This window comes from Punica granatum, chromosome 5 (assembly GCF_007655135.1).
Source record: "Punica granatum isolate Tunisia-2019 chromosome 5, ASM765513v2, whole genome shotgun sequence".
NCBI classification, from domain to species: Eukaryota; Viridiplantae; Streptophyta; class Magnoliopsida; order Myrtales; family Lythraceae; genus Punica; species Punica granatum.
Window position 1 is genome coordinate 25,177,467 of NC_045131.1, and position 60,948 is coordinate 25,238,414.

The 60,948-nt window shown below is 37.7% G+C and overlaps 3 protein-coding genes, 3 long non-coding RNA genes and 1 pseudogene across 6 annotated transcripts; 5 read left to right on the forward strand and 2 right to left on the reverse strand.

The window, feature by feature from the left end:
* Window positions 1–6,616: 6,616 nt before the first annotated feature.
* LOC116208645 (senescence-specific cysteine protease SAG39-like) lies at window positions 6,617–8,083 on the forward strand. Its single transcript, XM_031542177.1, has 2 exons — window positions 6,617–7,098; window positions 7,224–8,083. The coding sequence occupies exons 1-2, from the start codon at window positions 6,672–6,674 to the stop codon at window positions 7,814–7,816; spliced, it is 1,020 nt and encodes a 339-aa protein (XP_031398037.1). The 5' UTR covers window positions 6,617–6,671; the 3' UTR covers window positions 7,817–8,083.
* Window positions 8,084–17,953: 9,870 nt separating this feature from the next.
* LOC116208709 lies at window positions 17,954–19,298 on the forward strand (annotated as a pseudogene).
* A 14,367-nt stretch (window positions 19,299–33,665) lies between these two features.
* LOC116207316 (uncharacterized protein At2g29880-like) lies at window positions 33,666–35,808 on the forward strand. Its single transcript, XM_031540223.1, has 3 exons — window positions 33,666–33,877; window positions 34,745–35,063; window positions 35,158–35,808. Exons 2-3 carry the CDS (start codon window positions 34,746–34,748, stop codon window positions 35,749–35,751), a joined length of 912 nt encoding a protein of 303 aa, XP_031396083.1. The 5' UTR covers window positions 33,666–33,877; window position 34,745; the 3' UTR covers window positions 35,752–35,808.
* Window positions 35,809–40,026: 4,218 nt separating this feature from the next.
* LOC116207998 lies at window positions 40,027–41,602 on the forward strand. Its single transcript, XR_004156995.1, has 2 exons — window positions 40,027–40,837; window positions 41,093–41,602. It is a non-coding gene; the product is annotated as an uncharacterized LOC116207998 (long non-coding RNA).
* Window positions 41,603–47,805: 6,203 nt separating this feature from the next.
* Window positions 47,806–48,219, reverse strand: LOC116209094. The gene has a single exon (XM_031542651.1). It carries the CDS (start codon window positions 48,217–48,219, stop codon window positions 47,806–47,808), a length of 414 nt encoding a protein of 137 aa, XP_031398511.1.
* Window positions 48,220–52,807: 4,588 nt separating this feature from the next.
* LOC116207996 lies at window positions 52,808–54,365 on the reverse strand. Its single transcript, XR_004156993.1, has 2 exons — window positions 54,051–54,365; window positions 52,808–53,335 (listed from the first exon to the last, which is right to left on the reverse strand). It is a non-coding gene; the product is annotated as an uncharacterized LOC116207996 (long non-coding RNA).
* A 1,941-nt stretch (window positions 54,366–56,306) lies between these two features.
* LOC116207997 lies at window positions 56,307–57,206 on the forward strand. Its single transcript, XR_004156994.1, has 2 exons — window positions 56,307–56,648; window positions 56,895–57,206. It is a non-coding gene; the product is annotated as an uncharacterized LOC116207997 (long non-coding RNA).
* The last annotated feature ends 3,742 nt before the right edge of the window (window positions 57,207–60,948 follow it).

The following is a 60,948-nucleotide window of genomic DNA, read 5'->3' on the forward strand; positions in this document are numbered from 1 at the left end:
AGAGAGAGAGAGAGAGGAAGAGAAAGAAACGAAGGACTCCTTAAATGGGTGCTCTGGGTTTGCTTTGTTTTGTTTTTGCTCTGCTTTTGACGGCAGCGACGGTCTTCCTCGCTGGAGCTCAGGCGAAGATGGACCCGGGAGACGTCGAAGTTTTGAAGTAACTCAAGGAATCGGTGGACCCAACCTTGGTTAGCCCTGGCTCGTGCCTCGGCTCGTTGGACTTCGCCTTCGACCCCTGCCGCAGCATCTTCAGTGACCAGGGGAGGAAGAGACTAGGAAAATAGAAATGGGTCTCGCCACTCTGTTTAATGGCCATACACACGGGCATTTAACGGACACGTAGACGAGAATTGACAGCCACGTAAGTATTTGATGGAAGAGAATGAATGGAAGCTAACGTGCTACATTAGGGAAATATTTGAAACTTTGTGCTTTTTATATTTTTTAAAGTACAAGATTATGAAATTTATGTATAATCTGTGCGTTTTTAGGGGAAAAAAACCCTCACAAAATTTAACTATAAATGTAGGTTTTCAAAACAAAGTACACTAAGCACATGTTAATTACATACGCAGTGAATAGGACAGTAGAGTAAGCAAATTTAATAGAAATATTATTTTAAATTTATTGTAGTGCTTTTTATTGTATAAAAGATGTAAAACTAAAAAAATCAAAATATCTTCAATTTCGATATAAAAAGTTGAAAGTTTCAGCGTCACCAATGTTTTCGCCAAGTGTCGATTCAAGCTTCTTAATTAGATAAAATAATTGCTATTTTTTTTAAAAAAATCTTCACCTTCCCCTCAACTCACGGACACCCAGTAAATGGCCTTGAAACGTTTAGCACTATTTACCAATTTTTAAGGAAGTCACCTGAAGCCCATTAGAGCATGTCCAGCGGGAGACAAAATGGGTGCCAATGCAGTCACATGGCGGCATCGGCATCAGCACTCTCGCTGGATAAGGGCCAGTGAGCCACACGGCCTGGTCAGGCCCAAACACCTGTCACTTTTTATTTTTTTAATAATTGGTCAAAGAGTCGTTGGGCTCTTTGACAAGTTTTAGTTTTTTAATTTTTTTAAAAAATAGAAAAATAGATAATTATGTAAAAAATGATTAAAAATAATGTAATAATAAACATAATTAATTTGTAAACTTTAGTTAATTACTTAACTTAACTAATTAACAATTATATTATACAAATACATAATTATTTATACATATGTATGTATGATTTAAATAGTGTGTGGGTCCCTCGTTGACATTCAAGTGAAGTATCAAGCATTGGAAGAGATTTTCGAAATTGGATGCGGATGCCATGTCTTTTGACGTGGGAAATATGTGGCAAGCAATGGGCCCACATTTGAATACCAAGCATTGGACATACTCTAACTACTCTATATGTAGCCAACTAAATGTGAAAGCTTGTCTGGTCCAGGGACGCACTGTCCCTGGAGGAGAAAGAAAGTATGGGGACCGATTTTGCCTGTTCGAACAAGTAAAACCTCAATCCCCTCCCCTTCTTTTTATGTCCTCTATTATATTAATAAGGGTAAATAGTCACATATAGCACAATTTTGATTTTATTTTCACTTCCTAACATGTTTTTAAAAATTGTCATGTTCTAACACGAATCACCATTTTATTTCTAGATATAGCACAGTGTTAAACTCCGTCTAAAAAACTTAACGACGTCTTCTACCTAAGATAACGCCGTCAAACATAGACTAAAGGTGGGTCCCTCTCCTTCTCCTCCTTTTTCTCCTCCTTCATGCCTTTGTCTTCCTCCACGGCTTCGCCCCTCTCCTCCTCCCACCGTCCTCTCCAACGCCTTTCCTCGACAATCTCCGCCGCTGCCTCTTCTCCTCCCCCCCAATCTATCACTTGTCGTTGTTGCTGCTTTTGACAGTCCCTTGTCTATTTTTTTCTCCCCTTCTCGAAGAGCACACATCTCTCTTTCTCTCTGTTTTTTGTTTTAACTCTGATGAATGCATAGTTGGAGAGATTAACAAATCTTTCCTGATAGAAAATGATGCACTTTTGCTTTTAATTTTTTGCAAGATTATATGTAACCTGCTTGTATCCTAATTATTAGGAGAAAAGCGAAAGCTCAGTCATCCAATCTAATGGAATACTGAAGAATCGGATATTAGGATCATCATCTACTAATCATCCAATCTAATGCATGGAATTCCAACAAGTCATCAGCCAAAATGCCAACCCATAACATGAATTGAAACATGAAACTAAATTAGCTCCAACACAGAATAGCAATGCTCAAGAACAATGGCGGACATGACCATAAAAATTCGATCTTTTCTGGGATTTTCGAGCTAAATTCGAAATGAGCTGGTTGGAAAACTCCAACTGAGGAGCACTGCCCGGCGAAAACATCAGAGTTCTAAAGCAGCAGCTTGTGCAAGCTTGCAATCCCAGATTCGGATCCCATTTTCAGCAGAAAGATTCGAAATTGGAGCAAATTTGGGCGAATCCCTTTCCAATTCATACTCATGATCCATATACAAGTTTTACCCCCAAAAAAACACGTCATATGCATTACATTCCATCTTAACCCAACAAGTACTACCACAAAAACCATCTGCCCGAATCATTTCTATCAACACAAGATTCCCAAGACTAAATATCCCAATCAATAACCATAAAAGGAGCAAAAAAGTCCATCATCAACCATGAAAGAGTCTACATAAAAAACTACCGCCTCCAAGCTCAATTCTTCTTCTTCTTTTTCTTGAATCTTCCAACATAAGATTGGGGCGTGCCACTACTCTGCTAACCTGCGAGAAGGGGAGAAGAGGCGACAACAGAGATTGTTGAGGAAAAGAGTTGGAGAGGGCCGCTGGAGGGGGAGTGTTGTGGAGCCCATGATGGAGTTGGGAAGGCATAGGCGTGAAGGTGGAGGAGAAGGAGGAGGAAGAAGGACCCACTTTTAGTCGACGTTTGATGGTGTTATCCTAGGTGGAAGACGTCCTTAAGTTTTTTAGACGGAGTTAAACAGTGTGCTAGATTTGGGAATAAAATGGTGATTCGTGCTAGAGCGTAACAACTTTTAAAAACGTGCTAGGAGTTGAAAATAAGATTAAAACTGTGCTATGTGGGCTATTTTCCCTATTAATAATAAGTACAAATATATAAAAAAAATTTATAAAACAATTATGAAATTACTAGAAAAAAATTGATCATATAGTTAATAAAAAAAAATTTAAAATATTAACAAAAGGAGTATAACTACTAAATATGTTAATGTTTTAATAATATTTTCAAGTTATCATAAATTATAAATGGGTTATCACTATTTATGATAACTCCAGTCAAATTTGTGATAACTCATCTAAAATGCAAGATAACACAAAAATAGATCGATTATCACAACTTGTGACAACCAAGACTCAATTTTTGATAACTCGACAAGTTATCACTAATTGTTATAAGGTTATCACAAAATATATTGAGGTTATCGCAGATAGCAATAACTAGTTATCACAAAATGTATGGAGATTATCACATGTATTGATAATTAAGTTCAATTACTAATAACTTGTTAAAAATAACAATTATCACAAAAAATATTAACGTTATCACAAGCAGTGATAACTAATGAGTAATTTGAGATAACTCGACAAGTTATCACTAAATATACTAAGATTAACCCTCTCGATGATAACTAGTTATCACAAAACGTATAGATATTATCACAAATCGAGATAACTAAGGTTATCACAAGGGGTGATAACTGAGGAATAATTCATGATAATTTAACAAGTTATCACTAAATACATTGGACTTATCACAATCGGTGATAACTAGTTTTCACAGAATGTATAGAGGTTATCACTTGTCGCGATAAGTAAGTTCAACTAGTGATAAATTGCTAAAAATGACAATTATCACATAAAGGTATCAAGGTTATTGTAAGGGGTGATAATTGAAGAGTAATTTCTGATAGTTAACGAGTTATCACCAAAAACACTGAAGTTATCACAATCGGTGCTAATTAGTTATCATAAAATGTATAGAGATTATCACTTGTTGCGATAACTAAGTTCAATTAGTGATAATTTGCTAAAATGGCATTTATGACAAAAAGTATTAAGGTTATTACAATGACTGATAATTGAGGAGTAATTTATAATAATTTAACAAGTTATCACTAAATACAATAAAGTTATCATAATCGATGATAACTACTTATCAGAAAACGTATAGAGGTTATCACTTGTCATGATAACTAAGTTGAATTAATGATAACGTGATAAGTTATCATTATATATATTGAGGTTATCACACTTACTGATAGAGTCATCACAAAATATATAGAGGTTATAAAAAATTTGATAACTAAATTCAATTAGTGATAACTTACGGAGTTATCAGAAAATGTATTGAACTTCACCACTTATATGATAACTGAGAAACAATTTGTGATAATTTGACTAGTTATCACTAAATATACGAAGGTCATCACATTTAGTGATATCTTATTACCACAAAAAATATGTAAAGGTTATCATAAGTTCTAAAACACTAAGTTCAATCGGTTATACTATGTTTAATAATTTTTCTTAAGTACTTTTAATAATTGTGATTTTTTTTGTAAATTGAGATTTTTTTAATAAGTTATTAACATACTTTAATTAATTAAAAATAAATTAATATTAGTTAAGTTATTGAATTAATTATTATATTGAGAATATTTTTTCTTAGTAATATTGAAAATATCAATATGTTTTCTATCAGTAAATTATTTATACAATTAATATCATTAATGAAACTTCATTTTTCATTTTCAAGTCATTTTCATAAAAAAGAAAATTCTTAAAATTAAAATTAAAATAAAAGATTCGGTCAAAGGGCCAGGAGGCCGCTGTCGACAACATCCACCTCTCAGACGATATGTATGGTTATTTTGATTCAGTGAAAAGTCAATTGATACAGATCATAGTCAACTGCATATAAAATTATAGTCAACTGTTCCAATTGATGATATATAATTACTTTGTTTAGTGAAATAAGCTGATCCAAATCACAATAAACTGCACCTGTAACAATAGTTGTTTTAGCGAGAGTTAGTTGATCCAAATCACAGTCAACTGCATAAATGAATACGTCAATTGTTCGTAACTATTGCAGATAGAACCAATTACAATCAGCTGTTTCATAAATTTTGCAATTACCACAACAAATTACCATCAACTGTACAATAAATTGTTCCTAATTATTGCAAATACAACCAAATTCCGAAGCTCACAAGATTATCATATGTTGCTATTACAAAGGCCTTCCAAATATTTGCTAGGTGATCAAGATTCAGTTGACGCTTCAACTAAATTGTTGCCATAACCTAAAAACCAAGAAGTAAGATAAATATATATTTTGACCAACAAAAATACCAAACAAACTAAACAATATATCAATTCAGCGAAATTCCCAAAACTATATATGAAACTCTTTATTTGCATGATTCTACAAGGTCACTCCCAAAAAATTTCAAGAACACTTTCTTATTCATTCCACATGAATCTATTTTCAATGGTAAGAAAATTAAAAATGACAAGTACAACTTCAAACATATAGTGGAGGAAAAAAGATGAAAATTTGTTATCTAACTGTAATTCATAATTTTGAGAACTATTGAAAAAAAAAGCACCATCAACTCTTATTAGTTGTCTAAAACAGTATTAATTAGCGGATCACATAGAAGAATCATTTTAAATTAAAAGTGGGTCGATAAGAACTACTCCACACTCAATTGCAAACCAAGTTTTTCGCTTTCTTGTAATGTCTCAGACATTCTTCACTACCTTGGGCATAAGGGCATTTAACCATGAAACATATTTAACTGAACTAACTCTGCTTCGGTATGAGTTACACCAAAGATGCACCCTAGGAAAAATCAGAGACCCAAACTAATAAATTATTTGGGCATATGTCACTCTATAAATTTTTTTATCTTTTATTAGACCCCTCTTCTGGTCATCAAATCCACTAAGATAGAAAACAATCTAGCCTTACTTTTCCTTCGATTTATTATAATCTTTTATGATTAATTATGCAGTAGCTAGCCAATCATCATACTTTCGCTTATTATCAATAGTTTTTCATTGCTCCGAGCATAAAAATTCAACGGACAGAGCAAATGCCGAAATCTATTGAACATTCAAAAAATATTAAAAATATCTCACAAAATACATACATATTTGTTTTTTTTTTTGCCAACACTTGGTATCCTAAAGTCCAACCGCACCCATTAGTCAGAGTTCGAGCGAAATCATTTACATGTTAATGTTATCCTAATTGTGAATCTTTTTCTACTCACAAAACTCGGGGAAAGAGCATTCACAAACCCCAGGCTTCAACTCAATATTCAGCAAAAGTTTGTATATATAGTCAAACTGAATGAGCTTTTGTTTTGTCCATATGTGTCAACGCCTTGCCGGGCTCACTTGGGAATTCAGCCTCTATTTTATCGGAATTAGGATTAAAGCAGCAGACTATTCAACTGTCTTTGATGAATTATTAACAAGTTCTTCATAATCGCTCTCTATAAATATATGCCACACCCACGGACAATAATGCATCAATCCCCACTTGACGAAGCACAGATACAAACTCGAAACAAGAATTTAGAAGGGGATCGAGGGGCAGCAACGGCTATGGCGATGGATGGTAAAATTCTGCATGTACTTATCGCAGTTCTAGGACTTTGGGCATGTCAAGCCTGGTCCCGGACACTCCACGAAGCATCGATGTTAGAGCAGCACGAGAAGTGGATGGTTCAGTTCGGGCGTGTCTATGCAGATGAGGCAGAGAAGGAGAGGCGGTTCGCAATATTCAAGACCAATGTCGAGTACATAGAGATGTTCAACCGAGATGGACCCAAGACTTACCAGCTGGGGATCAATGGGTTTGCTGACCTAACGAACGAGGAGTTTCGGGCTACTCGGAACGGTTACAAACACATCTTTCATCCAGGGTCGTCCAGGACATCATCATTTAGACATGAGAATACGTCGGTTCCTTCCAGCATGGATTGGAGACAGAAAGGAGCTGTCACACCCATCAAGGACCAAGGCCAATGCGGTACGCAAAACTAATTAATCTCCACTACTTCCATGACTATTAGTTATGTATATCACCTGGAGTAGCTCTTTCTGCAAACCTAATTTTAGTAATGATAATGATTTCATCAACTTTGTGAAATGTAGGATGTTGTTGGGCATTCTCCGCGGTGGCAGCTACCGAGGGGATTCACCAGCTCAGTACCGGGAAACTGATCTCATTGTCCGAGCAAGAGTTGGTGGACTGTGACACTGGAGGAGAGGATCAAGGTTGTGAGGGCGGTCTCATGGACAATGCCTTCAAATTCATCATTCATAACCACGGCCTCACGACGGAAGCGAAATACCCCTATCAGGCAGCTGACAGCACTTGTAATGCCGACAAAGCATCCTCACATGTGGCAACGATCACCGGCTATGAGGATGTGCCTGCCAACAGCGAGTCCGCTCTGCTAAAGGCAGTGGCCAATCAGCCAGTTTCAGTTGCCATCGATGCTAGTGGGTCTGACTTCCAATTCTATTCCGGTGGTGTATTCACAGGAGAATGTGGAACCGAGTTGGATCATGGGGTGACCGCAGTTGGGTATGGGACAGATGATGACGGTACCAAGTACTGGCTAGTAAAGAACTCATGGGGTACCAGCTGGGGAGAGAAGGGGTATATCAGGATGCAGAGAGATGTCGATGCCGATGAAGGGTTGTGTGGTATTGCCATGCAGTCATCCTATCCGACTGCTTGATTGTCTTGTCGAGGGTGGAACTTGGAAGGCTTATTCCCGCAATATCTCGTCGCGGTTTTCATTACATGTTTCTGTCTTCATCTTCCATTCCGCGGGATGTTTGTTTCGTTTGAATGTTGTACAAAAGCATGTTACTTTCTGGTGTGAAGATATACAAACTGCAAATCAATTAATGTGGCTTTTCTTCACTTGTTATCATAAATATACTCAGTGTTCCCAATGGCGCATTATATAATTTCCAGAAATAAGTATTGACGTATTGACCAAGCTGAGAGTCAATATTTCCAACGAAATCAATTCAATAATTTATCTACTATTTTGAATGAATTCCGTAAACCAACCAAACGACATATTTCAAAAAGAAATGAATCTAATCAGAAAATCAATCAATAAAAAAATGATGGGTTGCGATTTTGCTTTTTGAGCATAGATGACGTTTTTTTTTCCCTTGTACGCTCTATCTTTTATGTAGTTATATTATATATTAGTTGGTCGATTCATAGTCCTATGAAATAAAACGAAATTCAGTATTGAATGTAATAAAGTAAATCTTAGAAAATATAAAAATGTAACAATTTAAATGAGTTTAGTTAATCTTGAATTTAATTTTATGAGTCAATTTTGTGAATTCTTAGTGATTAAAAATTTATGGGCCATAAACTACATTTAAAAATTAGTTTCATCAAAATATAAGTAATTAAAATTGTCAAATAATTAACATGCCATCTAGGGGTGATCGGTTTCAAGTACCCTGTACTTTTCACGATATCCGGACCCTACCTTGTAAGGGACAGGTTCCAAGATTTTGGAACCAGACCCTACCCTGTTGAATCTTGGAATCAGAACATGTATTATACCACAGATTCCGGGTACCCTGTTGGAACCTGTAAATTTTTTTCTTTCGCGAAATAAAAAAAAATGTCACATACATAATTAGTAATCACGCCAAATAGAATATCAACAAAATTTAGATTAATCTACAAAAAAAAAATAATATGTCTCATCAATTCAATGACAGAATTAAACATCCATAATACGATCTTACATAATAAAGTGCATTTATTTTGATTTATTAGAGGAGACAGTAACTTTACTCTTTCCTCTTTATTTTTTAAAATAAATAACCGGTTCCGGGTACCCTGTAGGCAGGAACCGGAACCGGAACCAGAATCGGAACTGATTTTCACCAGTTCTTGATTTTAATATCTGGAACCTACCCTATTTTCAATAAAAACTACCCGGACCCTACCCTAACGGGTAGGTTCATACCAGTTTCAGGTATACTCGATACCCATGCACACCTCTAATGCTATCATCATTTATAAGTTCTTTTCGCTTAAATAACCGACATTAATTTTATGAAAATCCTTTCCTTGAACGAAAAGTTAAGTAAAAAAAATTAGTAAATAATTAAAATAGACCAAATTTTACAAAATATGTTTTTGACCTAAAAAAACACATAATATACAGAAATTTCCTAATATAGCACGTACTTTAAAATTAACCTAAAAAAGTACAAAGTTTCATAACTTTCCCTAATCTACCTTGCTGTTTCATCCGTCCTCCTCCGTGAAGTGCTGGCGTGGTCATTAAATTTGCTTAGCTGGCCATTAAATGCCACGTGTAAGCATCCCATTATCGGGATTTTTCCCTTCAACTTTCCCCTATTCTTTCTCATTCTCTATTACGGATGATCTCCAAAACCAAGTCAGCTGCAGGCTTATCCTCGCGAGAATCGAAACTTCTCTTCTTCACACTTTAGTACCCATTGTTACTACCACCTCCTCCACCACCACCACAAGCAGCAGCAATGGTTTCTCTCGTACTACTGCATCCTCACGCTGTCGTATCGCTCCAAGCTTTCATTGCATCAAACAAGCAGATTAAAACACTGCCGATCACCTCCATTTCAAACCCCTACTCTGCAACTGTGACCACATCCTCTGTAGACATAAGAAAATCAGAGCACCACCACCCCTATGAAAGAGAAAGTGAAAACCTCACCTCGTCCTCTTCTTTTCTTCCCGAGAAAACCCTTCTCTGCACAGAGAGAGAGAGAGAGGAAGAGCAAGAAACAGAGGACTCCTCAAATGGGTGCTTCGGGTTTTGCTCTGTTTCGTTTTTGCTCTGCTTTTGATGGCAGTGACGGTCTTCCTCGTTGGAGCACAGGTGAAGACGGGCCCGGGAGACGTCAAAGTCTTGAAGCAACTCAAAGACTCGGTGGACCCAACCTCGGTCAGCCCTGGCTCGTGCCTCGGCTCGTTCCTCAGCTCGTTGGACTTCGCCTTCGACCCCTGCCGCAGCCTCTTCAACGACCAGGGGAGGAAGACACTGGGAAAATAGAAATGGGTCCCGCCACTCTGTTTAATGGCCATACACGTGGGCATTTAATGGACATGTATAGGCAAGAATTTGACAGAAGAGAACGAATGGAAGCTAACGTGCTAGATAAGGGAAATATTTGAAATTTTGTGCTTTTTTATATTTTTTATAGCACGTGTAAGATTAGAAAATTTATGTATAATTTGTGCATTTTTAGGGGAAAAAAAAGAGAAAACTATTAAAATAGTCATTGAAAGATTTTAAAACTAACAAATTATTACTTGAAAGTTATTTTGAAACAAAATGATCATTGAAAGACCATAATCCATAACATTTTGGTATCATCGTCAAGATTCCGTAAGTGCCGTTACGAGAAAATGACGTGGACACTTATGTGGTATCTAGTAGGCAAACGGCCTCGATTAACGGTGCACGTCATCATATACGACGTCATTTTTATCATCCTAGTATAAAAAAAAGACCTAAAGTCGTCGTCATCAGCAAGAATCCTTTCCCTCCCCAATCTGCAGTTAATTAGGGCAAAAACTGAGAGCTGAACAGGGGAGTTTGGGCAAGTGAAAATCAATCAAATTAGGGCAAACGGCGGACTCAGACCAGACGAACCCGACGTCGTCTCCTATCAGAAGAGTCATCGGTGCCGTTCGATCGCCGCACGGGCGCTGCAGCAATTGCTGATCAGACCAGACGGACTCGTCGAGCTTGAGTTCAACCACCACACGGGCGCCGCACTCAGACTAGATGGACTTGTCGAGCTTGGGTTCGACCACCGATTTGGTCTTTCCTACAATCCTAGCTAAAGTTCATCTGTGACCTCCTTTGCAATCCAGACGAGTTCATCTGCAGTCTCTTCAACCGAATCAGCCCCCTCGAGGTTAGTCAATTTTCACTTGATTTGGTGATGAATGGTAGGTTTAACCGGTTGGTGTTGCTCGAAGTCGAACATGAATACGAAACCGGTTGATTTTCACTTGTTGTGCTCCTAACAATTTACACTACTATTTGAATATGAAACCTTCTGAATCTAGATAGAGCACAACTATTGTGGCGATGTGCATTATTCTCTCTGTCGTTGACAGACAAATCTCAACAAGGTGATGGTCCTTCGTGAGGATGTCGTTGTGCGGGTGACGTTGTCCCCTATTGCGTTATTGTGTCTTGCTTGTACTGTCCGTCTGCTCGAAGTTGATAACTTGCCATAATTTTGATAATTTTGATTACAGTAACATTTCGATGGGGGAGGGAGGGGATGATGAGAAGAGGGAATGAGCAGAGGAGTTGAGGGTGTAGAAGAAAGTCGCACAAGGTATAACTTTCAATATGAGCTCGCATTCCCATCGCTCGCACTCCTATTGTTGCAAATGCCACGGTGAGTATGATAATTTCCCTACGAACCCTGATCAAGCCTTAGCAACCTCCAAGTACAGTTGTTCGAGCATGGACAAGGGTGATTTGATCATGGATAGAGGTGGAATCATCCTATGTTATTGTAGAATGCCAACAGTGAGGATGATATCAAACCCAACAGCAAATCCAGGGCGTTCATTTTACAGGTGCCCTTTTTGGAATGATGATGCAAGGAAGTGCAAGTATTTTCAGTAGGAGGATGAGTTGTATATCAGTAGAAGCTTGTCCCAAGAACAGAAGATGCAGCTAAAGAGATGGAGGCATTTGTCTTTCGTTTTAGCTATGACAGTAGTTGTATTAGGATGCTTGGTTATGATGAAATGAAGTATGATTATCTGTGTAATTTGTCTATGTGGTCTGTTAGGGAGTTGCTCTTTGTCTGGTGACTGATGTAATTCCTCTGGTTAAGGAATGATTTGTGGTTGCAATGCAAAATGCAAATGAATTTGGTTGAATTCCTCTGTTATGAATTTGGTTGGATCTGATACTAAATTCTATGCTCAAATAGAGAATCACTTCTTTTATTGAGTGATAGACAATTCATATCGGGATTAAAATCATTCCTTTGAATTCACTCATTCCCGAGATATAGGCTATGAACACACAGTGGATTAGGCAGATTATAATTCCAATGGCATCTTACCTCTCCAATGAATGGATGAAAGTAAAGAAAAATGAAATAAACAGATAGATAACATGAAAGAACAGAAAGAAACACCAAAGAGTTGTGGCTGTTAAAGCAAATTGTTTAGCATTCAATGTTGTCTCGAAGCACATACCAGTACAAGAAGCTTTAGTTTATGCCTCAACTTTGGACCAAACCAAATTGCCAAATTACCAACTTCTCATAATCATTCCCAAAAAAATAATCATCCTAATAATTCCATTGATATATAACCTATACAAATCCTAACAGTAGCTCATCCATACAATTGCACTTGAACCACTACTGCATTCTCTATACAAAAACCATCAAAATGAAGCAAGAATATTTGCAGCCAACAGAAAGCCTCATATACACTTCTTCCTGCACTTCTTCTGTGACAGAGATGACTGAGGCCCAGATAGTTGAATTTCAGTGGCAATACTCATACTAGTTGTCCTTGCTCTCTTCCTCATATGCATTTGAGCATTTGAACCTAATGGATCATCAGTTTCAGCAACTTTTTCTGCTCTCTTCCTCAGCTGCATATGGCAATAAACAGACACAATTCAACAAGTGCAAAGGCAGCAAATTCAAGACAATTCAGCAGAGTCAGTAGAGGCAGCAAATTCAACAAGTACAGAGTTTCTGAAAAAATTCCTTACAGAGTATATAGAGCAAATTCAACAATGGCAGAGGCAGCAAATTCACACAAGATTAAGCAGAGGCAGCAAATTCAACAAGTGACATTACTGCTGAACAAGTTCCGTATAGAGTGCAGAGGCAACAAATTCAACAAGTGCAGAGGCAGTCAATTCAACACAATTAAGCAGAGGCAATAGATGTAGCAAATTCAACATAATTCAGCAGAGGCAGTAGAGGCAGCAAATTCAACAAGTACAGAGTTGCTGAACAAACTAAGTGCTACCTTTGGAACATTTGAGCTTGAGGCTCCAACTATACCAGCACATTCCTTTCTTCTCTTTTTCATCTGAGTAAGAACAAAAAAAAAAACAAAGTTGGCAGAGGACATAACCAAAAAAGTTGAAAAACTCGACAGTTTGTCAAATGACATAAGAAAAAAAAAAACAAAGTTGGTACCATTCGATCATTTGCGGCTGAGCTAGTACTAGTCTTAGGAACTTTCTTGTTCCCCTTGTCCTTCGCAGTTGTGCCCTTGCATATTCTCCTATTTTGCCCTGGCTGACCACACTTTCCACATCTTATTTTCCTGTAATTCCTTTTTACCTTGGATGGATCTTGTGGAATATCATTGCCCTTGGTCCTTTTCATTTTAGGACGACCACCAGCCCTAGAGTAGTTAGGAGGTAGAACAGGGTCCAAGCTTTGCTTCTCCCAATGATCTTCCCCTATTATTGGTCGAACAAATGGCTCATAAATCCTTTGCAATGTTTCCTTTGAATAGTAAGAATGCACAAACTTCTCAGGGTCAGAATCGTTCATCATCATGCATGCCACTGCTTGCTTGCATGGGATCCCACTTATATCCCATTCCCTGCAAAAACAAGTGCAGTGCTTCAAATGAACTACAAGTTTGTCACTGCTCATATGAATGTGCTGCACCTAAAAACACAATTCTTGAGAATCTCCTACCCAAGTAGCATGCCAACTCTGGCTACCTATCTTAGCCTTTTCAAGCTTGTTCTGAGTTGTAGGTGTAAATGGACTGTTGTACTTTACCATATGAGTTCTAGCAACATTCATCTTCCTCATGATATACAACCTTATCTCCTCTAACATGGTAATGATAGGCTTCCCTCTCATCTTCACAATTGCACTATTAAGAGTGCGTTTGGATTTAGAGTCGAGTTGAGTTGAGTTTTGGTTTTAATTGGTTTGTAATGATTGTATTGTTGAATTATGAGAAAAAATGTGAAAAAATAATAAATAATTGAGAGAAAATAATGATTAAGTATTGATTGTGTTGTTGAATAGTGAAAAAGTAATGAATAGTTGAGAAAATTTAATATTAAAAATTGAATTGAATGGTTAAAAAAATTTTAAAAATGAAAAAAAAATAATGATTGTGATGTTGAATTGAAAATAAGAGGAGTTGAGTTGAGTTGAGTTGAAAATTTTTTATAAAATAAACTCATCCTAAACTGCTTAGACATGTTGTTCGTCAAGCTTTCATTCCTACTGAAGGATTCGAATGCTGCCTTTGTCCATGATTCTACAGGCAAATTTCCTAGATACTTCCGTGCTTCCTCACTGATTGCCTTCAACAATTCCATGTTCCTTTGAAACTCAAGCATAGCCCTTGATCTGGCACAATCCCACATTTTCTCATTGAGTTGTTTGCTTTTCCAATTCTTCCACAGGTTTGTCTCCAAATGTCTCACACAATATCTATGAGTGCACTCTGGAGCTAACTCCTTAAGAGCAGGTAGTACAAGTTAGCCATAAAATGTAAATTTAATTTAGACAAAATCTACAAAATCAAGATCTTAGTACCTTCTGCATATCTGATATAAATTTCTACCCGTGGATAACATGATCACCTATGTCTAAAAATAGCCTTGTTAAGACACCAACTCCAAGTCTCCTTTGTCTCTTGCTCCACGACGGCATAGGCTATAACATAGAATGAACGGTTTCCATCTTGCGTGACTGCTGTCAATAATTGGCCTCCATAATAGCCCTTCAAGTGACAACCATCCAAACCTATCAGAAGTTTGCAGCCTGCAAGGAACCCTTTCTTACATGCATCCAAGCAAATATACAGTTTTTCAAAGTGTGGAGGTTGTGACAAGTTCACACTCTGAACCTCGAGCGCACATGTAGACCCAAGATTGCTTCTTCTAAGCTCAGCACAATAATCATGAAGCTTGGCACATTGCTCCTTCTCTGACCCTCCACAATTTCTCTGGCAATGTGTAAGGCTCTGTAGATCTTCATCTGACATACTTTAACCTTATACTTATGAGACATATATGCGCAACCATCATTAATAGTCATCTTAGGAAACATTCTAAGCCCTTCCGCTAATTTCTGAGCAACCCACTCCCTATTTGCTAGTTTGTTCTTCAACTTTCTCGAACATGTGTAGGTGGGATTAAATCCCTTTACTAGAAAACCTCCACAACCTTCAAACCAACTACAATAAATATATCAAGGACAACCCTCTGCACATATAAACTTGCACCTAATGCTGTCATTTAGCTTCATTTTAATAGGCCTCCAAAGTGCAATATTATAATCTCTCACAACCATCTTGAACAAATTAAGAGTTGGGAAAATAATCTCCAATTCTAAATGTACCTGACCAAAAGTTGCGTCTTTATTGAATTTAATAAGCCTTTCAACATCTTCAGCATTCTCATCATCACTCCCATTGACAATTCCCTCTTCTTCTAAATGGTATACATCATGTTCAAAGAAATCTTCATCGGCTTCTCCCCTTGTATCAACCTCTAGTCTTTCAATATAATGTACCTGCTTATCCATTGGTCTTTTTCTTCTTACTCGAGAAGATCTAACTTGATGATCTATCCCAACAATTGCATTGTCATCATGTTCATCCTCAGCATCTTGTAATTCAACCTCAGTATCTTCTGGTCCTGGTTTCCAAGAACCATCTGAATAACTCCTATATAACCCTTCACCGTCATCATCATCAGCAGGTTCATCATCATCATGACCAAGCCTTTCACTGTCATCATCATCGTCACCAAGCCCTTCATTGTCATCATCCTCTTCATAAACATCAAATGTAAGGTCTTTAATTGCTTCTTCAACCTCAGTGATATCAATATCAACACCACAAACTGTGTTATCATCTCTTCTACCATCCACTGAACTAGCCTCACTATTTGTATCATCCAGTAAGTGCTGATCAAAGTAAAACTCAAGTTCATTATTATTTGCAGCTTTCGCGGAAGCATAAAGCTTATGAATGTCTTCATCTGTCTCAAGAACTCTCAACCCATCTTCTAAATTGAACCCATACTCCAACCAATAAACCTTCTTGTAAGACTCAATATTATAACCATGCTACTAAAAGTAGTATTGTAGCTTTGTAATGGACAATTTGTCAATATCCACCATCTCCCATGCATTGATCTCTCCCCCAACGTACTTTAAGTGGGGTTTTGACACAAATTTGCCCCCATGATGTAAGACTATGGTGTACAAATCATCCATGAGCCCACAAGCTGCATTAAAACATAAAAAAGCATTTTTCAATCGAACGTTCAGACAAAGCATCCCACAATAAAAGCAACAGACAACTTCGAGCAAAGCCACAGTAAAAGCAATAGACAATAAAGGAGAAAAGGGCAGCAACAAAAGGAAGGACTTAATCATTAAACTTTGTTAAATCGACAACAACTTGTTATAAAAGCTGAAAACAAAAGCCATAATAGTTCCTAAAAACCAAAAGCACAAGAGACACCAAAACTACTTTCAGTGAGCTCATCTTCTGGGTAAAGGGGCCCTCTACTACACATCTAAAGAATTACACATGAACCTGCCACACATTTTCCTTCTTTATACTCCTAAATGCTTCAATCTAGAGTTAGGGACCACAACTTTGACAGACAGTAAAAGCAACAGACAAACCAGACCTGCAGAGATAGGGGACCACAACTTCGAGCAGCAACAACCGGTCAAACCTACCCTTCATCAGCAAATCAAGAGAAAATCAACTAACATCGAAGCAGACAAACCAGACCCGGTGTCCCTACGCTCGTGGAAAAGAACCAATCAGATTTCTTCTTTTCCCTTTGCTCATGTATAACAGTGCAACTTCCTTCAACCTTCAGGACCGGGGTCAACTGCTCAGTCGTCTCTCTACTCTCCCTTCTTCAATCTTCTCCCTCCTCTATTTCAATCCGCAATCGCACGAGCAAAGAAACCCGCAGAGATATGGGTGATGAGAGAGGCGGCCGTGCGGTGGTCGAACTCAAGCTCAACGAGTCCGTCTGGTCTGAGTGCGGCGCCCGTGCGGTAGTCAAACTCAAGCTCGATGAGTCCGTCTGGTCGAACCAAAGCTCAACGAGTCCATCTAGTTTGATCAGCAGTTGCTTCGGCGCCCGTGAGGTGGTCGAACTCTGGCCCGTGCGGTGGTCAAACGGCGCCGACCACTCTTCTGATGGGAGGCGACATCGGGTTCGTCTAGTCTGAGTCCGCCACTTGCCCTAATTTGATTGATTTCTGCTTACCCAAACTCCCCTGTTGAGCTCTCTGTTTTTGTTTGCCCTAATTGACTACAATGGGGGCGGGCGAGAAGGTGATGACGACTTTGGGTCAATTTTTATTTTTATTATTATACTCGGATGATAAAAACGACGTCGTATATGATGACGTGCACCGTTAATCGGGGCCATTTGCCTACTAGATACCACATAAGCGTCCACGTCATTTTCTCGTAACGGCACTTACGGAATCTTGACGGTGGTACCAAAATGTTATGGATTCTGGTCTTTGATTGATCATTTTGTTTCAAAATAACTTTCACAGACCCCAGGCTTCAACTCAATATTCAGCAAAAGTTTCTATATATAGTCAAACTGAATGAGCTTTTGTTTTGACCATATGTGTCAACGCCTTGCCGGGCTCACTTGGGAATTCAGCCTCTATTTTATCGGAATTAGGATTAAAGCAGCAGACTCTTCAACTGTCTTTGATGAATTATTAACAAGTTCTTCATAATCGCTCTCTATAAATATATGCCGCACCCACATACAATAGTGCATCAATCCCCACTTGACGACGCACAGGTACAAACTCGAAACAAGAATTTAGAAGGGGATCGAGGGGCAGCAACGGCTATGGCGATGGATGGTAAAATTCTGCATGTACTTATCGCAGTTCTAGGACTTTGGGCATGTCAAGCCTGGTCCCGAACACTCCACGAAGCATCGATGTTAGAGCGGCACGAGAAGTGGATGGTTCAGTTTGGGCGTGTCTATGCAGATGAGGCAGAGAAGGAGAGGCGGTTCGCAATATTCAAGACCAATGTCGAGTACATAGAGATGTTCAACCGAGATGGAACCAAGACTTACCAGCTGGGGATCAATGGGTTTGCTGACCTAACGAACGAGGAGTTTCGGGCTACTCGGAACGGATACAAACACATCTTTCATCCAGGGTCGTCCAGGACATCATTATTTAGACATGAGAATACGTCGGTTCCTTCCAGCATGGATTGGAGACAGAAAGGAGCTGTCACACCCATCAAGGACCAAGGCCAATGCGGTACGCAAAACTAATTAATCTCCACTACTTCCATGACTATTAGTTATGTATATCACCTTGAGTAGCTCTTTCTGCAAATCTAATTTTAGTAATGATAATGATTTCATCAACTTTGTGAAACATAGGATGTTGTTGGGCATTCTCCGCGGTGGCAGCTACCGAGGGGATTCACCAGCTCAGTACCGGGAAACTGATCTCATTGTCTGAGCAAGAGTTGGTGGACTGTGACACTGGAGGAGAGGATCAAGGCTGTGAGGGCGGTCTCATGGACAATGCCTTCAAATTCATCATTCATAACCAGGGCCTCACGACGGAAGCGCAATACCCCTATCAGGCAGCTGACAGCACTTGTAATGCCGACAAAGCATCCTCACATGTGGCAACGATCACCGGCTATGAGGATGTGCCTGCCAACAGCGAGTCCGCTCTGCTAAAGGCAGTGGCCAATCAGCCAGTTTCAGTTGCCATCGATGCTAGTGGGACAAACTTCCAATTTATTCCGGTGGTGTATTCACAGGAGAATGTGGAACCGAGTTGGATCATGGGGTGACCGCAGTTGGGTATGGGACAGTTGATGACGGTACCAACTACTGGCTAGTAAAGAACTCATGGGGTACCAGCTGGGGAGAGAAGGGGTATATCAGGATGCAGAGAGATGTCGACGCCGATGAAGGGTTGTGTGGTATTGCCATGCAGTCATCCTATCCGACTGCTTGATTGTCTTGTCGAGGGTGGAACTTGGAAGGCTTATTCTCGCAATATCTCGTCGCGGTTTTCATTACATGTTTCTGTCTTCATCTTCCATTCCGCGGGATGTTTGTTTCGTTTGAATGCTGTACAAAAGCATGTTACTTTCTGGTGTGAAGATATACAAACTGCAAATCAATTAATGTGGCTTTTCTTCACTTATTATCATAAATATACTCAGTGTTCCCAATGGCGCATCATACAATTTCCAGAAATAAGTATCGACAGATTAACCAAGCTGAGAGTCAATTTTTCCAACGAAATCAATTCAATAATTTATCTGCTATTTTGAATGAATTCCGTAAATCAACCAAACGACATATTTAAAAGAGAAATGAATCTAATAAGAAAATCAATCAATAAAAAAATGATGGGTTGCGATTTTGCTTTTTGAGCATAGATGACTTTTTTTTTCCCTTGTACTCTCTATCTTTTATGTAGTTATATTATATATTAGTTGGTCGATTCATACTCCTATGAAATAAAACGAAATTTAGTATTAAATGTAATAAAGTAAATCTTTGAAAATATAAAAATGTAACAATTTAAATGAGTTTAGTTAATCTTGAATTTAATTTTATGAGTGAATTTTGTGAATTCTAATGATTAAAAATTTATGGGCCATAAACTACATTTAAAAATTAGTTTCATCAAAATATAAGTAATTAAAATTGTCAAATAATTAACATGCTATCATAATATATAAGTTCTTTTCACTTAAATAACCGACATTAATTTTCTTAAAATCCTTTCCTTGAACGAAAAATTAAGTAAAAAAATTAATAAAAAATTAAAATAGACCATATTTTAAAAAATAGGTTTTTGACCTAAAAAACACATAATATATAGAAATTCCCTAATATAACACGTACTTTAAATTAGCCTAAAAAGCACAAAGTTTCAAAACTTTTCCTAATCTACCTTGCCGTTAGCTTTCATCCGTCCTCCTCAGTGAAGTGCTGACCTGGTCATTAAATTTGCTTAGTTGGCCATTAAATACCACATGTAACCATCCCATTATCAGGATTTTTCCCTTCAACTTTTCCCCTCTTCTTTCTCTTTCTCTATTGCGGATGGTCTCCAAAACCAAATCAGCTGCAGGCTTATCCCCACGAGAATCGAAACTTCTCTTCTTCTTGGGATCCTCCGACTCTCCCTTTGCAATTGACTTCTCCACGCTTCAGTACCCATCGCCACTACCACCTCCACCACCACCACCACAAGCAGCAGCAATGGTTTCTCTCGTACTACTGCATCCTCACGCTGTCGTATCGCTCCAAGCTTTCATTGCATCAAACAAGCATAGTAAAACACTGCCGATCACCTCCATTTCAAACCCCTACTCTACAACTGTGACCACATCCTCTGTAGACATAAGAAAATCAGAGCACCACCACCCCCATGAATAAAGAGAAAGTGAAAACTTCACCTTGTCCTCTTCTTTTCTTCCAGAGAAAACCCTTCTCTGCACACAAGAGAGAGAGAGAGAGAGAGAGAGGCAGAGAAAGAAACTGAGGACTCCTCAAATGGGTGCTCTGGGTTTGCTCTGTTTCGTTTTTGCTCTGCTTTTGACGGTAGCGATGGTCTTCCTCGTCAGAGCTCAGGCGAAGACGGACCTGGGAGACGTCAAAGTCTTGAAGCAACTCAACGACTCGGTGGACCCAACCTCGGTCAGCCCTGGCTCGTGCCTTGGCTCGTCGGGGGACGTAGACGAGAATTGATGGATGTAAGCATTCAACGGTGGAGAATGAATGAAAGCTAACGACATACTAGATTAGCTAAATATTTGAAATTTTGTGCTTTTCCAGTCTAATTTTAAAGTACGTGTTAGATTATGGAATTTTCATGTAATTTGTGCATTTTAACGAAAAAAACCCTTACAAATATAGAAATAAAACTATAAATGTAGGTTTTCAAAACAAAGTACACTAAGCACATGTTAAGTACATACGTAGTGAATGGGACAATAGAGTAATCAAATTGAATAGAAATATTATTGGAAATTTATAGTAGTGCTTTATTATTGTATAAAAGATGTAAAACTAAAAAAATCAAAATATCTTAAATTTGGCTAAATAAAGTTGAAAGTTTATATACTTGCCGTGCGTCACCAATGTTTCCACCAAGTGTCGATCCACGCTTCTTAATTAGATAAAATAATTGCTATTTCTTTATTTTTCAAATGAAATCTTCACCTTCCCCTCCACTCACGAATACCCAGGTAAATGGCCATAAAACGTTTAGCGCTACTTACTAATTTTTAAGGAAGCCACCCGAAGCCCATAATAGCACGTCCAGCGGAAGACAAAATGAATGCTGGTGCCGCCATGCATTAGCACACCCGCTGGACATGGGCCAGCGTGGCGGCACTCCCAAGGGAGTACCGAGCCAACACGGCCTGCTCGGACCTCGTGCTTGCTGCTTTTTACTTTTAAATTTTTTTTAAATAATTGGTCAAAGAGTTGTTGAGCTCTTTGACGAGTTTTTTTTAATTTTTTTTAAAACAGAAAAATAAATAATTATGCAAAAAATAATTAAAAATAATGTAATAATAAACATAATTAGTTTGGAAAGTTTAATTAATTGCTTAATTTAACAAATTAACAATTATATTATACAAATACCTAATTATTTATACATATATATGTATAATTTAAATAGTGCATGGTCCCTTACTAGCACGCAAATGGAGTGCCAACATGGGAAGAGATTTTCAAAATTGAATGTGGGTACCGTGCCTTTTGATACGAAAAATATGTGGCAAGCAACGGGCCCACACTAGCACTCATTTGAGTGCCCAACATTGGACATGCTCTAACCACTCTATATGAAGCCAACTAAATGTGGAAGCTCCTCCCTTCTAGGGGCGCACCGTCCCTGGAGGAGAGAGAAAGTATGGGGGGTCGATTTGCCGGCTGCAACCTGTAAAACCCCAAACCCCCTTCTTTTTTTTTATTTCCTCTATTATATTAATAATAAATAGAAATATTTAAAATAAATTTTCAAAAAAAAATTACTAGGAAAAAATAAAAAAATAAAAAAATTTACAAAAGGAGATTAACTACTAAATATGTAAATGTTTTAATAATATCTTCAAGTTATCATAAATTATAAATGAGTTATCACTATTGATGATAACTCAAGTCAAATTTGTGATAACTCATCCAAAATGCAAATTATCGCAAAATATATCGGGTATTCACAACTTGTGACAACCAAGACTCAATTTTTGATAACTTGACAAGTTATCACTAATTGTTTTAAGGTTATCACAAAATATATTGAAGTTATCGCACTTAGCAATAATTAGTTACCACAAAATGTATAGAGGTTATCACAGTAGTGATAATTAAGTTCAATTACTAATAACTTGTTAAAAATAATAATTATCACAAAAATATTAAGGTTATCACAAGCACTTATAAATAATGAGTAATTTGGGATAACTCGACAAGTTATCACTAAATGTGCTAAGATTATCTCTCTCAATGATAACTAGTTATCACAAAATGTATAGATATTATCACAAATCAAGATAACTAAGTTCAATTAGTGATAACTTGCTAAAAAATAGTAGTCTTAAGGTTATTATGATAATTTAAAAGTTATCACTAAATACATTGGATTTATCATAACCAGCGATAACTAGTTATCACAAAATGTATAGAGGTTATCACTTGTCATGATAAGTAAGTTCAACTAGTGATCAATTGGTAAAAATGATAATTATCACATAAAGTATCATGGTTATTGCAAGGGGCGATAATTGAAGAGTAATTTGTGATAACTTAACTAGTTATCACTAGATACACTGAAGTTATCACAATTAGTGGTAACTAGTTATCATAAAATGTATGGCAAATTACAAAAAAAAACCCAAGTTTTGTAAAATGTCTCAGTTTTGTCCTAAATTTTGTTTTGTAACAGAAAAAACCATAAGTTTTCTAAAATGTCTCAAAAATGACCTCTGTTATAAATTTTGTCAATTTTTGGCTACGTGTCATCTACGTGGACAGTTAAGGGACCCACAAAGTTTAGGCAAAAATTGACGGAATTTATAACGGAGGTCATTTTTTAGACAATTTAGAAAACTTATGATTTTTTCTGTTACAAAACAAAATTTAGGACAAAAATCAGACTTTTTACAAAACTTGGGTTTTTTTTTTCTAATTTTCCCTAAAATGTATAGAGATTATCACTTGTCGCGATAACTAAGTTCAATAAGTGATAATTTGCTGAAAATGGCAGTTATCACACAAATTATTAAGGTTATTACAATGGGTGATAACTGAGGAGTAATTTGTAATAATTTAACAATTCATTACTAAATACACTGAAATTATCACAATCGGTGATAACTATTTATCACAAAATATATAGAGGTTATCACTTGTCATGATAACTAAGTTCAATTAGTGATAACTTCATAGGTTATCACTATATATACTGAGATTATCAAAGCTAATAATAACTAATTATCACAAAATGCATGATGTTATCACAAGCAATGATAACTAGGTATTAGTGATAACTTGCTAGACAGTTACAGAAAAAAATACTAAGGCTATCACCAGCAATGATAATAGAGGAGTAATTTGTGATAAGTAAGTTTAATTAGCAATAATTTGTCAAATTAGGAGTTACCACAAAATTATATGAGGTGATCATTAGTGATAATTAACTATTACAAAATATATAATTTTTTCACAAGTCGAATTTCTAATTTTTCAAAATATAAGTCATCACAAAATGTGTTGAGTTTATCACAATTTATGATAACTGAAGGGTAACTTGCGATGAATGAAGAAGTTATCACTAAATATACTAAGATTATCATACTTACTGATAACTAGTTATCACAAAATATATAGATATTATCACAAATTTTGATAACTAAATGCAATTAGTGATAACTTATGGAGTTATCAGAAAATGTATTGAACTTATCACCACTTATGATAACTGAGAAATAATGTGTGATAATTTGACTAGTTATCACTTAATATATTAAGGTCATCACACTTAGTGATAACTTATTATCACAAAAAATATATAAAGGTTATCAGTTCTTCTAAAACACTGAGTTCAATCGGTCATATTATGTTTAATAATTTTTCTTAATTAATTTTAATAATTGTGAAATTGTTTTTTGTAAATTAAAAAATTATTTTTAATAAGTTATTAACATACTTTAATTAATTAAAAATAAATTAATATTAATTAAGTTATTGAATTAATTATTATATTGAGAATATTTGGCCTTAGTAATATTGAAACCATCAATATATTCTCTATCAATAAATTAGTTTTACAATTAATATCATTAATGAAACTTCATTTTCCTTTTTTAATTCATTTTCATAAAGAAAAAAATTCTAAAATAAAAAGAAGAAGAATAGAAGATTCGAGAAAAGGCTGGGAGGTCGCTGTCGACGACATCCACCTCTCAGACGATATGTATGGTTATTTTGATTTAGTGAAAAGTCAGTTGATATAGATCACAATCAACTACATATATAAATATAGTCAGTTGTTCCGGTTTATGATATATATAGTTAATTTATTTGAGTGAAGTCAGCTAATCCAAATCACAGTAAACTGTTTATGTAACAATAGTTGTTTTAGCGAAAGTTAGCTTATTCAAATCATAGTCAACTGCATATATGAATACGTTAACTGTTCCAAACTATTGCAGATAAAACTAATTACAATCAACAGTACAATCAGCTGTTTCATAAATTTCGCAATTATTACTACAAATTACAATGAACTGTACAATTAGCTATTCCTAATTATTGCAAATACAACCAAATTCTGAAGTTCACAAGGTTGTCATATGTTGCTATTACAAATGCCTTTCCAAATATTTGCTAGGTGCTCAAGATTCAATTGACGCCTTCAACTAAATTGGAGCCATAACCTGAAAACCAAGAAGTAAGATAAATAAATATTTTGACCAACAATAATACCAAACAAGCTAAACAATATATCAATTCTACAAAATTCCCAAAACTCTATGTCAAACTCTTCATTTGCATGAATCGACAAGGTCACTCCCACAAAATTTCAAGGACACTTTCTTATTCATTCTGCATGAATCTATTTTCAATGATAAGAAAATTAAAAATGTAAAGTACAATATCAAACATATAACGGATGAAAATAGATGAAAATTTGTTATCTAATTGTAATTTATAATTTTGAGAACTATAAAAAAGAAGAGCACAATCAACTCTAATTAGCTGTCTAAAACAGTATTAATCAGTAGATCACATAGAAGAATCATTTTAAATTAAAAGTGGGTAGATAAGAACAACATCTACACTCAATTGCCAACCGAGTTTTTCACTTTCTAATAATTTAAATGTCTCATTCATTCTTCACTTCTTTGGACATAGGGGTATTTGCCCATGAAATATATTTAACTGAACTAACTCTGCTTAGGTATCAGTTAAACCTAAAATGCACCGTTGTTATCCTAGGACAAATCAGAGACCCAAACTAACAAATTATTTGGGCATATATCACTCTATAGAAATTTTTATCTTTTATCAGACCCCTCTTCTAGTCATCAAATCCACTAAGATAGAAAACGGTCTAGACTAACTTTTCCTTCAATTTTGCTACCAAAAAAAAACAACAACAACTAATCTCATCAAACAATACTGGCATTACATAACAAAAAATAACAACGCAAATCTTTTCCTGCATTAATAATAACATAACACAAAAGAATTCAAACCATATTACACCAATGAACAAATTAGTCACAACATCGGTTGATCAATCAACTAAATAATAATCACATAGTAAGGGTCTGTGAGCACCATGAGTAGACAATCAGGGATAGCAGCAAAAGAAGGCAAGCTCGACCAAGGAAGAACCACGAATCACAAATACTAATAGCAACTCGAGGGGAGAGAGCACAAAATAATGATAACATGAACTTAATGAGGAGAAGGACAAACCAAATAGCACGTTGGACCAACTATTTGAGTCCAGAGAGGGCCCGTGGGGAGATAGGGGGCCACATAGCAGTTTTGCCTACTCGGTTTGGGTGCAGAGCAACTGCAACAATACTCTAAGTGTTGGGGTGGTGTTGGGGCAAGGGAATTGCACCAGCTCATACTAGTCGTGTCAAGAGGAGGATTCTTGTCAGGGCTCGTTGCCAACGGTGAAGGCCAAGTGATGACATTGCTGAGGTCACCTAGGGTTTTCGAACTGCAAAGTGGAGAAGAGGAAACAACCGTGTCGAGAGGAGACTATTGTAAAGACTCATTGCCGATGGCGAAGGTCGGGCGGTGATGCCTGTGAAGTCACCTAAGGTTTTCAAACAAGAGGAAGAGGTGGAAAAGTGGAAGAGGTCAGGGACATTTTTCTTTTGGGGTGAAAGAGATTAGCCTTTCTCCAAAGAAAAGCAATTATTTTATTTTAAAAAAAAGAAAGAAAGAAAATGGGGCAACCGTTAAAACCAGTTATTTCTTTGGATGGCTCAGATGAGAGGGCTTCATCTAACGGTGGAGATAGCACCAGGACGATCCGCCCCTGGACTGGATAATTTTCCACTCAATGCATAATCTTTCTTTGTTTCTTTCTCTCCTTCTTTGTCGTAAGTTAGTTGTCTCCTTACTAAGGGTTGAATGCCCACCAGGAGACAGTAGCAACATATATTCACTGAATGTTACTCACACATTTGATTGAGTAACAATCAATTAGAACACAGATGAGTAGTCTATTGGCACACAATGATCTTAATACTCTCTCTTATTGGCATTTAAATTGATTATTACTCATTCACTTTGAATAAATAATATTTATTAAACATTTAGTTGTGGAGAAGGCACTTTGATTTTTTTTTTCTCTGGGTGTATCTGGTACTTTGATTTTTTATGACCTTCCCCACCAGCTGTATGGGCTACGCTAACTCGGACTAGACCTTCTTCGATGTTCGGGTTGGGTCTCTTTGGCCTGGCCCTCCCTTTATGTGAGTCAAAAGAGTTCCGTCTCATGCCGATCCAATGACCGGACCGGAGCCATAATAAAAGGTATTTTAAAAGTACTCTATATTTTTAACACCCCAAAAAAAGTATTATATAGAAAGTAGTCAAAAGTAGACTATTGCTTAAAAATTCTATCATCTATATATATATATATATATATACCAAAGAATGAGTTTAATTCTCACACCGTCATAGCATCAAAAATAAGAAATTAAATTCTTTCGCTTTCCCACATCATCGTTTAAGTATTAAGAATTTTTTTTATCATGAACTATGCAGTAGAATATATATATATATATATATATATTTGCATATAGCCTAACAAAATATATACAAGAGAACAAAATATGCAGTAGATTATTACATTAGATGCTATTCATGAAATTTATTATAATATTTTATGATTAATTATGCAAGTGTATACATGATGAAATCTAATTAGCTATTTTTCAGAAAATTATGATTAATTAGCTGTTATTTAGGAGATTTTTCATATTCTTTTATGATTACTTCGTGAAGTAGGCATATACACTGTCAAGAATTTCAAGATATAATTTAATATAGTCCAATATATAAATTATATACGATGGAGTATAGTCCAAATTATATGCATATGTTGTATGTATACTGTTTGCTTATACATGTGCATATATATGCCGTTTGCAAGATTATATATATAATCTATATATATGTGGTTAGCAGATATCTATATATACATATGTGTGCAGTTTATAGATTATATATGTAGTTTGTATATGTAGATTATATATACCGATTGCATATATATGCATATATAGATGCCAAGAAAATTATATACAAAAATATACGTAGAATACATATGTCGATTTCACTCTTCTAATCTTTATATATACATATATATATATATATATATCCCACGCAAAATCAGAAATTGAACATGGTACTTGGATATTTTAAAGAAGAACAACATTCCGGTGTGAACGTGAGCAAAGTAACTATGACCTCTTCCTCCTATTAAACCTGGTCAAGTGTGTTCTACGTAAGAGTAGATTCATGCTCACAGTGACTATAACTGATTTTTTTTATTAATTTATCTTTTCTATATGTATATAGATGCCAATTAAATTATATACAAAAATACATGTAGATTATATATGTCGATTTGAATCTTCTAATGTTTATCTATATATATACATATATCCCCCGAAAAATCAGAAATTGAACATAGTGCTTGGATCTTATAAAGAAAAATAACATTTTAGTGTGCAACGTGAGCAAAGGTAACTATGACCTCTCCCTCAATGCAAATTCGCGCAAAATTGCCTCTGGCAGTGGATTCTGTGTGACGATCAATTCTGATCGGCCGACCTAGGGCATAGCTAATTCTTCTCAATAAAACTTCATTTGGAATTCCATTGGCAAGTTTGGAACACGAACCCATACTGCCACCTGATCTATCTTAGCCTCCTTGGGTCGAAATTCAGGCTCCCACTCACGAATCAAGTAATGTCCTTGAACCATCCAGGGGCCTCCCGACTGGGCAAAACTTCTATCCTCATGTGTTGCAAACTTCACGATGAAAAAATCATCAATAAGTGTGAGTTCTCCCTTTGGTAACCATAGTTTTTGAAGTCGCCTTTTGAGAACTCCATAGCCCACACCTCTCCCCAGCACCTTGACAATCAAGGAACCCTTCCAGCTCTTCCGAAAGAACTCCCACTCTGTCGTCAACCCACAAAGCATTAGAGAAATCCACCATTGATCTATCGTCAACCCTGAGACCTGGAGGAGGAATGGGCATAGCAGCATTGATACCACCTCCAATCCCAAGCAATGCATCACGATACTCTTCATATCCCTTGCTTTTGTTTGCTTGTTCACCTACCTGGTGATCCTCTTTCTCATTGCTGATGTTAACCCTACAAACCGCAATCTTCTTCGCTCTCTTATGGCTGCGATCTTGTTGATCCAACTCCTCTTTGCAATGTTTGTTGGAAGCCGGTTCGCTTCCGTTCTTGCTCTCCATTTCCACTTTATTATTACTATGAGAGGATTTTTTTGTTGGTATGGAACTTGCACACAGTAAAAAGGGGGAAAAAGAAACAGATGCATGGAGTCAGAAACGCCCATTCTTAGTTTACATAGATAGTGACAAGATATGTAACATTTTTAATTAACAAAAAGGATTACGTAAAGCAATAATTAAGAGAGGTTATTTGCCCTTATCCTAGATATCAGGCCATTGATTTAATTAAAGTACATTGCTTTGCTGGTTTTAGCATCAGATTTCGACCCGCATAAATTAATAATTCAATTGAATTGGTTGCAGGTTTCCTAGGCAGTTCTTTGCACATTTTAGTACTTCTTTCTTGCAATTATATGCACAGATAACACTAATCAAGAAGCCTATATCGTCATGAACCGTCACATTAGCACCTGAATTATCTTTTCTCATGCACTAGATACGCATTAATTGAGGGCGTTGCGAACGAGCTGAGCTGTTTCTAAATTTCAAAATGTTTGCCTCATTTATTTTATTGTTTCGCTAGCGAAGTACCTGATTGTCTTGTGAATTAAATTAATCCAGCGAGAAGGTACACGAAGGAAGGAGTAATTAAAATAAAGAAATTCAGCAATCCGACCACATTAATTTATGGAGTTCCAGACGGAATCTTTATGGCATCCCCGTCGGGGGTCATCAGTGGAGGTGGCTAACGTTCATGTTCATGCTCTGTACTGTATGTGGGTCTTTTATGAATCAAGCAGTTCAGATTTCTGTTCAGTTCAGTACCCATGGTTCCCTCCATTCTTTCCTTCTTTTTGGGTCATGATACATCTTTTCTTCTTCTTTTTTCCTTCTAAGGATCAACTTGATCAGTAAATGATCTAGGCCCCGAAATAGCTATGAGCAACCAACTGAGTTGGTTTAACCCGTTCAGCAATTGTTCCCCATAAAGAAGGTCTCGATTCGAGTATTGTGAATGTATAAAATTTATGATTAGGAAAGTTTTATCTATCGGTGGACCAATCCGGTTCAAAATGGACTAGTTGAAGACTTCCAGGTATCAAGGCGCACTCCGAGAAAAAAATAGTTATTAAAAGTTAGACGTAAAAGAATATGTCCACGCCAAGGTTCAAATTTCCTTGGAACCAAATTGGATTATTTTCGTAACTTGCTAGTGTAGATGGATTAGTCGGGTACGTGCGAACTGATATCATTCAACATACTTAACCACCTTTCCTTATAAAGGTTTGATATACAATATAATTTGAAATTGCTTATATGATTATAAAAAAAATTATATTTTAATTTAATTATTGTGTCTATATATATACATCCGTATATAGTCAAATACCTTGTTTAATGTATGTAAAAGTAAACTCCTTCAAATTAAAATAATTTAGAAAATTATTAAGAAGCTATAATAAATGTAGAAACCAGTTTTTATGTAGAATCTAATATGCAGATACGCATATATATAATTCAGCTAAATTTTGATTTATGTAAATTAAAATGCACAATTTCATAAATATAATAATTAATATTGTTCAAATTATCAACATAATAAGTAATTAATTAAATGACTTAAAAAACAAGTTTGTGTTTCTATAATCTACATCTGTTATATAATTTTGTGATAATGATCCGAGGCATTGCAATTGATAGCATACTATAAGAATCAATTTATTATTTATGTAATTTTTTTTTCTAAAAAAGATATTATTGCAAGCCACTAATTCAATAACGTTAGGCATAATTTGAAAAGTTTAAAATTAGTTACTAACCACCATAATTAATTACAAACCACTTATTTCATGAACTTATGATTCATAAAATAAAAAATAAATCTAACATCTGTAAATAGTAAATGCATGAATGAATATCCATGACATATCTTGGTAATTAATAGAGAAGATGATTCTCCAGCATAGTTTTCCATGTTTAGACACTGTATCATTGAATGTATAGCCAAAGCATTTTATTTGTATTGATTATTTTCCTGTTGTAAATGTCCGTACAGTGAATACAGTATACTCTCACGGTGTATGTGAGGATTCAGCCACATACTCTTCTCTTTACTCTTTATGGTGTCAGAGCCCATAATCGGGCAATTCCCGTTCCTCTGCCTCTGCTGGCCGTCTTCCTTATTGGCCTCTGTTCAACATTCCCCACTCTCATGGCTGATTCTAATCCCATCCTCAACCTTCCCTCTTCTTTCCCAACCATTCAAAATCAAACTGAATGGCCAGAATCATCTGTTTTGGAAGGGAATCATGAGCCCTTGGTCTCGAGCGACTATATTGAAGGTTGAGCGGCTGCACCCAGCAAAACGATTACAACAGCTGATGGCAGCACCACTCCGAATCCGGAGTACCAAAGGTGGTTATCACGGGATAAGTTTGCACTAAACTGTGTAATGCTTGCTGTGACTGAGGAGATTGGCCGCACTCTTCTCTCGGCCAAGACATCACACGAGGCTTGGCAATCTCTGCCGACCTCCTTTCTCACCCACACAGCAGGCCAAGAGGATCTCCTCGAACAGCAGTGGCGCGACCTGCGCAGAGATGACCAATCGATGCTGAAATTCATCAATGCAGTCAAAAAGCAAGCTCCACGCTTTGCTCAAATCAGAAAACCGAAAACCCCCGCTGAGGTTAATAGGCGCATCTATACCGGTCTGGCTTCTGAAAGAGAATTCCTAATTTTGGAACAGCCGGACACCATGGTAACCATGACCCTTGATGAACTCACCTCTCTTCTCATGGGACCTGAAGAACGTCGCGCTTATGCCGCTCGTCAGCACCAGCCGTCGCCTAATCCTCCTGCTCCTTTGTCGAGCATTCTCGGCCCACCCCCAGCTGAAGTTCACTTCAGAGATGGCCGCGATAGAGGAGGTCGCCAGGGCAAAGGCAAAGGCAAAGGAGGCAGACATGGCAGTAGTGGTCCGAGCAGTGGACATGGCAGCGGTGGCTATGGAGGCAGCGGTTACTCTGGAAATCCAAGCTTTGGGGGATCGGGCGGACAAGGCGGAGGAGCCGGGTGGATTAATTACTCGGGTCAGGTGTATCCGGGTCAGAACTGCAACCCGCCCACCCGCTGACCCGGGTGTCTTCCAGCCTGTCTTGGGCTTGTCTCTCGGCCCGGCCCAACTTTCTCTCCCAGTCCAACTTTTTCCGCAGCAGGCTGTGCACTAGCTTGGGCCCAGTCCAGAATATGGGTCTCCTTCAACTGTCTAGTGCCAAAATTGCAATAGGCCGGGACATATTGCTCCCTTTTGCCAGTTCAGCCTTCTCTCTGGTCCACAGGCTCACGTAGCTCATGCATCTTCTCCAAGACTTCATGACCTTGGCTACTACATGGACTCAGGAGCCACACTTCATGTCACCTCAGACGTAGGTAATTTGAGTGTTCGTGTTGCGAGCCTGAATTCCGATCATATACTTGTGGGATATGGTAAATCTCTTCTTGTCCTTGTTTCAGGTTCTTCTACTATTACATTGTCCAATCATCCCCTCCACCTAAATCATATTCTCTATGCTCATTATATTTAAAAAAATCTTATCTCCATCTCGAAATTTGCTCGTGACAATAGATGTTACTTTGAACTTCATCCTAAATGTTTTCTTGTTAAGGACATCCATACATGCTTGGAGCTACTACGAGGCCCAGTTGAGGATGGACTATACCGTTTCCACTCAAGAGGCATGCGTAATCTTGATCATTAGGCTCATTTGTCCACCACCATGTCCAATACCTTATGGCATTAGCCTCTTGATCACTCATCTTTTTCCAGTTGTTTGTCGTGCTTTGAGCACTAAATATCTCTTGAATAATGATCATCTCAATTGAGTCTGTTCCACTAATCAACAAGGCAAATTAATAAACTATTATTTTCCTCATACCATGCACTCTAGTTCACCTTTATTTGAACTTATTCATTATGATATTTGGGGTCCTGCACCAATCTCTTCCCACACAGGTCATGTTTATTACATTTATTTTCTTGATAATTATAGTAAATATTAACGGTCCTTTGTCATGAAGGTTCGATATGATGTCCTCCAGATATTTCGTACTTTTCATCTACAGACTGAAAATCTCTATGGACGCAAAATTAAGGGTTTGTTTGGCAAATGAGCATGGGTTCAACTCAGCTCTGTTTAACTAGCAAAAAAACAAAATTGGCCGGCATGATTCAAAGCCGTGGGTCCCAGATCTGCTGGTTAGTTTGACTAGGGCATATATTATATGTTTTTTTTTCCAGATCTGTCGGTGTCAAGACAGAGAGACGTTGAAGCTGAGTGAAGACGCTGCCGCTCCTCTTCATCCACTCATCCTTCCTGCATCGATCCCTTCTTCCTTCAGAGCTTTGTGCGCATCGGCCAAAATCGAAGAAATTTCTTTGTTCTCCTCGGTCGGAAACTCTCCGTTTACTGATTTGATTTTACAAATTTCACCGATTATTACGGACTTATGAACGCTGTTCTCTTCAAACAGGTTGTTCGTCCGTGATCTTGCCCCTGTGCATCTTTGGTGCGAAGAACAGTGAAAAGCACGACCTTTGCAGGAGAGATTCGCGAAGGACGTCGTCTCAGTCACCGGCTGCCAGAGATTCCCGACTTTCGTCGCTGTCGGGGGCCCCTCCAATTCGCTGGACTCCATCACGGTTGGGGTTTAAAAAGCCCAGGAAGTTGTTGTTTTGGAGAGGCATCGACAGCTCAGAGGTAATTCTTCTGATCTCTATCTCGATTATTGATTTCTGATTGCAAGAGTTGATGGAATTTCGACGGTGATATGCATGTTATCGCCTTCGGTTTAATAGCCCCCATTGCCTTCTCCCTTTCCTGCTCTGCAGAATTTATACTTGCAGTTCTGATTACAGAATTGAAGCAGTGGATCATTTTATATATATCAGAGGATTTAATTAACTTTCCTTGCGAAATATATGTCTAGATAAAAACCAATCTTAGGTTGTTATATGCAATATCAGTTGAACTTCTTTTTCCTCCTTCCCCTCGATTAATCCAATAGTTTTTCTATTCTCCTGTACACTTTACTAAAATGGTTCCATGCTGAGGCATAATTTGTTAAATTAATGCATTTACTGATATATAAGATTGTTGAGTTAATCGGAACTCTGCTCTGTTTAATTGATAGTAGAGCAAATTTTATTGCTGTTTGATTAGCAAGACCTCCTTGTTCATCTGGTGCCCTTGCCCTGTTACCGTAATGTCGCCTACCTGTGTGGGGGTTCATAGATCTGTTCTGATTTCTGATTGAATGAGCCTTGTTTGAAGCTGATTTCTGATTGAACTCTGCTCTGTTTAATATGGTCAGTTAGAGCCTGTTTGAAATGTGGTTGCGCTACTATGCGTTCAACCCATGCTGGTCTGGTTCAGACCATTTTTGTTTGGTTTCAAGGTTGCCATCTTACTGTGCTTTCTGTCATAACTGGAAGATGCATGTTATTTGCATTTCAAGAAGGAAAAGACTGACTAAGTTTGGTGTTGCATACTGTTATTTATCGCAACTGATAGATCATTGTTAGGTGCATTGTTAGATAATTGTTATTCTGGACCAAGTGCATGCAGTATGGCTCCTAAAGGCGAAAATATCATCATCGACTGGAGTGATGAAATGGAGTTCGCTTTCATAAACATAATGCTCGAGAAGCTGAGAAGATCACACAGTACAACATGGAAGAAAACTACTTGGAAAGAGATTACAGCTGAGATGGTAAATCTATTTCCAGAACAACAGCTGTGTTTGCAGAAGGTAAAGGACAAGCATCAGAGAATGAAGACCAATTTCACCCGATTCTCTGAAATAGTTAGGCATACAGGCGTTGGATGGGATGCAGAGACAAACACCATCACAGCCGACCAAGATGTTTGGGATATGTTTGCAAAGGTACATTACCATAAATTGTTTGTTTGGCTTCTAAGGTTGTTCTCAATGAATTTTCACTGATCTTTTTTGCGTCATGTCGTACTTCATTGTATAGAAGAACAGGGCATACAAGGCATTTCGGAGCAAGGGCTGCAACCACTACGATTTGCAGAAGCAACTCTTTAGTTCTTCAGTGGCTACCGGTGCTCTGCGCATCTCCTCGACCGATCCACCTCCAACGTTAGAAGAAGAACGCCGATTAAATGAGGATTTCTTATCTAGGGGGAAGGGGAAGGGGAAACAACAAGTCGACCTCGAAGAAGGCTCCGATGACAGTGACGACCTCGTCCATATTCAGGCAGAGCCCATGATAACCGAGTCTCGACGTAGAGCGCCGAAAAAACGTCTAAGCAAGAGTTCACAAATGCAGGAATGCATGGACCTGTTCAGGGAGAGTTACACGAAGCCGCAGCCGCAGAACACCCCACCGTCGGCAAAGAGAAGCAAGTCGGTAACGAGCCCTGAGAAACCTGAGAAGAATAGCATCGAGGAAGCCCTGGAGGAGTTGGCAAAATTGAAATCGAGAATCCCTCACTCCCTGTATGTGAAAGCCGCCAACGCCCTCCTTGATCCGGGAGCACGGAGGCTTTTCATGTGGTTCAAGGAAGACGACCGACAGGAATGGATAATGCAGCTTCCTCATTCTTGAAGAATCTGTGAACCCATTTTAATTTTTATTTGGCTATCTGACTATGGTTTTTTTTTAAATGACTGAACTCTTTTTTGTTTTGTGTGTTTTGTTTTGTTGATGACTTTCTGTTTGCAATGCAATGATTATGATTAATGAGTTTCACTGTTAACTAAGTGTTCGTGATCTTATGTCCACACCGACAGGCGATCATTTGTCAAACAGCATGTCTCGTAATGCATCGTCGTCTTCGGGCAATGCCAATAACTCTAGTAACGACGATCCTGACAGTAGGCGACGGGCGTTCTTCTACTTGATGATGCAATATGATCAGCTCGATGATCCCGTTCCACGTAACAGGCATTGTAGAAATTCAGCACTTCAAGGAAGACAGTACATTGTTGAACTACTGGGGAGTGATGTTCGGTGCTTCGAAAGTTTCAGAATGGAACCTTACGTGTTTAGAAATCTATGCGACACACTTCGATTGCGGTGTGGCATCACAGATACCAGTAGAGGTATCACAGTGGAAGAGCAAGTCGGTATGTTCTTGTTAGTTATTTCACACAGTATGCGATTTTCAATGGTGGCAGAAAGGTTCCAACACTCGAAGGAGACGGTGTCACGATTTATCAAAAAAATTGCACGCGGAATACAACAATTATCACAAGATTTTATAACACCACGGAACGTTTCTGTCCAGCCGGAAATTGAAAATGATGAAAGGTGGCGTTTCTTTAGGGTATGTTTTCTGCTAATTTCATACTATAGAAAACTGTTTTCGGCATACTATGTTCGTTACATATAATTATGCGTTTGTCATGCAGCATTGTATTGGAGCTATCGATGGAACCCATGTCGCTGCATGCGTGCCACAGGCGAACAGAGTACCTTATCGCGATCGAAATGCCGAGATATCTCAAAATGTATTGGCTGCTTGTTCACACGACATGATGTTTACATACGTGATGACGGGTTGGGAGGGTTCCGCACACGATTCACGAATATTTTCCGAAGCTGCGTCAGTGGAAGGTTTTCCAGCACCGCGTGGTCGTGAGTATTTGCTTATACATGCAACGGTTTTCTATGAAATTACAGCTCTAATTTAATTAACTCTAATTTTCCTTATGTTCTTTGCAGAACAATATTATGTTGTTGATGAAGGATTTCCAAATATACCAGGATATTTGGCCCCGTACAAAGGGGAACGGTACCACCGGAGTGATTTTCCTCGACAAAATCCGCCAACAACGGAAAAAGAGCTATTTAATCAGCGGCATGCGTCAGTGCGTAATGTAATCGAACGTTGCTTCGGTATTTTGAAAAAGAGATTCGCCATACTAACTTTAATGACGAACTTCATACCGTATACACAAGGACTACTTGTCCTTGCATGTTTTGTTTTGCATAATTTTATTCGTCGTAATAATTACCACGACAGATTATTTCTAGAGTACGGCGATGCGTGGATGGATTACGATGAATTTCGCAATCCTCCACTACAAGAAGGAAATAGAGTGGATATAGATATGAGTAGCGTCGAAATGAACGCTGTACGCGATCGTATCGCTAATCGGTTATGGCGTACAGAGAGAGAAATGCGATGACATGCACTTACATATTGTATTAGGAGTTGTCTTATTCATTGAATGAAAAATATGAATGTATGTAAATGCGTTTGTACATTTTTTTAACGTGCTTACTTCAATCTGTCAAATGTGCGAAAGTGTTTACTTGATTTGAAAAGTGACGACATTTTCATGTAACAAAATGCAAGAAAGCTGAAAAAGTAAAGGAAAAAATTTTGAACCTGAAAAAATCTTAAAGGCAATTTTTGAATAAAGAGAAGCAAGTCGGAAGGATAGAGAACAGACATGGAGCTCAGCAAAAAAATCAACCGCAGTGTTGACCGGAGGCGACAAGTGCTGCAATGACTGGGTCCCACATGAAGAATTTTGCTGGCAATCTTGTCCTGTAGTAAACCAGAATTGCACAGATTTGAGCAACATTTTGTTTCAAACAGGCTCTAAATATTTTCAATCTGATGGTGCTAAAGAATTTATTTCTGAAGCCTTTCAATCTAAATTGCAGAACAATGACATCTTTTGTCGCATTTCCTGTCCACATGTCCTTCAACAGAATGAATCTACCGAACGTAAATACTGGCATATAGTTGACATGGGCCTCACTCTACTCTTCCATCCTTCTCTCCCTACGAAATTTTGGAATTACACATTAACAGATTACCTACAAAATCCCTCAATTTTAAGTCTTTCCGAGGGTGGACGGCGTTTTCCTACAATTCTTCGGGTTTCATTACATGTTCTGTCTTTATTTTTCATTCCATGGGATACTTGTTTCGCTTCAAACGTGTTCAAAGGCATTTTATTTTCTGGGTGAAGATATACACAATACAAATTTACATTTTAATTGATAAGCTTGTCTTTTTCTCTATTTGAGCAAATGCATGCAGGTAAAAACTAGATGAAAGGTCCGTTCATACAAGCATATAGAATTGTTGGGCATACCAAAAGATCAGTGACCACTTTTGGAATTCATTTATATGCTACATAAAATATGTGATGAATTTAGCAGAGGTTTGTCCATGACCACCTTATAAGAGGTTCGTTTGAGAGGTTAGCTGTTTCGATTTTTTTTCCCTGTTTGTTTTATTTAATATGTGTCTGAAATTTGGTTAAATTAAGTATATTCTTATCCATTATGTGTTAGTTGAAGGTTTATTGTTCTTCTCATGCAAGTTGATAATGTAGCACAGAAAATGAGACGAATATCTATTTTTGTGCTTTCAATTAAAAATTTAAGATTCTCATAGCTCTAGGCGAGAAATTTTTTCTTCTTCTTGTGAAGACATTGAGAGCACGTACACAACAAATGTCGTGTGAAGACATTGAGAGCATGTACACAACAAGCTCGCCCAACCACGGGCTGCTTATGTCTTGTGCAGTATTGTCCCAGGCTTCGTTCCTACTTATAATTGAACAAGAGTGAAGATCTTCTCGTAACAGATGGACCTCTCTACTTCGACTTTTTCGGTTTAGACAACAATGTCATGCATTGACCTATCCCCGTTTTACTTAGCACAGTGTATTCAATTCACCTTCAACGAAGCTTTCTTTGGTCTTTCAATTTTTTCCAATAATTGTTGGCTTCCTTTATCTGCCATAGCGACTTCTACATTGGAGGTTTGAGATGATTGGAATCTTAGTCATCTTAGGCAAAGCGGAAGTAGTCCCAATATACTTCTGGGGCCGGTGACCGGGGGTGGTTGTTAGGATTTGCAGCAAAAGATGGAAGATCAAGAGCTGAATTTCTACGCTATTAATATATTCATGCATGATTTCGCCGGCAGTTACCACCCCTCCGATGAGGTAGCCAGCAGATACGTTCTTTCCTGCCCAGTTAGATATTATTTTTTCTCTATACTAACAGAGGCTCAATATTGGCAGGAAACTAAATTTAAAAAGAAAATGTTCGAATTTGAAAACACAAGGAGAAGATGGGGAATCTTATGGTAAAATCAATAAAATTGATTGTATTGTATCATCAACTAAATTATTCAAAATGAAGTAAAAGTTAAGTGCTTTACTAAAAAAGTAAGTAAAATTCACTAAAATTTGTGCATTTTACTTGGTAATATATGTAATTTATTTTGAAATTTTTGCAACCTACTTTCTTTATTAGTAATTTATTAAAAATAAGAGTAAAAGTTAAGTGCTTTACTAAAAAAGTAAGTAAAATTCATTGAAATTTATGTATTTTATTTCAAAATTTGAATGTTTTATTTCGTAATATGTAATTTGTTTTGAAATTTGTACAACTTATTTTCTTTATTAGTAATTTACTAAAATTTCAAGTAATTATTAAGAATTTTAGTAATTTTTTCTGATTGTACGGTGCAACTAATTACAATGTAGATTTTCCCGGAGAAAATTTATTTCCTTCCGCTATAAGGAACTCATTTTCTTCTTCTTGAAGTTTCTGATAAGAATACTCAAAAAGCAAATAATGACCCCGCCGTACCCCAGCTTTCTGAAAACAAAACGCAAAAGCTAGCCCTTTTCTTTCCGCGTCAGTAAGACGCATAGGGCCACAGTATTAGTCAGAATATATATATATAGAGAGAGGGACAGAGCCCTTCACTCTTTAACTCTCATGCCAAACCCCCAAAAATTCCTATCTTTCGGCCCTCCCCGTCCAGTCCGCTAGTTGTTGGCTGTTGAAGATTCCGCCGGTCGCCTCTCGGATCGCAACACCCCCCACCGCCGCTGCCGAGTAGGTTTTTTTCTTTTCTTTTCTTTTTTCTTAATATTTTTTGTTGTTTTCGCAGTCATTCTCTTTTAGGTTTCTTTTCGTCTTGATCGATTGTGTTTAGTCCTCGAAAAATCTCTGCAGTATTCGATTCTCTCCAGTTTGTAAGCTTAATTAATTTGTCTTGATGTGTGCTGCCAGTTAGTAAATTTCTCATCTGTAGGGCAAGAATGAATTTTGATGGTCATGATTTACGGATTCAGAGAGGGAGGCTAAGGTTCACATTAACCAGCCGAATTGGAGGATTGGCGAGGCTCTCGTTTTTTTTTTTTTTTTACAAGAGAGGCACATAAACTTAATATCGAGGCTCCGTAACCTTTGCTTTGAATGTGTTGCCTTTGATTTGTGTTCTCATAAAGAAAAATGCCTGAGTTTGCTGCTTATGAGTTATTTTGTCCATTTATGTGTCTCTCTCAAATATTCTCTTCAGACTCATGAACTCTTTTTTTTGTCCGTTTGTAACTTGTCTCTGTTTATCAAGACGCATTATTACTCTGCAGTGAGTAGTGAAGTGTCATTTCTGGCCCTTGATATCATGACGCGGAGCCTTGATAACTCCAACGTGGGAGCCATAAGATCCGTGCGAGGCCTGCGCACATCACCCATCCTGTGACCATCACGTGGTGTATTAATATGACTTTAATTCATGCTAGAAATTTATATGTTTCCCGTAAGATTTGTTAAGATTTGGTATTGTTACCTTTGATAATTTCTAATCCACACAGCCTCTGTATATTGAAATTTAACACTTTCGGAAGCTTCATATGCTATTCTCTAGGTAACTCTTCTCCTCTTCCTAATTTCTATCACATGACAGTACATTGCTCTTCTATGTGTTGACTTGCTTTGCAACGCATCATGATATATATATATATACATATATATATACATACATATATATATGCCTTTGTAAATATGGTGATTGCTGTGTGCGTAGATAATTATTGTTATTGTTTTGAATTTCATTTAGAAGATATGAAACTAATTGCGTATAACACTCTTATATGGTTGTACTTGTACTTTTATATTGTAGATGGCTTTACGGGCTAATACGAGAGATCAACCTGCACATGAGTCGAATTGGCAGTCCGCTTCGAGAAAGAGCAAGTCTGCCTCTAGCCCGGAAGAGCCTGATCCATATAGTATTGAAGCATGTATGGCCGAGCTGAATAGGATGCAACATATTCCAGATAGCGATTCCGCTGCGGGTTTGAGAGCTTTTAAAGATGCTTATTGGCGGAAAGTGTTCATGATGATGCCAAAGAATAGGAGAGAGGGCTGGCTCTCGAGCGAAGATTTGAGGGACCGAAGAAAGATGCAATAATGGTCTTGTTCATTACTATATATATATATATATATATATATATATATATATCTGTGTGTGTGAGATATATTATTTATTATATTATATTAACTGTCTTTGAATATATATATTATGTGTGACAATATATGTTGTTTTTGACTTTATATACTATTCTTTATTATATGACATTGTTTGTTTGTCATTGCATTTATGTACGCGATACTAAATTTGATTTCATTATTTTCTTTTGGCATAAATATTACGTTGCACTTTGTATAGGTGAAATTTATTAGTGGAAAATGTCTACGAACACGAGTTCATCTTCATCTGCGGATATCGATAGTGATGACTTCGAAGTAGAAGACAAAATATTCTCAGTGTTGATACTAATTAAAATTAGGTTTGAAATGCCTAAGATCGAGTCTGGAACACCCACAATTAGACTTAATCGAACAAAATTTGACCTAAATCAGTCTCAATTATGCCCAATCTTTCAAAATTGACCCAGAACCGGACTGAATTTGATCGAACCGGTCAAAAATTCAACTAAACCGGCCAAAACGGAAGAAGAACCAGGCTGAATTAACTCGAACTGGTCAATCTGGTCAAGGTTGACAGAACAGTCAAACTTTGACCAAAATGAGCTGACTTAATGGGCTTGATCCTCACTGAATGAGTCTAGCCCGCTGTGCCGAAACTGGCCTGAATTAGATCAGACCAGTTAAAGCTGGGCCAAGCTTAACCAATGGGCATAGGCCCCAAGTTAAGCCCAGATCCGAAACTGAAATGGGTAGGGCGGAATGTGGATCGGGCAAATCAATCCGGGTCGGTTTGGAGTTCATCTCTTTCACTCGACTCTTCCCTGAACCCCGAATCCAGCGTTGCCACTCTCTCCTTCGCAAACCCAGCTCGGCTCTTCCACCTCCCTCGATCACGGCCGTCCTTTCTGTTATGGCGTAGACTATTAGAAAACCGAGCACGGTAGCAGCGAAAAAGTTAATTACGGTAAAATAAAAATTTTATTGCGTACTCGTTTAATCAAAAACTTCAAAATCATATCTTGACATAAGAATCGCCTTCTAAACGAATAGATATCATCACCTATCGAATTTACAATAAAAGTTTTTAGACTTTTATATTAACATTGTTGATTCGAGTCGATCAAACTAACCGTCTAAGTGTCCGGCCTCTAGTTCGTCCACACGAGCACGTCTCCACCGAGATTGAGTTCCCCTCTACTCTTACACTCCGATCTAGGTTACCGGTCTCAAATGGAATCGTTATGGAATGAAAGGATCTCTTCAAGGACGTCAAGGACAATATCGAAATGCCAAACCGGAGCCGAGAAGAACTTCGATCAGCCTTGGGATTTGTGCGGCTGAGCTGCTGTAATTTCTTAGCTGAAAAACACTATCTCTCTCTCTAATATTGGGTCTCATTGATCGATTACGTTATAGGGTTATCTGTAAGAAGATATATATATATATATATCTTTACCTTAGGGACTAAAATGCAATTATTAATTAATCAACATTAATTAATAAATCACAAATGAGTCATCACACTTAAGTCATCAAATGACTTGCCTTTGTTGTAAGAAAGAAAGATCAAACAAGTCCTTGACACGAGTTTCCATCAATAGACAATCTATTTATAAAAACTCTCCAAATAAGAAAACTATTGTATTTCTTTAATTAGATTTATCCTTGATATTGAACTCAACTTTAGGATGTGCTAACATCCTTGCAACCACATTGCAAGACTCGTTCGATAATTAATTCCTAATTAACTTCCTTAATTAGAATTAATTTTTTTCTCGGTTTAAACACACTCAATATGTGTGACTAACTAGGTTCATCATCAAATGACAATGGAATTATAGTATCAACTCATTTGACACTACCAAAAACTCTTTCTTTAACTAAAAGCATAATTTTCAAAATACTATTGGTTCCCAAAGTTCACGAGTGAAACCTAGCAGCATATCGTGATAATCCAAATGATGACGAATGTATATTGAAACATTCTAATGAACATCTGATCGTATATGCCATGCATTGAATCCCTTCACCACAAGATCCCGATTTAGCAAGAGTTACGATAAATGCTAAACTCTATAGCCAATCATATGGACTCTCTGATTTCATTCTTAGATCTGTAGTACTTGAACAGAAACTCTTTTCTATTCGATTCTATCTACTCCGGTCGAGAATTTCTTGATCCAGAACAAAACTCATATCCATAGGACATTTTTCCTGTTTACTCAGGTTAGCGAATTTCGTCTTGATCGGACACCTAACTCCAAGTATAACTAACTATGACCACTATCTGCCGAATACTCATACTAAGCACAAATACATTAGCAGTAGCAAAACCTAATCACCTATACTTGAGATAGCGTTGCATCTCAGGTCTAAGGAGTATATGCACTAATACAATCCAGATAACATTCATTGACATTAGTAAATTACCGTATGAATATTATCTACACGTCATGTTCGATTACTTATCATATAAGTATCCACATATCTATTATAATAATAGTTATCAGATAGTATGAGATTTACTACTCCATTTTCATTAGTATTTGTATACTAATCGTGGAAACAGATAGAGATGACGATCTATCTAGAGAAATAATGTACATTTAAGTCTCTTACGATCGTGAACAGTTTAAAGATATTCTTACTAAATTACTTCGTCACTCATATTCTTAACTCTTAAGAATGAAGCATTCAAAAATATCTTAAGGTCTTTATTATAATAAACATAGACAATATACAAATAATATAATAAACTTTATTGCCATAAAAAGAATTATCCAAATACATAAATAAGGCTTTAGGACATATCACTAATAATCTCCTACTTGCACTAAAGCCACTCAGTACAGTATATAAGACCTATCTTCTCATGATGTTTCTTTAGCTGTTGTTGTGTCGTGGCCTTCATGAGTGTATCAACGACATTATTCGCTGAAGCTACTTTTTGCATGGCTACATCGCCTCTCCCGATAATCTTCCTGATAATATGATATCTCCTTTCAATGTGTTTGGACTTCTGACGTGACCTCAGTTCCTTTGCCTAAGCAATCGCTCTTGTATTATCACAGTACAACTCTACTGGTAACGATATAGAGGGAACAACACCGATTTCAATCACAAACTTCCGAATCTAAACTGCCTCCTTTGCTACATCAGATGCAGCAATATACTCAGCCACTATAATGGAATATACAGTCGTTTCTTGCTTAGAACTCTTCCAGCTAACTGCACCTCCATTACAAGTGAATATGTAACCGGAGATAAACTTTCTATCATCTACATCTGACTGAAAATCAGAATATGTAAACTCGTCTAGTCTCAACTCACATCCTCCATAAACCAGAACCATATCCTTAGTTCTTCTCAAGTACTTAAGTATATTCTTGACAACAGTCCAATGATCAGGTCCTGAGTTGGATTGATAGCTGCTAGTCACACTAATAGCATACGCGATATCCAGCCTTATACACAGTATAGCGTACATCGAGCTACCTATAGCCGAAGCATAAGGCACCTGCGCCATCTTTTCTCTCTCCTCAGGAGTCTTGGGAGACATCGCTTTAGAGAGATGGATACCGTGTCTCACAGGGAGCAATCGTCTTTTAGAATCTTGCATGTTGAACCTCTTCAACACCTTATCCAGATACAGGACTTGGGATAGACCTATCAATTATTTTGGTCTATCTCTATAGATCCGAATACCCAGAATATAGGTCGCTTCTCCCAAATCCTTCATAGAGAAAGTATTAGACAACCAGACCTTTACATAAGTGAGCATACCAACATCATTACCTATCAGTAGAATGTCATCCACGTATAATACAAGAAAGGCGATCATGCTCCAACTAGCCTTCTTATACACACATGCTTCATCTTCGTTCTTGATGAAGCCAAAGGACTTTACGGCCTCATCAAAACGTCGATTCCAGCTCCTCGAAGCTTGCTTAAGACCATAAATGGATCTTTTTAGCTTGCACACCTTGGACTTATTATTGAATTCAAAACCCTTGGGTTGGTCCATAAATATGTCTTCCTCAATGTCTCCGTTGAGGAATGCGGTCTTGACATCCATCTGTCAAATCTCATAATCATAGTGTGCAGCAACATCTAACATTATTATGATGGACTTTAGCATGGCTATAGGCGAGAAAGTCTCCTCATAGTCGACTCCCTGTTTCTGGCGATAACCATTCGCCACTAGCCTAACTTTATCGGTCTCTACCTTCCCATCAACACCGATCTTCCTCTTGAAAACCCATTTGTTCCCTATAAGTATTATACCTTCAGGAGGGTCAACAAGATCCCAAACTTGGTTCTTACTCATGGAGTCCATCTCGGATTTCATGGCCTCTAGTCATTTAGAAGAATTTATATCTGATATAGCTTCCTCATAAGTGGTAGGATCATTCCTATGATCATTATCTCCATGAACGAACAACTCTTGTACGTTCTCATGGAGATTAAGGTATCTCGCGGGAGTACAAGTTACCCTACTAGACCTTCGAGGTTTTGTGACATTCTCGATCTGAATAGGTGTCTCAACTAGTTCATTAGTGTCCATCGAAATGGGCGCCTGATCGGTCTGTGGCACTAATGACTCCTCAATAAGTACTATCTGCCTTCCTATGCCACCTTCCCAGACAAACTGTTTCTCCAAAAAGATCGCATCTCTACTGATAATAACCCTTTGCTCAGTAGGGAAATAAAAATAGTATCCAAGGCTGTCACTTGGATAACCAATAAACTTGTCTTTCTCGGACCGGGTTTCCAGTTTATCGGTCTTCTGCTTTTTAATAAATACAGGACAATCCCAAATCTTAACGTGCTTAAGACTAGGTATCCTACCATTCCATATCTCATATGGAGTGGTAGAGACCGACTTGCTTAGAATCCTATTAAGCAAGTAACACGCGGTCTGCATCGCATATCCCCACATCGAAATGGGGAGTCTGTATAGTTCATCATCGACCGAACAATGTCCAACAGGGTACGGTTCCTCCTTTCAGAAACTCCATTTAACTGTGGTGTTCCTGGTGGAGTGAATTGAGAAACAATACCGTGTTTCTTCAAGAAATCACCAAACTCAGTATCATGTACTCTCCTCTTCGATCAGATCGAAGAGTCTTGATGCTATTTCCTTTTTGCTTCTCTACTTCAGCCTTGAATTCCTTGAACTTTTCAAAGGATTAATGTTTATACTTCATAAGATAACATACCCAAACCGAGAATAATCATCAATAAAGGTAATGAAGTAGAAATAACCACCCGAGCCATTTCACCAAATGGACCGCACACATCGCTATGGATGAGTTTTAAAACTTCCTTAGCCCTCTCCATTTGTCCTACAAATGGAGTCCTAGTCATCTTGCCTTGAAGACAAGACTCGCAAGTTGGATTGGGTTCAGAGCCCAATGGAACTATATGTCCCGTCTTCTTCAACTTACTTATCCTATCATCTGCAACATGCCCTAGTCTAAGGTGCCAAAGTTGCTTAAGACTTGGAGTAGATTCAGATACGGTGTCAATCTCAGTCGTGTTCAGAATCGTTTCATTTCTACCTCTAAGATAATTAAGACCATCGTGTAAATAACCAATGCCAATAACTTTATTACCATAATAAATATTGCAAACATCATGTCTGAAATCAAACAAGTATCCACTCCTAGTCAAACTAAAAACAAAAATAATGTTTTGATAAGCGTTTAGTAAAACTAAAATATGATCTAGAAATAAAACATGTCCATCCAGATGTAATGAAGTCGACCCCACAGCTTTGGCCGCAACACTTGCTCCATTGCCGATCTTTAGGTAGACCTCATCCCTTCCGAGGACCCTACTGCTTGCTAACCCCTGCATAAAGGTACAAACGTGTGAGCATGCACTAGTATCAAGAACCCAAGCTGTAGATGAGCTATATGAACCATTTGAACTAACATAACAAGAGATAAACATACCTTCTAAAGGTTTCTTTCCCTTATTTTCCTTCAACGAGGCGAGGTACTGCTGACAGTTCCTCTTCCAATGTCCATCCTTGCTGCAGTGGAAGCAAGTTCCCTTATTTGCAGCAACCTTTGCCTTGCTCTTATTCTTAGAGACCCCTGTTGACTGTTGAGGAACAGTGTCTTTCTTGGACTTCTTCTTCTTCTTCCCAATCTTACTGGAAGAAGTACCCGTCACAAGAACGACTTCCTTATCTTTCCTTTTGTTGTTCATAGTATTCTGTGTAGTGACCAACATGTTCAGCAGCTCAGACAATGAACATGATAACTTGTTCATGTGAAAGTTCATAATGAACCCTGAGAAAGAATTTAGGAGGGACTGAAGAACTAAATCCACATGGAGTTCTTTATCCATATGGAATTCCAGTTTCTCAAGTCACTTAATCAGCTTGATCATGTTCTACACATGAGCTGTGACTTCAGTTCCCTCCTGTATTCTCACACGGAACAATTCCTTCGATATCTCATATCGTGCGGTCCTGTTATTCTCCCCATAGAGCTCCCTAAGATTATTCAAGATCTCACGAGAACTCTTCATGTTCTCATGCTGCTTCTGCAACTCATTGCTCATGGAAGCAAGCATATAGCAGCGGACCCTCGTGTCAGCAGCAGACCACATATCATATGCGTTATGCTGATTACTCGTAGCATCCCCGCCAGGGAATTCAATCTCCTGAGTCTCCAAGTTGTATCCCAGAGCCTCCATGTTCAGGACAATGTTCAGGTTACGGAGCCAATCCGAAAAGTTAGCCCTAATGAGCCTATTATCACTTAGTAAACTCGTGAGAAGATTCACTGATTTCATACTTATCATGATTGTAGAAAATAAAAAGATTAAATTAATGAATTTATGTATATATAACCATAATGACCATAGACTTTCAATCAAAATGGTCTTCCACTAGCTTTTCGAATCTTACACTTCCAAAATAGGAAACGAGAATCCTAATCGGGAAAGATTCCTAGCGGGTGATTGAATTCTCATAAAATACTAATTTCCTCAAGTACTTGCCATTATTGGAAACAAGCACTCTACAAGCGAATAACTCCTTGTTCAGTACATCTCTATGTACGACTCAATCAATTCGGCTCCTAGTACTCTAGACCTCAGGTGCCAACTATTATTGGTCCATCATACATAGTTTAGTTTGACCTACCAAACCCTAGATGTCAGCTACCTCAGGTGCCAGCTATTATTGGTAACCGACGATCTAAAACATCACATGTTTTAAAACATTCATGCAAAAAGATCTCTTAGTTTGTCTCGTGCCCCCGTGTGTCCACGATCGACAACGAAACAAACTAAAACTCTTTGGAGAATGCTTTGGTAGAGAGTCATGATAGAGGTTCGCAACCTCGTGCCATTCCCAACTTAATATTTTAAGTTTGGAAGATTTTCTAATCGGTGACCTAATTACTATTTGGTTTCACATTGCACATTATCCATATTCATACATCACATGCATAAATATATATTCATAATCGATAAAAATATGATCATGGACTTACTCTTAGCCTAATCCTAAAGCCACAAGAATTAAGCAAAATTTCCTAAAGTCTATAATCACACACCATGCTCGAAATTCATAAAAGGAAACTAATAGCATAAAAGGAAAATAAATTTCGTGCCAATCTTGTAATTCTTTACAAAATATCCAAATATCATATATTAGGAAATTTCCAATTTTAAAAAAAATACAAGATATCATATATTTAGTATATCTTCCAAATCATTTTGATATCAAATATCAAAATTTCTAATCTCATTAGAATAGGATATCAAATATCCAATTTCATAAAATCAAATTTTACAAAAAGAAAATTTTGGTAATTAATTGTTTCAAAAATCTTATTTTCGAAAATATCGAAATTGCCCACTACACGACGATCATCGGGTCGGGACAGCCATATGCAGCCACACGCCCAGTCGCGTCCAGTCAAGTCCAACTGCACACCCAGTCGAGACTTGCAACCAACATTGGCTGAATTGATGCAACGACCAGCGACCAAAAAACCACCCGAGACCATCCCAGGTGCATCCAGCAGCCGCTAGCCGCGGCGGTACATAGCCTATGACGACCATCTCGGGCTGTTCATGAACCAAGAGAATGAACCGATTTGAATTCTCTAGGGCCAGTTACGAGAAACAATTTCTTGTATCCAATTCGATACCGATTCATTAAACACTTTAATAAATCACAATCAACACAAAAATTAGGCACAAATTATGTATCTAATCGAATAGAAGGAAGGCTCTGATACCACTGTTAGAAAATCGAGCACGGTAGCAGCACAAAAGTTAAATTATGGTAAAAATCAAATTTTTATCACGTGCTCATTTAATCAAAAACTTCAAGATCATATCTTGACATAAGAATCGCCTTTTAAACGAATAGATAACATCACCTATCGAATCCTCCAGAAAAGTTTAAACTTTTATACTAACATTGTTAATTCGAGTCGATCAAACTAACCGTCCAAGTGTCCGCCCTCTAGTTCGTCTACACGAGCACGTCTCCACCGAGATTGAGTTCCTCTCTACCCATACACTCCGATCTAGGTCATCGGTCTCGAACAGAATCGTCACGGAATGAAAGGATCTCTTCAAGAATGTCAAGGACAGCATCGAAACGCCAAACCAGAGCCGAGAAGAACTCCGATCAGCCTTGGGTTTTGTGTGGCTGAGTTGCTGTAATTTCTCAGCCGAAAACCACTCTCTTTTTCTCTAATATCGAGTCTTATTGATCGATTACATTATAGGGTTATCTATAAGAACATATCTATATATATCTTTACCATAAGGACTAAAATGTAATTATTAATTAATCAACATTAATTAATAAATCACAAATGAGTCATCACGCTTAAGCCATCCAATGGCTTGCCCTTGTTGTAAGAAAGAAAGATAAAACAAGTCATTGACACGAGTTTCCATCAATAGACAATCTATTTATAAAAACTCTCCAAATAAGGAAACTATCATATTCCCTTAATGAGATTTAACATCGATATTGAACTCCGCTTCAGGATGTGTTAGCACCCTTGCAACCACATTGTAAGCCTCGTTCGATAATTAATTCTTAATTAACTACCTTAATTATAATTAATTCTTTTATCGGTTTAGACATGTTCAATGTGTGTGACTAACTAGGTTCATCATCAAATGACAATGAGATTATAGTATCAACTCATTTGACACTACCAAAAACTATTTTTATAACCAAAAGCATAATTCTCAAAATACCATCGGTTCCCAAAGTTCACGAGTGACACCTAGCAGCATATCGTGACAATCCAAATGATGACGAATGTATATTGAAACATTCTAATGAACCTCTGATCGTATATGTCATGCATTGAATCCCTTCACTACAAGATTCCGATCTAACCAGAGTTACGGTAAATGCCAAACTCTATAGCCAATCATATGGACTCTCTGATTTCATTCTTAGATATGTAGTACTTGAATAAAAACTCTTTTCTATTCGAATCTATCTACCTCAGCCGAGGATTTCTCGATCCAGAACAAAACTCATATCCATAGGACCTTTTCCCTGTTTACTCAGGTTAGCGAATCCCGTCTTGATCGGACACCTAACTCCAAGTATAACTAATTAGGATCACTATCTACCGAATACTCATGGTAAGCACAAATACATTAGCAGTAGCAAAACCTAATCACCTATACTTGAGATAGCGTTTCATCTCAGGTCTAAGGACTATATGCACTAATACGATCCAGATAACATTCATTGACATTAGGAAATTATCGTATGAATATTATCTGCACGTCATGTTTGACTACTTATCATATAAGTATCAACATATCTATCATGATAATAGTTATAAGATAGCATGAAACTCACTACTCCATATTCATTAGAATCTGTATACTAATCATGGAAATAGATAGAGGTGACGATCTATCTAGAGAAATACTGTCCAGTTAAATCTCCTACGATTGTGAATAGTTTAAAGATATTCTTACCGAATTATTTCGTCACTCATATTCTTAACTCTTAAGAATAAAACATTCAAAATATTTTGAGGACTTTATTTTAATAAACATAAACAATATACAAATAATAGAATAAACTTTATTGTTATAAAAAGAATTATCCAAATATATAAATCAAGCTCTAGGACTGTACCGCCACCGGCTGTGATCATGACATGCACGGGCTGGAGAGAAGGTAGCTTGGGACATACTCGAATTGAGGGAGCCATGGGTCGAAAAGGACAGAGGTCGGGGACTGCCTTTCGCGACTACGAGCGAGCTCAGCTGCATCTCGCAACCTGTGTGGGTCAGAAACATTCGAACCACGACCTCGAGACATAGCGGTCGACCCCTGCATGACTGCAATAGCACCGCTAGAACCGGATGGGTTGCAATCGAGCGAACCCACGCTTGTGACCACTGGCCACTGCTATGGCTGGTCTCAATTGCTTCCCCAGTGACGGGCTGGGATCACCGTTGCCCCGGGCGTGCATGCAGGCTGTTATCTTTGGCTGCCCAAAGGGTTAGCTCAGCCATTGATGCCCACAATTCATGCCACCTCGATCCGACCCTTAAGCCCCGTAGAACTTAACGAAACTTGAATTACAGTCGTTTGAAAGCAAAATGCAAGATACAAATTGAATTTGCAGATCTTCATCAACTGAATCCATCGCATCATCACAGTAAACAACAAATCACAATTGCCACAAACAAACTTCAATGTTCAACGACAACAACTTGCATGCATCAAGCACTAACCCGAATTCTTTATTAGTAATTTAATAAAATTCCCAGTAAATTAATAGGAATCCTAGTAATTTTCTCTGATTGTAAGATGCAACTGATTTTGTCGGAGAAAATTCATTTCCTTCCGCTGTAAGGAGCTCATTTTCTCCTTCTTGAAGTTTCTGATAAGAATATTGAAAAAGCAAATAATGTCCCCACAACTACGGTGGCAATTCGTGTCGTATTATGTTTACACGTATCGTATCTAAACGAATTCGTATTATCGAAATCGTAAACCGTATATGACACGATTATTAAACGAATCAAGTTTTGAAAACACGAACCCGACATATTTATATCCGTGTCAATCTGAACGCGACATGTTTAAAACCGTTTATCGAAACGTAATCCATACACGACACGATTATTACACGTATGAAATTTTGAACATGCCCCGTTTATCCGTGCCAACCCGGTTACCCGGACACGTTAACACGACTTGTTTATCTGTTCAACCCGATTACTATGACACCTTAACACGACCTGCTTAAACATACCTAGAATTTATGTCAAAATTCCATTCCAGTCATGGGGCATAAAAATTTTAAGGAAACATAAGGTAACAAACCATAGAGATCTGAATTCTTCCTCTCTGGAAGCAAACAAAGAAGGAGCCGTGGAGCACCAGGAAGCTTAGACTGTATCTCCTCATTCATTTTCTCCACTCTACCAACGGGGAGCATCGTAAAACCATGTTTTCTTAGCAAAATCACCAGATACATCAAAATCAAGATTCATCGTTGTATCGAAATGCCATCGAAATGCCGATAACAATGCACAGGACCCGTCTATGAAAAAGGACAAGTTTCAGCAACATTCCACTGCAGCCACTGAACCTAAGAACAGAGCAAACTCAAGCAAAAGGGTGCCACCTGAGACGAGCAAGAACCCACCTCAAATCTGCCATGGAAGACCAACAGGGAAGCTCACCATGGCTTAACCTCAAATGTCAAGAATGTATCTATTTTTTGCTGAATGTATCTAAAGCACAAGACTCGCACGAAAAAAGAAAAACCCAGATGACAGAAGACTCCAGTGACCATATCTGAAGTAGAGTAGATAGAGCCTTCTCCCAAGTCACAAGCAAGAGCTTAACTCAGATCAAGCATCCGCCGTAGCCAACCACAAGCGAGCTCAGCACCCTTATCTACGGCAAAAAGGTCTCTGTCAGTGACAACATTGCCAAGATTTAAGTTCATAACACTCACATAACAAAGAAATATTAACTTTTCAAAAGGAAAAGCCTCACTAATGGTTGAAAAAGTTTCACAAAATCTCCACCTTAGAACTCTGTAAAATCAAATAGTCACAATCTCATATTCTAACAAGGGTAAAAGCTTCTCCTTTGAACCAAGGCAGACCGAAGCAAACAACCCCTTGTTGCCCCTCTGATGAAATATCAACTATCTCACAACGTGGCGTGGATCGAATAAATATCAACCTCACAAAGAATTGGAACCCATAGTACAGAAGAGTGAAACTTGAACAAAAGACATTTGCTCTAATAAGGAAATACAATGACCCCCAAACAGACATTCTGTTTTCTCCTGTAAAGGTAAAAATCGAACTAAAAGCTGTAAATCCTCTTTTTTCTTTTTTTTCTTTTTCTACAGTCTCCTCTAATCACTGGACAAGAATCGAGATCACTACATTTTCCCAGGGATGAACAGAATATCATCTGTGAGCAGTAACCAGTGTTTCGAAAGATCTTTTTTTTCCCCCATGAAAATCGAAAACCCTAACTTCACAATCGGCTAACCCTAACTTCAAAATCGACTCAACTCAACTGAAATTCAACTAATTAACATGTAATTCGACTATCTCAGCTGAAATACGAAACCCTTTCTTCAAAATCGACTAACCTTGAGTTGTGAGGGGAGGTCTACGAGCGTGAGAGAGAGGAGATGAGGCGGTTGCGACCGGGAGACTGAGGCGGCTTCCAAGGGCGGAGAGCTGAGAGAGGTGAGAGCGGAGGGCTCGAGCATCGCGAGCTCAAAGTCGAGGGCTCGACGGTCGAGGGCTCCAGGTCGCGGTCGAGGCCTCGAGGGTCCCGGGCTCTAGGTTGTGCGTCGCCGGTTCGTCTTCATCTCCGTCTGTCGACACTGAGAAGTGAGAGTCTGAGCGAGAGTGAGTGCTGAGGAAGACAGAAAGTGAAAAATTAGCAAGTAGGGTTAGAAACTTTAGAATAGACGCACGCCGGTGGAAAGCCGAAGGGGGAAGCCTGGAAGGAAATTTAGGTTGCGTTTGGTTTCATAGTAAAATTTTAAAATCAGATTTTGATTTTGATTTTGAGTTGTATAAATGGGACCCACCCTTTGACTTTGTATGAGTTATGTTGTTTTGTTGTGGAAAAAAAATGGTATAAATGATGCCCACTCTTTGACTTTGTATGAGTTATTTTGTTTTGTAATTGGTAGAATTAAGTTATAATTGTGATTCTAAAATTGCATCTTGAAATCAAACAGGCCATTAGTAATGATATTTTGATAAATTTAGTTATATAAATGGATTAATGGATTATACGATTAAACAACATAATTAAACCCGTTTAAATAAATAGATTTAATTGTGTATAATTGGATTATAAGGATTGAACTCGATAAGAGACGTTTATTAATCGTATCTAAACGGATTGGACATGTTTAGAACGAATATAAAAAATGTCCAATCCGGACCCGTTTAACTCTGTCTCGTATTTATGTCGTGTTATCGTATCGTATCAAATACTGCAAACCCTACCCACAACCCTCTCCTTAAAAAAAAAAACAAATAATTGACCCCCACCCTAGCCCTTGTCTTTCCCCGTCAGTCTCCCACCTGTGAAGAGAACACGCATAGGGCCATACTATTAGTAAAAATATGTTCGAATTTTGAAAACACGGAGGGAAGATGGAGAATTCTATGGTTCAATCAATAAAATTGACTGTACTATCAAGTAAATTATTAAAAATGAAGTATAAGATAAGTGCTTTACGGTAAAAGTAAGTAAAATTCATTGAAATTTGTGCATTTCATTTCAAAATTTGATGGTAGGATTGATTTGTAAGTTAAAATCGCTTTGATTTTAATTTTAATTTTAATTCAACACACTACACAGTAAAAATACACATTTCTCAAGTCAAAAATTTTAACTTTAACTTTAACTAAACACACTACACAACAAAAATATACGTTTTCCAAGTCAAATTTATAATCTCAACTCTTTTGTCATTTTTCATAATCAAAATCAAAATCAAAGTTATTTTAACTTTAAAACCAAACGCACTATGAATGTTTTACTTTGTAATATAAGTGATTTATTTTGAAATTTATGCAACTTACTTTCTTTATTAGTAATTTACTAAAATTCCAAGTAAATTCCTATGAATCTTAAATTTTGTTTGATTTTATAATATAATTTTAATTTCACTTCACTTATCTTCAATTCAACAACACAATCATTACTTTTAAACACTCTACTCCACTTTCTTTCAACTATTCATTACTTTTTCACACCTTTTCTCATAATTCAACAATACAATCATTACAAATCAATTAAAATCAAAACTCAATTCTAAAACCAAATACAATACTTCCGGAGAAAATTCATTTGCTTTCGCTGCAAGGAACTCAGTTTCTTCTTCTTGAAGTTTCTCATAAGAACACTGAAAAAGCAAATAATGACCCCACCCCACCCCACTCCAACTTTCAAAAACCGAAAAAGCAAAGCTAGCCCTTGTCTTTCCTCATCTGTTCCCCACCCGAGAAAGGAAGATGCATAGGGCCATAGCATTAGTAAGAATATATGCTCGTCTTTCCTCGTCAGTCCCCCACCCATGAAGAGAAGACGCATATATATATAGTGCTCAACGCATATATGTGTATATATATATATATATATATAGTGTTTTTCGAATCTTTTCTCATAATTCAACAGTACAATCATTACAAATCAATTAAAATTGAAACTAAACTCTACTAAACTCTAAAACCAAACACAATATAAATTTTTCTGGAAAAAATTCATTTGCTTTCGCTGCAAGGAACTCAGTTTCTTCTTCTTGAAGTTTCTCATAAGAATACTAAAAAACCAAATAATGACCCCACCCCACCCCAGCTTTCAAAAAACGAAAAAGCAAAAGCTAGCCCTTGTCTTTCCTCATCTGTCCCTCACCCGGGAAAAGAAAACGCATAGGCTATAGTATTCGTAAGAATATATACTCGTCTTTCCTCGTCAGTCCCCCATCCATGAAGAGAAGACGAATATATGTGTGTATATATATATATATATATATATAGTGCTCTTCGCTCTCCACTCTCATGCCAAGTCCCCAAAATTCGTTGGTTGTTGGCCCTTCTCCATCTGTGCCGCATCTCCCTCGGCCCCTCCCTGTCCCAGTCCGCTAGCTGTAGGCTGTTCAAGATTCCGTCGATCGCCCCTCGGCTCCTAACACCCCTCACCACCGCTACCTCTGTGCCGAGTAGGTTTTTCTTTTCTTTTCTTTCTTTTCTTTTTTCCTAATTTTTTTTTTGTTTTCGCGGTGCTTCTCTTTTAGGTTCCCTTTTGTCTTGATCGATTATGTTTAGTCCTCGAAAAATCTCTGCAATATTCGATTCTCTGCAGTTTGTAAGCTTAATTAATTTGTCTTGATGTGTGGCTGCTAGTAAGTAAATTTCTCGTCTGTCGGGCAAGAATGAATTTTGATGTTCATGATTTACGGATTCAGAGAGGGAGGCTAAGGTTCACATTAACCAGCCGAATTGGAGTGGCGAGGCCCTCGTATTCCTTTTCCCGATTACAAGAGAGCCACATGAACTTAATACCGAGGCTCCGTACCCCTTACTTTGAATGTGTTGCCTTTGATTTGAATTCCCATAAAGAAAAACGCCTAAATTTGCTGCTTATGAGTTATGTTGTCCATTTAGGCGTCTCTCTCAAATATTCTCTTCATACTCATTAACTGTTTTTTTTGTCCGATTGTAAATTCTGTCTGTTTATCAAGACACATTATTACTTAGCAGTGAGTAGTGAAGTGTCATTTTCTGGCCCTTGATTCTTTCAATTACTCCGACACACACATTCCCCGTGGTTCTGCTATCATGACGTGGAGCCTCGATAACTCCCATGTGTGGGAGCCATAAGATCCTGCGGAGCCTGCGCACATTACCCATCTGTGACCATGACGTGATGTATTGATATGACTTTAAACCTGTTTAATTTCTCAAATTAATTTTAAAATTTTAACTTTAATTTTAATTTTACTCACTATACAATAAAAAATTAACAATACAATTATTACTTTTTTATTTTTTCAAAAATTTTAACTATTCAATTTAATTTTTAATAATAAATTATTTCAACTATTCATTATTTTTTTCACAATTCAACAATACAATCATTACTTTTTTTCAACTTGTGCGCACCCAAATTTCGTCTCGTCGGGGTACGCATGCGCGCGCCTAAATGCAACGCGGCTTGGAAGTGTCCACCTTCCCGGGGACGAGCGACGGACGCACGTGAGAAGGAGTCGCCACTACCTGTTTATGACCCAAAAGTCGAGGGCTGATGAGTCGCCAGGGTCTAGGGGTATGGATACACCTAGTATGCTAAGGCAATGGTCTTGTACGGAACTGGAAATTTCGAATTCGGGACTTCTATTATGTGTGGGCCTATATCTCACACGCCCTTTCGGTACTCTAACTTGTTAGGATTTATTTACCGCATGATTTAGGGTTGCACTCGACTCGCCTGTTTTGACACTGTAAATTCGAAGAGACACCGTAAAAGACAAGCTACAGTGACTAAATCCCGGTCGGTTCGCATTCGGTCATTATTTCACTCATGCTCACCGTATGGTTTTGGAAAAGACTAAAAATTAAATTAAATGCGCACTCGGTATATAGGGGCATTGGACCCCGTGATCGAAGGTTATGGGCGTTGGACCCAGTGTGAATCGAGTCCTAAAGGATCGGGCTCGATCCACATAACAAACAAGTACAAAAATGTAACAAGCAAACTCAAATAAACAAACAATGGGGTTTTTGTTATTGTCGAATTTACGTGAATTAACCGATTCATGTGAGATTTTAATTAAAGACACATTCAAATATTTCAAGCACACAAATATGGACAAAATGATCACAATAAAATAAAATACAATCGCATATGATCATATATCAATCACGATCATAATGCACATCTCATAAATTGCTCAAACATCGAATTAAAAATAGTTTCGAAAGGACAGGGACTGATTTGGGAATTCGGCTAAAAATCTCGAGGATTGATTTGGGACAACTTGAAAAGTTTTCTGGACTAATTTGGAACATCTGAAAAGTTCTATGGCTGAATGGGAATTGAAAATGGCCTGGGACTTGATTGAAACAAATTTTAAAATTTGGGATTGATCTAAAAAAATGAAAAATATCATCGAAACTGAACTGAAACAGATTGAAAAGTGATCATCATAATTAATATCTTAATCCATTTCATGCAATTTCCCATTTTTATTAAGCAAATCAACTTCAATTAATATCTCATTTGCGAGTGAGACGTCGCAATGTGATTCATTTCTTCTCTTAAGCCAAGTCATTGTCATTAATCCCTTTGATATATATATATATATATATACGTACATATACACGCGCATTTTCATTTCTTTCACTCTTCGTTCTGTCTTCTTTCTTTTTCTTATCCGATTGCAAATGATCAGCACCTATATATATATATATATATATATATACACACACGCGCGTGCACATTTCATTTAAAAAGAAAGGAAAATGACAATGCTTGAATGATTCCATTAATTATCCTATCATGCTCCTAAGTGAATCAATCTATCTTCATGCAAATTTCACGAAAAAAAAAATCGAATCTCATGGACATCCAATAACATTCAATCATTAACTTCATAAACCATAACCTTCATGAATTGTTCCTAATGCAATGGACTAGTTCATCATTTCAGTTTTCCTTAGAGCTAAATGAATACCATAGCCGAGAATCGGGAGCTTAGTCATGACATTAAGGTTCAAAGTCTCATACCTTTTCCAAGCTATTGTCGAGAATTACGGTGCAAGCTTCGAGATATGACTCCGGGAGACTCGAGGGGAAGGTCAATGTCGGCTGCAACTGCTCAACACAGCAATAGCCTGCAAAGAAAAGGGAAAAGGTCAGGAAGTTCGGGAATTCGGAGCAACAGCACGATCGCCCAGGATGCAACGGAGGAGGGGCTGCGGTGACGTCCGGAATGGGGGCAGCGGCAACGCAAGCGGCTTGCAACACAACCACAGCGGCTTCACGGAGAGAAACAAGAGTCGGGCCGCATCAGGGAGCTCGAGGGGCGACTAAGGAAGAGCTAGACGCTAGGAGGAAAAGAAGGAGTGTGTGAGGGAGAGAATCAGCTGAGGGGCACCGTGAGCAGCAGGAAGAGGGAGCTGCGGAAAAAAGGAGTCCTGAGCTGGGGGGAAACTCGTGAGCTGAAGGAGACGGGGGAGGTAAGGGAGTGTTGTTGCGGCTAGGGTTTTTTCGAGGAAGTCAGCCTTTTCAGGAAAGGAGGCCACTAGAGGAGAGAAGTCAGGGTACTGTGCTAGCTGTCACCAACAGTCCCTGAGCTGATCTGAATATTCCGAATTTTATTGAATTTCTCATGAACCTTTCGGTCTATTTGATATTTTTCCTTGATCTCCCCATGAGTTGGGCACATCCTCGTAAAATTTGAAGATCGTTCGACCTCGGGAAGTTCCCGAAACAATTTTTCTTTGACAGCTGGCCCGAACCGGGAGATTTGGTTATGATCTGTGAGAATATATTCGATTCTGTACTAATCTAGTCAAAAATATCTCCTATTTCTTTTTATTTTCTGAATTTTCAGTGAATTATGAATCCAATGACGTTGGCCATACTTGAAAATACGAAGAATTAAATTTTTTTATGGATTTTCTCTCTCGACTGACAGAGTCTGTCCCAGTTTAACAGTTTCGGGCATGGTGCGCTCAAAAATTCATAACTCTCTCTCCGTATTGAATCTTGGAATGAACGACCCGTCAAATTGAACCTAACTCGATTTCCTAGGTCAAGCATATGAAATTCACCCTTTTAGGTACATGATTGACCGTGATATGATGCGTCGAATCCCTTCTATTTGGGCACCCCAGCTCCCACGAATTTTATCTTTTTACTCAAAAGGGCTCTCGACCTGATTTTTGCATTGAAATGTCCCTAACTCACCAAACCTTGATCTAAAAATATCGAACTTAGTTCTAGGATCCACGAAAATAGTCGTTCTCATCGAAGAAAATGATACAGAGACGTGATTTCCCCTTTTTCCATTGCCTTCGGTTCGAATATTGATAATTCGTGCCTTACTCTTCGAGATCAATTGTGTGTGCTACAAAATTCCATATGTTGCCCTCACCATTTTTTTGTTAGAGTTGTGGAACCCTAGTCAGGAGTCTTGTTGATGTCATATCCTAGAGCCGGTGGACCAAAATGGGGTGCTGACACAACTATTCATTACTTTTTTATACCTTTTCTCATAATTCAATATCACAATCATTAGAAATAAATTAAAATCAAAACTCGACTCAATTCAACTCAAAAATCAAACACACTATAAGTCATGCTAGAATTTTATATGTTTCCCGTAAGATTTGTTAAGATTTGGTATCGTTACTTTTGATAATTTCTAATCCATACAGTCTCTGTATATTGAAATTTAACACTTTCGGAAGCTTCATATGCTATTCTCTAGGTAACTCTTCTCCTCTTCCTAATTT

Excerpts from the sequence above, each read along its gene's own strand:
- LOC116208645 (XM_031542177.1), top strand. The coding sequence starts at position 6,672 with ATGGCGATGGATGGTAAAATTCTGCATGTACTTATCGCAGTTCTAGGA. Across the intron at positions 7,099-7,223 it reads CAAGGACCAAGGCCAATGCG|GATGTTGTTGGGCATTCTCC; the intron begins GTACGCAAAACT and ends TGTGAAATGTAG.
- LOC116207316 (XM_031540223.1), top strand. The coding sequence starts at position 34,746 with ATGGCTCCTAAAGGCGAAAATATCATCATCGACTGGAGTGATGAAATG. Across the intron at positions 35,064-35,157 it reads TTTGGGATATGTTTGCAAAG|AAGAACAGGGCATACAAGGC; the intron begins GTACATTACCAT and ends TTCATTGTATAG.
- LOC116209094 (XM_031542651.1), bottom strand. The coding sequence starts at position 48,219 with ATGATAAGTATGAAATCAGTGAATCTTCTCACGAGTTTACTAAGTGAT.